General features: G+C 38.1%; 4 protein-coding genes across 6 annotated transcripts; 3 read left to right on the forward strand and 1 right to left on the reverse strand.

The window, feature by feature from the left end:
• The first annotated feature begins 27,085 nt into the window (after positions 1–27,085).
• LOC147509489 (Ran BP2/NZF zinc finger-like superfamily protein) lies at positions 27,086–31,642 on the forward strand. 2 transcript variants are annotated; one of them, XM_086601768.1, is made up of 10 exons: positions 27,086–27,281; positions 27,358–27,403; positions 27,482–27,597; positions 27,891–28,143; positions 28,244–28,323; positions 28,443–28,494; positions 28,603–28,712; positions 29,007–29,031; positions 29,113–29,267; positions 29,480–30,005. In XM_086601768.1, exons 1-10 carry the CDS (start codon positions 27,273–27,275, stop codon positions 29,480–29,482), a joined length of 849 nt encoding a protein of 282 aa, XP_086457894.1. In that variant the 5' UTR covers positions 27,086–27,272; the 3' UTR covers positions 29,483–30,005. The 2 variants fall into 2 exon arrangements, with proteins under 2 accessions (XP_086457894.1, XP_086457893.1); XM_086601767.1 differs by lacking the exon at positions 29,480–30,005 and adding an exon at positions 31,229–31,642 and having other exon boundaries at positions 27,132–27,281.
• A 2,466-nt stretch (positions 31,643–34,108) lies between these two features.
• On the reverse strand, positions 34,109–40,962 carry LOC147509490 (squamosa promoter-binding-like protein 3). 2 transcript variants are annotated; one of them, XM_086601765.1, is made up of 6 exons: positions 40,400–40,540; positions 39,578–40,233; positions 39,300–39,436; positions 37,825–38,085; positions 35,676–36,041; positions 34,109–34,492 (listed from the first exon to the last, which is right to left on the reverse strand). In XM_086601765.1, the coding sequence occupies exons 2-5, from the start codon at positions 40,225–40,227 to the stop codon at positions 35,698–35,700; spliced, it is 1,392 nt and encodes a 463-aa protein (XP_086457891.1). In that variant the 5' UTR covers positions 40,228–40,233; positions 40,400–40,540; the 3' UTR covers positions 34,109–34,492; positions 35,676–35,697. The 2 variants fall into 2 exon arrangements, with proteins under 2 accessions (XP_086457891.1, XP_086457890.1); XM_086601764.1 differs by having other exon boundaries at positions 39,578–40,962.
• Positions 40,963–58,888: 17,926 nt separating this feature from the next.
• LOC147509491 (uncharacterized) lies at positions 58,889–60,473 on the forward strand. The gene is made up of 4 exons (XM_086599229.1): positions 58,889–59,202; positions 59,286–59,399; positions 59,490–59,573; positions 59,664–60,473. The coding sequence occupies exons 1-4, from the start codon at positions 58,938–58,940 to the stop codon at positions 59,786–59,788; spliced, it is 588 nt and encodes a 195-aa protein (XP_086455355.1). The 5' UTR covers positions 58,889–58,937; the 3' UTR covers positions 59,789–60,473.
• A 99-nt stretch (positions 60,474–60,572) lies between these two features.
• LOC147509492 (uncharacterized) lies at positions 60,573–61,803 on the forward strand. Its single transcript, XM_086597833.1, has 3 exons — positions 60,573–60,806; positions 61,036–61,159; positions 61,274–61,803. Exons 1-3 carry the CDS (start codon positions 60,573–60,575, stop codon positions 61,801–61,803), a joined length of 888 nt encoding a protein of 295 aa, XP_086453959.1.
• The last annotated feature ends 10,286 nt before the right edge of the window (positions 61,804–72,089 follow it).

Below are 72,089 nucleotides of genomic sequence, written 5' to 3' on the forward strand. Positions count from 1 at the left end.
AATGTAGAGAGACATATACCGCAGCAGGTTACAGAGAAAGAGAAAGATCCGCTGTACCGCGGAACAGAGTGGAGATTGAGCTAGTATTGAGAGATGGATCCATCTCACCTATAAAGCCAGGGAATGGGGCCCTCCGCGAGCCGGAGTTCCCGGATGCACATTCCAAAGGAGAGCAGAGGGGTCCGAGAAGACCCTTCGCGGATATGTCGTGGGGCATTCCGAAGGAGAGCGGAGGGGTTCGAGAAGACCCTTCGCGGATATGTCGTGGGGCTATCCGAATGAGTGCGGGGGGATGAGCCCTCTGCGGACCCTCGTGTCCAAACAGCGCGTGTGGGGAGGCGTCCCGACCCGGCGGTCCGAAGCCTCGGCGGGATAGGATATGCGGGACAGAGATCCGAATCAAACATGGGGGCAAAGCCGAAGTTGCCCCTCATCGGACTCCACTCTGAAAGAGAGACAACGGGGGATGAGCCCCCGCAGAGATGACATCCGAATCAAACATGGGGGCAAAGGCCGAAGCCCCCTCACCGGACTCCACTCTGGTAGAGATAGCGGGGGATGAGCCCCCGCGACAACCCGAAAGCAAAACGGGGGAGTGGGATGAGCCCTCCGCGGATCAGTGATGCTAGAGATACGCGGGGCAATAAGAGAGCCCCCCAACGGAGTGGGAGAGCCCGGATGGGATGAGCCCTCCGCGGATCGAGATGCTAGAGATACATGGGGCAATGAGAGAGCCCTAACCGGCGATAACCCGGTCGAGCCAGTGGTGGTGGGATGAGCCCTCCGCGGATCAGAGACGCTAGAGATACATGGGGCAATGGGAGAGCCCCAACCGGCGGCAACCCGGTCGAGACCGCGGAGTGGGATGAGCCCTCCGCGGATCGAGACGCTAGAGATACATGGAGCAATGAGAGCCCTAACGGCGCATAACCCAGTCCGGAGACCGCTGGAGTGGGATGAGCCCTCAGCGTATTAGAGATGTTAGAGATACATGGGGCAATGAGAGAGCCCCAACCGGCGACATTATCCGGTCGAGCCCGCTGGAGTGGGATGAGCCCAACCGGATGGAGATGTTAGAGATACATGGGGCAAATGAGAGAGCCCTAACCGGCGACAAACCGGTCGAGCCCGCTGAGTGGGATGAGCCCTTCACGGACGAAAGGCAAAGAGACAGGCAGGTCAAAGAGAGTAGCCCCGTGAGCCTGGTTGAGCCGCAGGTCGGAGTTACAAGAGATATGCGGACATGAGATCTGAATCAAACATGGGGGCAAGCTGGGTTGGCCCTCATCAGGCTTCTTTCCAACGAGAGACGATGAAGGGTGATGAGTCTTCCATGGCCGGAGTTCCAAACTGCAATTGGAAGGGACGAGTCCCTTTCATGGACGGGATATTGAGGTCCATGAGTAAGGGCAAAGGGGATGAGCCCTTTGGCGGATACAATGTTGAGTTCTGTGAAAGGGTGAGACACTCCGTGCACATAGTAATAAGTTATGTGGAGGAGAGTTTATGGCCGGGACAAGACACTCCGCGGGTACGGTAGTGAATTTTGTAGATGAGAGTGGATAGCTGGGGTGAGACACTTCACAGACATACGGTCCAGTAGCAGAGTACATGAATATGAGATGTCCTGAGGAGAAGAAGACTACGTGCAGTCACAGGACAATGTGGATATCTAGAGTTCAGAGAAAGAGACAAGGAAGTTTGAGGACTTCTCGGGTCCTCCGTCGTCATCGCCGCCGAACCCGAGAAGGGGGCAATTGTAGTAGCCATATTCAGGGATGTATCACATAAGTATTGGGCCAAGAGATAAGGCCCACACCATAGTGTGCATTGGGCCGAGAAAATAGGCCCGTGACCAAACTATGTCCGATGAGTAACCCTAAGAGAGGGATATAAAAAGGGAAGGGGGGGGAGATAGAGAGAGGGGGGTGGAGAGTGGAGGGAGAGGGGGAGAGTAAGAGGTGAACTACGGCGGCTTGATCCCGAAAGGGTACGTAGGCAACCTAATTGGTGCAGCCGATCTAAAAGAGAGCGAGAGTACGAGTAAATTAGGAGGTCGCGGTATGGTGGTGCGACAGATGTTGTTGGTCAAAACCATACAAGATCAAAACTTAATATCTCTTAATGAGTAAAAGATGAGTAAGGTATCAATCTGCTTCTGACTTGTATCACTTATGAAGGATGAGAGTGGAAAGGGGTGTCGAGGGATTAAAAACTATTTTATTGAGAGATTGTGAATTAAACTAACGCTAAAAATTGGAAAAAAGAGATAATATGAGAGAGAGAGAGAGAGAGAGAGAGAGAGAGAGAGAGAGAGAGAGAGAGAGAGAGAGATTCAAATCAATTAATGTTTTTGATTTAGTGATTTTTTGCTTCATGTTGTTTTTATAAGTAGACTACAATCGGGCAATCAAGCAAATGTTGATGTATTTTTGGATGAAACATCGTTAAACAATTAGTTCTATTTTAGTGTTGTTGTTATTCCTATGCATGCATGTGTTATTAATATCTTTTTTCTTTTTATGTGAGTTTGGGCAGCCATTTAATGAATCACCATCTAAGGCAAATTAACACAATAAATATTTTTCTTACTCTAAAACACTACACAATTTGAAGAAAAGTAGGGAATAATAATATAATATTCAATTATAATATATAAATCCATAATCTAGCATTATATTCAATTGTAATAAATAAAAGTCTATCACTAGCATAATATTCAATTGGAATAAATAAAATATAAAGTAGCATGATATTCAATTGCAATAAATAAAAACCCCGAATCTATACTATTATCCCCTGGTCTGGGGCAATGAAACTAATAACTAAACAAACATAAAAAACTAACTTGGTCGGAGAACACCATGAACAAAAAAAATCACCAAACCTAAACACTGGTTTCATCTCCTCCCTTGAAAGAGATTGGGATAACAAGAATAAGAAAAAAATAATAACATAAAACTAGGAAGATTAATTTATTCAGACTAGGCTAACGAAAACTAAATCTTTTATTATTAATATCTTTTTGCCTCAAATTCTAGAGACAAGAATAATATAAATTGGTGAGTTACAACTAGTATTAATGTGCTATTTATATAGGGGTTACAATGAGCTCTAAAAGTATCTAAAACATAGGCTTTTGGGTCAAAATACTTATTCCATTGACCTTGACCAATTCCCAACCGACCTTGACCTTTGTTCAACCCAAAATTAGGAATTTGATGTTTTCGTGCGTTTGGGACGCATTGCCTTTAATTTTTCAGCACGAGATCCGATTTTTGTAAACTCCGTATATTTCAAACTGTAAGTCCGTTTGAGACGTGTGACCTATCAAAACGATGAACGCGATGAGCTCTACGCTATGGTATATGACACTATAATGTTTGATAGAGTACTTGTAGTTGAATTCCTCATCAATGTCTTTGACATATAACAAGGCTTCTAAAAAGGTCCATATTTGCGAGTTTTTATCCAATTAATGAGTCCAATGCCTTAGGTTCCCAAATAAGCTTTAAAATATATTCAAGCCCATTATTTTCAAAAGTTTATAAACTTTGGGCCTTTTCCATAATAGTCCATCATGAGCTCTATGTGATATTTAATACTCCAAATAACTTTTTTTTGCCCATTTAACTCAAATATTTTGCAAAACTCTTTTTTTCACTTGTAAAGTCATAAAACATAATTTACAAGTATCATTAGTCTGCTAATAAGGACAAACAAGAGATACAATTGAGGGTTAAAATGTATTTTTTGAGCACTTATCAACACGAGAAGGGCAATATTATTAATTCTAATGCTGAAACCTATGAATCTGGCATAAGCGACATTGTAGAAATTGTAGGCTTCATAAACTCAATTGAATAACATGTAGAGTGTAGGAATAATGTCTCATATATTATTTGATTCAACCATCATATGTTGTAATATCCTGAACTAACTTTTTTCTTATTGTTTTTATTAGCATATAGTTATAACTGATGGTGTAAGGGTATTATAAGTTTTAAGAATATGAGGAAAACCTTAGTGGGTTACACGTGAGTGAAGTGTTGCTAAAGAGTTGAACTAGTCTCAAGACTAAGAGTCTTAATAATTTGGGAGACTTCAAAACTTAACTGAAAAAGAATATAGGGTCGTACATACAGGGTGCTAGTTAGAGAAAATATAGGAGATAATCAAGTAATGGTGAGTAAGGGTTTGGGTCGATAAGGATTTGACTCAAAAAGATATAGATACTAAAAATATATCTCTAGTCTGGACGCACAATACACAAGGACTGTTTGTGGAAGTTTTCACAAGAAGGGGTTAGTTCATTTGCTCATTGTTTCGACCCCCACCTACGTGGCAAACGTCCATTAGTAGGGGTATCTATTTTATTCGTTTAATTGATAGGGCTAGAGCCCAATTTGCAATATTATGGATCAATGTACAGGCCCATTAACTCATGTGTCTAAGGCTGAACCTTAGCCACATAGCTTGCCACTAATGTACATTAATTTATGTCCAGATTTGTTTATTATCGAAGAGATAATTATCAATTGTGAGTTATATTCAATTACAATTACTTAAGCTACAAGGAATCTTTACTCTACCTATATAAATACCAAACTATTTTTCATACAGATCTACATTCTTGAGACTTATCTCATTAATAATTTGGGTACGTAGGCAACCGCAAGGTACAGTCTCATCATTCTCTCGATCACCATCACTTGTCTAACTATTTTTCTACGTTCTTCATCTTTTTCGCCACCACTTAGTGTTTTGATCATATTTGGTTGAAACATAATTGGCGCCGTCTGCGGTTTTTATTCAACACCCTCGATCATGTTCTGCAAAAGTTATGATGCATACTCGACAAGCTCAAAGTCCTGATGCAATTACTGAGGATCATCAAAAACATGATGGTCAAGGTCAACTTGGTGATAACGGACTAATCCCTCCTGATACTGCCTTTCCACCAATGCGCCAAATTATTCAGCGTGAGGTTATTGCCTCTAACGATTCTCCATTATCTTATGCGGATAATGTAAGTCATATGTCTCGTGAAGCCCTTCTTAAAAAGTTAAAGACTGTCCACAAATAGAACAACTACTACAGGCGTCGTCTTAAACGACCCACTCCACTCGCAGATAATGTTGTATTTGTCACACTACAACGTAACACACGCCAACGATATAATAGTGTGTAGGATCATTTAAGTGGTGAGGATGAGATTCACGATATTTGCAACAGCCATCAACGAGTTCTAAGTAATAGGCGAAGAATTCCCCGACCTCCGCCGAGAAACTTCCAACCATTTGGTCATGTTCTCGGTAGGCAAGGTACTGCTAATAACCGTCTGACTGCACCCCACGGTCCTACAGATTATCAGCAAGTCCTGAGGAATTTAGGTGGCAAACAGAATAATGGTCGCACTCTTATCGAAACCATCAGTATGGCAAAACACTTCAGCAACGCGATTCTTATCATTCCGAACATTATCATACTGAAGGTCTAACGTACCAACCACATTCCTCTCGACACAGTCATGATGAATCTTCATCATTTTCTTCTCGTTCCGTTCGTTCCCATAGGCGCCATCGCAATCATGAATATGAGCCAGCCGATATGGATCTGATGACTCCTGATTAAAAAAGCTCTTCTTGATAGTGATCCTTTTAAATCGACATTAGAGAATTTTGCAGTTGAAGATGATTTTGGACAAATTTTCTCTCGCCGTCCAACGTGCTACTCACAGCAAAGATTTCAAAACAACCTGAGTTTGATCAATATGATGATGTCGAGGGATGTCCTATACTTCATGTGATTAATTTCACTAACAAACTGGTTTTATCAGGTGGTGACGATGCTTTGAAATGTAAACTTTTTCCTTCTACATTAAAGGGGGAAGCATTGGTATGGTTTAAGCGAATTAACCCTGTGATCTATTCATCGGTTCAAGGACTTAACTGAAAAGTTTGTGAAACGTTTTCATCATAATCTGAAATGTCCAAATGGTATACGGGTTCTTTTCAACATCAAGCAACAACGTGATGAAACTCTCTGCAGTTTTGTCACTCGTTTCCGCCAAGTTGCAACTGAGATTTCTGAACAATTCGATCTAATGGTAGTTTACACTTTTAAAGAAACTATCTTGTTTGATAAAGACGGGTTGTACAATTCTCTTGTTCGGGATATTCCATCTTCCCGACGTGCGTTATATCAGCGAGTTCAACAATTTATCAATGTTGAGGATGACACGGCTGCTCAAACTTCACATGACAAAGATAATAAAGGAAAGGATTTCAATGATCAGCGGAATAAACAGAAGAATCCGACTTTTGATCAATAGCAACCCAGTCAGAAGCCTCTGTATAAGAAAGAAGACTCCACGAGTAGGACCGAAAAGCCTTTTACTGATTTTGAATTAACTCCGCTTAATACTAAATATGTGGTAGTTTACGACAAAATTAAGGATAAAAGTATGCTCACTCCGTCGTTTCCCCTGCGCGACGACACTAAAATAACTTGCGATAAATCGTTATGGTGCAAATTTCATAATGATTATGGTCATGACTAAGAATTGTCGATCTTTGTGGAGAAGAATTGAAAAGTTTGTGCAGAATGGGAAACTTGATCAATATGTGCAAAAAAAAAGTGACAACTCAGGCTTTAACTGTAACCGATCACAATGTCATTAAGGTTGGACATGCCGTCATTGATTCATTGTCCAATACTCAGCGGAAAAATGTTCGTCGTTCTAAAGTCAAATATCTTTTTAATTTTTATGAAGTTAACAGGATCAATTTCGTGGAAGGTTTTCACACATAGACTATTGAAGACGAACCATTGTGTTTCACTGACCAAGATCTAATAGGAGTACATGTTCCTCATTATGATGCTATCGTGATAACTGCGTATATCAGTTGTATGTACATACAACGTATAATAATTGACACTTGTAGTTCAGCTAGCGTTATATTTTATGGGTGTTATCGTAGTATTCCTTTTATTGATAACTTGGTCACTCTTGAATATGCGTCTATCGTTGGTTTTGATGGTACCGCTACTCATTGTGTTGGAAAGGTTTCTCTCCCGGTCACTCTTATACAGAAGGAAGCCAATATTGATTTCCTATTGATGGATTGTAAATCCCCTTATAATGTCATCCTTGGTCGCTATTGGATTCATTATATGGAGTTTGTCGTCTCAACATATCATCAAGCCATCAAGTTCCCATTCAATAGTAAAGTCTGTAAAGTGTGCAACGATTAACTTGCATTTCTAATTTGCCACGACAATGTTCTTGATGATTATAAGAAGTCTGAAGTTGTTGGATGAACTATTCTGAGTTCCAACGCCATCAAATAGTAATTACCGCATCCGGGACTTTCAGTTTACTCTGCCAATTGAAATGTTGAAGGACCCCTGACTGTCGATCCACTTTTAGAAGTTCAAATTGGCCAACTCCCTAAAGAGACAACTTTTATTTCAGCCGAACTTTCAGAAGCAGAGAGACAAGAGCTTATTTTGTTATTGAGGAAGAATAGTCATGTTTTTGCTTGGTGAATAGAGCAAATGCCTGGTATAGATCCTTCTGTGGCTTGTCATAAACTCGACATTGATCCCAATGCAAAGCCGGTTAGACAAAAGCCCTAAAGGATGGCCCCTGATAGAAAGATGAAAGTGAAAGAAGAAATCAACCGTCTCTTGTCTGTTAATTTTATAAGGCATGTAACTTATCCAACATGGCTGTCAAATGTAGTCACAGTGCCTAAAAAGAACGGCAAATTACGTGTTTGTATCAATTTCACGAATCTCAATAAAGCATGTCTGATTTATCCGTATCTGTTGCCTCGTACATCTGAAATGGTCGAGACCATATATGGTTTTCAGCATTTGTCTTTATTGGATGCTTATTCTGGTTATCATCAGATTCCGTTATTCATTGAGGACCAAGAGTTTACTGTATTTATTACAGACCAAGGAATTTACTGTTACCAGATAATGCCTTTTGGTCTGAAAAATACTAGAGCCACATATCAAAAGCTAGTCAACACCATTTTTTTCTGATCTACTTGGAAAGACAGTCAAAGCATATATCGACGACATAGTTGTCAAATCTATAGAAACACCTAATCATCTTACTGATTTGCAAGCTGTTTTCGACAGACTCTCCAATGTCAACATGTGTTTGAATCCGGCTTAGTGTTCTTTTGGTTTATCGTCTGGTAAATTCTTAGGATACATGATGACTAGATGTGGAATTGAAGCAAATCTGGATCAGATTCGGGCTATCCTTGAAATGCCTTCTCCGACATCAAAGAAAGCGATTCAACGACTTACAGGATGCTTGACTGTCCTAAATCGCTTTATCTCTCAGTATTCTGATCGATGTCGTCATTTTTTCCAAACATTGAAAGACGCATCAATTTGGACGGAAGACTGTGAACTTGCATTTTTTCACTTGAAAGCATACTTAGTCCAACCTCTAGTTCTTGCCAGTCCAATAACGGGGCAGCCTATAGGTCTGTATTTAGCCGCTACTGATCATGTCGTAAGCGCCGTCTTATTTGTCAATGGTGATGATGGTCGTCCTATATTCTTTGTTAGCAAGACTCTTACAACGACTAAAACAAGGTATTCTCGAGTGGAAAAAATTGCATTAGCCTTTGTTCATGTTGCCCGATGTCTTAAGCCTTATTTCCAGAGTCGAGTTGTCAAAGTTTATACTGAATATCCACTGCGAAAGCTTTTTCGCAATGCCCAGGAATCAAGTCGCCTCGTAGAATGGGAAAGTTATCTTAGCGCTTATAACATTATTTTTGAAACTTGCACAGCTGAGAAAGGACAAGCTTTGGCTTCACTAATGGTTGATTTTTCTATTGATGATATTCCTATATTTGTTGCATTACGGGACGAAGAAAATGTCGCCGACAACACACCACTACCTCTTGGGGGCGATGACTTGCCACACTTATCAGATGTATCTGCCGATTGTTGGATTGTTTACACTGATGGTTCGCATAATAAATATGGCTCCAGTATTGGGTGTGTAATCTTGCAGCCGAATGGAGAAAAAATTGAGAAGTCAGTGCGTTTAGGTTTTGACGCTTCAAATAATGAGGCCGAATACGAAGCTGTCATTTGCTACTTACGCACTGCTCTTCACCTGGGGGAGACTAAGTTACAATTATTCACAGATTCTAAGTTAGTCGCTAGCCAGTTTGGAGGATCGTATCCAACTCGTGACGAGAGAATGGTGGCTTATTTGGACTTAATTCATTGGATTGCTTAAAATTTTGAATCTATCAGTATTGTGTAATGTCCGCATCATGATGTGCGACATACTGATTCTCTCACATATTTATCCATGGCAGTTAAGTCAGATGTGCCTCGCCAGATTACCATTGAATTTCAAAAGGAGCCGAGTATCGATCTGTCTATCAAGGATTTGCGCGATATGTACATCACTCAGAGTTGTTTTTTCATCTAGACATTTTCTGACAAATCACGTCATGCCAATTTGATATCTCCTGTGCTGACTCAGAAGCGCAAGAGTGATCTTGATAATCAAGCTATCGTTACAGAGAAAACACTTGATCCACAACTTATGCTATCAGATAACCCCAATGATCATGTCAATGATATTGTCTCAATCCATACCGATGATGATCAGGAAGCTGCCAATGCTCCAGAAGTTCCTGATATAGAGCTAAGTTTTCCGCTTATGTCTTGTGACAAGGATGATTGGTGTCTTCCTTATATCACATATTTACATGATCACATCTTGCCTCCCGATCATAAAGTGGGTGATCGTGTCAAACGCGATGCTTAGAAATATTGTCTCATCTCAACTTCGGACGGTAGTTTGCAACTTTATCGCAAAGGCACAAGTTTTAACCCTATGCTTCGTTGTCTCAGCAGAGCTGAAGGTTTACTCGTTCTCGCGGAAATTCATTCAAGCCTATGTGGAAACCACTCCCGGGGGCGAAGTCTCGCTCATAGAGCAATAACACAAGGATAATGGTGGTCATACATGCAAAAGGATGATAAGCGTTTGTCTGAGAAATGTGTTCCTTGTCAGAAATATGCTAATATGGGAACTTTTCAAGCGACGGAACTTCATCCAATCTTGAGCCCTTGGCCATTTGCGAAGTAGGATCTTGACATTGTCGGTCCTCTTCCGAAAGCTCCTGGCAGTGTTCGTTTCTTACTCGTCGCAACTGATTATTTTACAAAGTGGGCTAAAGTTATGCCCTTAGCCCAAATCCATGCTTCATATGTTAAAAAGTTCTTATGGCGTGACAGTGTTTGTCGTTTTGGTATTCCAATATCATTGATTTCCGACAATGGCAAACAATTTAATACTGAAAAAATTTGACAATTTTGTTATGACTTGAAGATTAGTCACAATTTCTCGGCATCGTACCATCCTCAAGCTAATGGACAAGCTGAAGCTACTAACAAATCCATTCTTGCAATGCTCAAGCGACGACTTCAATAGGCTGAACGTAATTGGGTTAAGGAACTTCCTGCAGTTATGTGGGCTTATCGAACCACACCTAAGCATTCAACGGGATTTTCTCTGTTTAATCTTGCTTACGGTACGGAAGTGGTCTTGCCTACAGAGTTAATGACTCCAACCACACGAACTTCTACCATGGAATTGGAGTCGAATGATCAAACACTTGCTCAAGCCAAAGTCTTGATAGATGAGACGAGAGATGTTGGTCTTCAACAGTTAATTCGTTATCAAGCTGATATGAAACGAAAATATGATAAGAAAGTTCGACTTAAAGTATATGAGAAATATGACTGGGTACTCTGTCGAAAGACGAGGTTGATAGATTTCGGTAAATTTGGAGAAAACTGGACAAGTCCATACATCATTGATCGCCCCGCCACCAAAGGATCTTATTTTTCTCGAGATTTAGATGAGACTATTCTCGATAAGTCGTGGAATGCGTTTCATCTGCGCAAGTTCTATAAGTAGATTTTAGTTATTGTTTTTCCGTTATCCTGGAAAAAATAATAATACAATCTTTAGTTTGTTTCTAGTTCAGTCATTTATTTTACGTTATTATCTTTGCATTTTTCAAGACTCGGTAATCAATAAATAAGTAGTTCTTTCACTTCAGTTCGAATAGTATTATTTTGGTTCTAGTAAACCTTATTATCGCTACGATAAAATCTGATGAAGTTACCATGTTTAGCTTCGTCAGTTTAAGTTTGAACGCTTTTACGCTCGCTTAGTCCGTTACTTTCGTTACAACAAAATCTGACAAAGTTACTATGTTTAGCTTCGTCAGTCTAAGTTTGAACATTTTTATGCTCGCTTAGTCCGTTACTATCGTTACGACAAAATCTGACGAAGTTACCATGTTTAATTTTGTCAGTCTAAGTTCGAACGCTTTTACGTTCGCTTAGTTTGTTACTATCACTACGACAAAATCTGACGAAGTTACCACGTTTAGCTTCGTCAGTCTAAGTTTGAACACTTTTACGCTCTCTTAGTCCGTTACTATCGTTATGACAAAATCTGACGAAGTTACCACGTTTAGCTTCGTCAGTCTAAATTTGAACGCTTTTATGCTCGCTTAGTCCGTTACTATCATTACGACAAAATCTGACGAAGCTACCATGTTTAATTTCATCAGTCTAAGTTTGAACGTTTTTTCACTCGCTTAGTCCGTTACTCTTGCTATGACAACATCTGACGAAGTTATCCTGTTTCGTTTCGTCAGTTTTGAGTTTGAACGTTTTTACGCTCGCTTAGTCTCATTTTGCCAAGTTAAAGTTAGGATTGGTGGCGTTTCATTCTATTTTGTTTTATCTACATAACTCAACAACATTATCAGTTTTCCACATAGATGTTATCTGACATCGCAACGATATTCAATTGTCAACACATACTTTATTTTTATTTTTATCAACAAAATTTTTAGCTCTTTAGTATTACATTCACACAATCACATAATAATTGGTTTGGGAAAATCCAATGGTTCCTTACCAGTTCTTCGCTTATACAACTCGTACAAATCTTTGTAATTCATCTTTTCACATTCTAGTTCATCTCCCGTTTCTGTTAGGTTCTCTGTCAATTGTCTTACGGTCGATTCACAATGTGCCATTTTCACGTGATCTTGGCCGAGCCGCTCGTTTACATCTATCATCCGCTTGTTAATTTTCTCAACTTTTTTTTGTGCATGTTTAAGTTCCTGATCTTTGGTCGCCACGAGTGACTTCAATTCTATCACCTCTGCTTTTAAGCGTTTGTGTTCTTCCATTATCTCATAAGCCTTCCCGAATTCTTCGTACGATCTCCACTCTGCTTCTTTCGTCCGCTTGATTAAGTCTTTGTTTTCATCTTCTAACTCTCTATTGGTTCCGCTTAACGCTTTGTTTCCTTCTTCCAATTTTCGGTTGAGTATCTTCACTTTCTTTATTTCTTCTAGGGCATTGACTTCATTCAGAATGAAACTTTTCTTCGCGGCCTTTTCGTGAATTTCTTTCGCCCGTACTACCGCCGTTTTAACTTGCGGCAGGAAGATATCTAGTTTTTCATCCATTTTTCATATTTAATCACAAGTTTACAATAACTCATAAAAAATACTGACATACCTGGTTCATACTGTTGAAAATCATTGACAGTGCTCTGTCATATTCTCTGTGTTTTGGTCACATTTTCGATATTTTTTGAGCCCTTCCATTGGGCATGGCACATTGTCTTTATCCCATATTCTTTGGTTTGTCTGCCCCACATTCTCCCACAATATCTCGCTCATTTCATCGATCTTTCTTTTTTACCACGATTCTTGATTTTCTTTTGGCTTGGACAGATTCTTTTCGTTGCTTTTTTCTTTTTCTGAGTTTCTGCCAGTGTCCTTGGTACTTGGCGTGGTCCTTGGCGATACCTTCGCTTCGTTTTCCAGACTTGAGCATCTCTGCTTCATCTACCAATTTCATTGGATTAGTGTTGGACACGAATTTCATTACCGTCCAAACATAATAATAAAATTCAACGGTCAACTTATTGTTAACAGATTCTGTGGTTTTCCTCCGTGAGTAGTGTTACCCCTGACAGTAATTGCCAGTGGTCGTGGGATTCTTTGCTCCTGCATTTTGCTCTGCCGTTTGTTTTCTCTCACCAACTTTGTATTCTTCGCTGCACTATCCTTTGCAAGTATCATTGTTTCATTCTCTTCCCAGCTATTCTTTTCCTGCATATACCAAAGCAGAATGATATATTACATCTCCCCAACCGTTTTACATATCTATGTTCTCTACAGAACATACCTTTTCTTCTTTGTGTTGAGAACATCTTATATTTCGTATGGGCTGTTTTATGCATTGTAGTCTCGTCCCTCGGGGCATCACACATTGTCGCATCGTTTGTCTCTCTTGGTCTCCATTCGCCTTGTTTCTTGTGAAACATTTTCTTTTGTACAATTCGCTATTTGTGTTTGTCAAGCTCAGCACTAATTCTCGCTTTGTTAATTCCATTCCATCTTCTTTTTCACTATTGCTATCGCTGCCAAATATTACAATTCTGAGTCTCTTACTCCTGTTCTCCATTTCAATACGTGTCTCCTTTGACCTATCAGGCCGTCGTTCGATACCCCCCTAGTTTCTGAAATCAACAATATCATCAAAGTAGCTCAGATCTACCAATCTTTCGTCGGAACATTCATTAAAGAAGAAACGGAGGTTATTCTCCACTTCCTTGTCCAATTCAATTTCTGGTAATATACTCGCGTTTTCTGTTAGACACAAAATAACTCATATTAGTCAACAATTTACTCGTAGTACAATTTTCAATACTAATATTTTGGCTTACCTCAAAATTTGTTCGGCACTTTAAACTATGTCAGATTCCAGTTCCCTTGCAAGCGATACAGAAATCTATCCCATCCGGTATATATTTTCGGGAACCCTTTAAATCTTATGTTTGGATTCTTGAATTCAACTTCAAATTTTATATACCCTTCCGTAAGTATGGCTTTCGGTTGTATCAACGCGAAGAATTCTTGAGCCCCGAACATTCTGTTGAATTCATTTTGTAAACGGTTCGCTCTCGTAATTATTAACCAGAATGAAATTGGCAGTTGTCCCGGTGCAATTTGTCACCACTCCAATAATTGTGCAATTTCTTTGCTCAACGGAATTGCACTCCCGCAACTTAATTGTAAGTAAGCCATTACTATTTCATCTTCTTCGACTTTCGTTTCAAATTTATACACTTCGTCCATCTCAAATCTCTCGAGTACTACTATTTTTTGTATTTCCTTAAGTGACTATCGCCGCGGCTTCGTGTATTTGCTATATCTGTCACCTTCTTTCCACCTCACCAAGTCTACGATCGTCATCGAGTCTTTTTCTTCTCGATTATCTTTCGCCCATATAATACGGTCGTTTCTACCTGTGGCCAAAAAAAAAAAAAACGGGTCAGATAGCTCAAAAACCGGATTCACCTGATCCAAATTGGGTGCACCGAGCCAAATCAGTGCGACACAAGTACGGTGCCCTTCCTTTGCTGGCACTACACCATATCATGTTTGTTAATTTCAGTTTCGAATATGGGCGCCATCTTCTATCGCCATCACAACGTTTTCTCCACAGAGTTTCGTGTCCTCCACATGCAATTTTCTAACTTTATACAAACCAACGCAAGTCTATATCTAAACAAAGATTAATAGAGAGAGACGTACATGTTGGTCAACGCGAAGAAGAATCATAGAGTTATAAAGCAGCAGTGTTGGCGATACTGCAGACGACAGAGCTGACAGCGCCGAATCTCTTGTTTTTTATTTGCACACCCTTCGAACTACCACGACTCCTTTCTCTGTCTCACTTAAACTTGGCGAGGGGGGTTTTGGGTCGGTGTACATGGCTAAGTTGGTGGATGCGAAACACGTTGTTGTGCTATAGCTTTCTACGACTTCAGGGTAAGGACGTGCAGCGCTTAACACTAATAACCCCTGGTTTTGGTATCTGCTGAAGTAAGGTCATGTTGGTTGTTGAACTTCCATGCAGAACTCTCGTCAGGTTGTTGGGTTTTTGTTTCGACAATGAAGTGACGATACTTGTTTACGAGTACTTGCCTTAGGGGAGCCTTGACCACGTTCTGTTTGATTAGAGTCAATGTTTTTTCCTAGATTGGGATATGCGGGAGCTGCGCCAACACTTATATAGGGTTTTCGAGCTGGTTTTCCATTGCTAGTGGGATTCTTTTCTGTTCCAACTTCGTCTCTAATCTTAAGTCTTATCTACTTCACATTCTTATCTACTCCGAAACTTTTGAGTCAAATTCGTATTTAACTTCATTTTCTTCCTATTATTACAAAACTGCCCCTACATTTAATTTATTCCGCTGGCATGCGTCGTCAAAATCAATTTTCGTATTATTACGTAAGGCGTTTGGTACAGTTTCGGCCATCAATTTCTTTTGCAATTTTTTCTGTGCATTTTCAACCATATTTTCTTTAACTACATTACGTCCCGTATACGTAAATTTGCCATTATTTCGTTCCCGATAATTCGTGAATTTTTTCCGACTGTCTATTTTCCTATCGTTTACGTTCACACGACACTTTGTTATACATTCCGCCCACTCTTTTCTTATTCCATTTTTTTTCTTGATTTTTCTTCTCTTCTTTGTCATATGAACTTTGTTCGCATGCCAAAGAGGGGGTGGTCCCCACCTATATGGCAAACGTCTATTAGTAGGGGTCTCTATTTTATTCGTTTAATCGACAGGGCTAGAGTCCAATTTGCAATACCATGGATCAATGTACAGGCCCATTAACTCATGTGTCTAAGGCTGAACCTTAGCCACATAGCTTGCCACTAATGTACATTAATTTATGTCCAGATTCGTTTCTTATCAAAGAGATAATTATCAATTGAAAGTTATATTTAATTACAATTACTTAAACTATAAGAATACTTGAGCTACAAGGAGTTTTTATTCTACCTATATAAATACCAAACTATTTTTCATACAAAACTACGTTCTTGAGACTTGATTTCATCGATAATTTGGGTACGTAGGCAACCGCAAGGTACAATCTCATCATTCTCTTGATCACCATCACTTGTCTAATTACTTTTCTACGTTCTTCATTTCTTTCGTCACCACTTAGTGTTTTGATCATATTTGGTCGAAACACTCTTGTTATCAGCACTACATATAAGCACTCTTGAAATAATCTTGCTGGTTTTGTAGTATCTATTACTAGTATTGCCAAGGTGAGTTCTACACCTTTCTTACTTTCAGTTACTTAGAAAGAATGTTATTTCTATCATTCTATATAGGTTCAAAGAATTATTTGGAATTGTAGTACTGCTGGCTTTATAATACAATTTCATTGTCATATCGGAAATATGATTTTCGACTGATAAGAGTATTTTTATAACTATGATTAATTTTCCGGATTTTAATACATTCACAAGGATGCATGGAATTTATGCAAAGTTGTATGTTGTTTAACAAAATGTGTGAATGTGGTTTTAAATTTCCTTGGAAATTCATGGGTAAATGTTTTATTATTTCTTGATATGTGATCGGAATTGAGTTTATACTCGGAACTTAAGAAGGGTGTTGATATCCCTAGGGTGAAAGACCCAAAAGGAACACTGGATCCACGTGGTATTGACGTTAGTGCACGTCAAGGAATGTTTGGTTGAGCAGATGCGAAAGTTGACCCAATAGTAACGTGGTTGTCGAGCGGTTAAGTCGACATGCTGTTCACATTTTTAGAATAAATATCTCATATAATAATTGTATGGTTTCTGCATATTATATGTTTTAAGGAAAATTGGCGATTTTAATGTATTGTTATCCTTTCAATCCATGTTTTCTTTAGTAGTGATTCATTGGGCTTCTTGGAAGCTCACTCCTTTTTTCTTCTCCCTTTTTATTATGTTTTTCATATTAGTACGCTTCCACGTTACGCTGGTGGGATTGTTGGATTTGTGGATAACGGGAATTCAGAGTTGGACGACTTAGTAGGAATAGTAGTAGGTTTTTCTATTGATTCATTCATAGTTGGTTGTAAGAATAAGCGAAAAAACATGATTTATTTGGAGTTTATTTGGGTAATAATTTCAATGTTTTGGGAATTTAAATTATGTTGAACCATCATTATTTGAATTATGATATTTGGAATAAATGATTAGACTCGGAGAATATTATTTGTGAAATGTCATGTCTCTTATTTTATGGATAGTGCATCTTGGGTTTTAAATGATCTATTTTAAGATCTGGGGTGTTACATTTGCTCTCTTTTATCGACAATCTCTTAAATTGAATCCTCATAGTTGGAATCTACTTGCAAAGCCGTTTCTTCTGCAATTAACAGAATATACATAGTTAACCACAAAATTGCAATCACATACTTGAAAAATATAGTGCTAACAACAAGAATGGAATAACATGTGTAACCACAAAAGTTCTCCTTATATACTCTGAGTGAAACAACTATACAAAAAATCCACCTTGTAACTATTGAGAAATTCATATTAATTAATATGATTGAGCAAATAAGCACTCATATTAATTAATACGACTAAGTGATCACTAAATACAAGTAACCATTATTTTTATTTTTTTACCTTCGTTAATCATTATTGAAATTGCAAAAACCTGATTTGTTTTTCTTCCTTTTCTCATTACTCTGTTTTGTCTATGTTTTTTTTTTTTTTTTTTTTTGTGAAATCCCGAAAATCTATTGTTTATTTGGAAAAATCTAAATAGCATATTTTTTGGTGCAGGAGTTTATTAGTTAGCGCCTAAAAGTATCAATTTAGGAGAGAAAATAGGGAAGAGGGTGTAGATGGCGTAAAGGGACACGTGTGTGGTGTAGAGGTGTTGAGTCCAATGGTGCATCACCCTCTATCTCCATTCCACCAAAAAACAGTGTTTTGAGGATGGGGAGTCAATTTTGGTGTCCAATGGTTTAGACCATTCTACGCCACTTCGACCAGGAAAAAAAAAAAAAAAATGCATTCCACGCCACTTCAAGTGGCACTGTTTGGGATTTTACAAACCACACCACTTCAAATGATGCGGTATGAAATTGAAAAATGCATTCCATGCCACTTGAAGTGGCGCCGTTTAGGTTTTTACAAACTACACCATTTCAACTCGCGTGGAATGCACTATCTATTCATCAATATTACTCTCTATATATGGAGAATATTATGGAGATAAAGGGCGGCAAAAACCACCGCCACTCCATCCACTTTTGAGGGAATGGGAGCCATTGCACCCAGCCTTTAGGAGCTATGAACCGAAGTTTTTTCTCGAGAATGTATGGACATTTGGATGCGAGAAACACTTATTTCAATAATGAGTTTGACTTAAATGAGGTTACCCCTCACCAAAGCTCTTCTAAAGCAGAAAATTAGGCTAGAGGGGTTAGTTAAGAATATTTAGTAGTCCTAAGACTCCTCTTAAAAAATTTTAGAATTTAATACTCCAATTTGACCAGAATATAGAACTGACCACCTGTTACCCAACTTTACTAGGAATAGACGAAAATATCCTCACTTGGAAACAAGCATAACCGACTATCTACCCAGTAACGTAGTGGGATGCAAAACAAAAATTTGAATTTCACACAAAAATTTCACTTATAACCACTTGCCTTTACATTTAAAAATGCATATAATGAAAAAACTAAAAATATTATGCCTCCAATATTTGGTGGAGGCATTTGACACTAGTCGTTAAGTCTAAACCCCAAACCACTAGACACTAAACCCAAAATCTTTATACCCTAAACTTAAACCCTAAACATTAAGACACTAACCCCTAACCCCCATAAACTAGACCCTAAGCCTAAACCCTAAATCTTAAGACACTAAACCCTAACCCTTATATCCTAAATTTCTAAACATTAAACCCTAAACCAACCCGTTGCATTTAATAGTAGTTAATCAAACCCACAAAATAAATAATCAAATGCATTTTGTATATGCATTTTAAAATGCGTGGTGTGCATGCATTTTAAAATGTATAAGTTTATAACGTGGTGCATATGCATTTTAAAATATATAAGTTTATAACATGGTGCATTTGCATTTTAAAATGTACAAGTTTATAACGCGGTGTTTCTGCATTTTAAAATGTTTGCATTCAGTAAAACGTTTTTCATAGAATCTGCAAGTGTATCCATACAATTCAAAACCACTGATTTTAAGATTTAGGATGGGGGATTTACAAACCTATAAAATAAGGGGGGAGTCATGTGCATCAAAACTAACATGGCAAACATCAGAGATACGAGGTGTTGAGGAAGAAGTACAGTCAAGTAAAAGAAAATAATACACCATTAATACCATTGATAATCACAAACCGAAACTGTTGAACATCAACCAGGTAAAAGTAAGGTGTTCTCCTACACATTTCCTAAAAAATTACACACTCCCACAACTTTGTCAAAGTAAATTTACATTTTATAACTCTGTATAATTCTATGCCCAAACAAAGGGTAATGCAAAGGAATTTAATAAACTCATACACACAAATGTAGTTTTTTAAACAATGCTTTTCCATTCATGATTCTCGATCGCTCCTACAAACCATTCAATTTGTATCAGCGAGCCCGAACTTGCTGATGTGGACCCAAAGAAAAATTAGGATCTGAGATATCATTGTGGGTTTCACTGCTGTCTCTACTGCAGGAGATTTGTTCATTGCTCTCTAAATAGTGTCTTGCTCATTAGATGATCAGGAATTGTTTTGGCTCATGGATTAGCATCATGCGCTTTTAAGAAGAGATTAAATTGAGACGAGATTAAAAAAATGATGATTGCATAAACTAAAAAAAGTTATGTAAAGAAGAAGAACAAAAAATAAATTAAGGGCGGTTATTTATCTGATAAGTAGTTATTTTGCAAGGGCGAAAAAGTAAAGAAATTATCTCAAAAAAATCACAGATGGCGGGCGGTCTGGAGTCGCTTTTAAGAGCATTTGCAATGCAGGTGATAGTTTTCCCCCCCTCTATCACCGCCACCTCATCACTTTTCACCCCCCTTTTCACCAACCCGGTGAAAAACAAGGTGAAGTTGTGCAATGCAGAGGTGATAAAAAATATTTCGGATGGGATGTTGGATTCCGTCTGGAGGTTTTTGATACGAGACGGAATGTAGCATCCCGTCTGATATTTTATAACGAGACGGGATGCAACATCCCGTCTGATGGCTCAATATCAACAGACGCGAACAGGCTCCATTTTCACTTCATTTCCAGCCAAAATTCCGATTTTGTAGCCTCCATTAACAACCTTTTAACACAAATTTCCATTCATAATGACTTCTCCACCCCCCAACCCATCCCCACCAACCTCACCACATGAAGAGCATTCCCGATGGTTTGGAAATGTTAAAATTTCCAAAAAAAAGGGGCAAAAAGGATCGTCATCGAGAACGCGTAATGTGGGCGAGGAGGACGAAATTGAACTTGGGTTTAATTTTCCACCGCGTTGTGAAATCGAGGAACACCCACCATTAGCGTCAACATCGGTCCGACACGTAGCAAATCGAGTGGCAGAGTCTCAAGTAAGTTTTTGATTTTTTTTTTTATGTTAATTATTATTATTTATATTAGTTTATATCAAGTTTGTTGTTGTGTAATTAGTTTGAATTTGTCGCATTATTTTAAAAAAATAGTTGTAATTATATCGTATTACGCGTTTTTTGAATGTAGGAAGTTACACTTATGGAAAGTCGTTGTGCACTTTCAAATGTTGTGTCGTGGTGGCATTGTATGAAATCAAAAACGGATCCTAATTTTGTCACGGTTACCGATATTATATCCGCCACACCATTTGGGAGTTTTTTGAATTCTAATTTGGGACAAAATGATCAGGCGTTGTTGTTTGGGATAGTTGAGCGGTGGTGGCAAACTACCCACACATTCCATTTCCCATGGGGTGAGCTTGGGATTACCCCTCTTGATTTCACAATGCTCACGGGTATCCCAATTGGTTATGGAGATGTCGTTCCTTTTGATGAAACTTTAGAGGTTTTTACTACGGCGATGAGTTTCTTTGAAGGTTTTGATTTGGTTGAAGATGATGAGCAAGACGAGTTTTTGAGATTATCGGTTGAGCAGTTTAAGGGAGGAGCTATAAATATGAGTTGGTTTACTTCGAGATATTTGAATAGACTCAAGGAGAAGCCAAAAGACTATTATATTGGTGAGGAGTCGATCCACGAGTATGTACGTGCCTTCCTCTTCTACTTTGTTGGTGCGGTATTATTTGGATATGTTGATAGTTATTTACGTATCGGGTGGATGGCCGCTGTCTCAGACGTAGAGAGGATGTGGGATTATGACTGGGGTCAATCCATCTTGGCATACCTTTACCGCTGGCTAGACCTTGCAGTTGAGACAAAAGCCGCTAAAGGCAATTTGTGCGGCTTTGTTTGGATTATACCGGTAAGTCTTATTTATTAAGTTATTGTTTCATTTTATTTATTTATCTAATTATTAATGTTGACATGTTTATATATATATTGATATTGTATTTTATCTATTGATGACAGTATTGGTGGTACGAACATTTTCGTGTGATGCATCCTGTGTTGAAGAGGTTGGAAGAGGATGAGACTCATGACCTGATTCCACATATTCAAGCATGGGGCTTCATCGTAGGCAGAGGGGGTATGGGGACCTATCGCATAATATTCATAACACTCGTCAGCAGATTGAGCTTTTAGGAGCTAGTCGAATTGAGTGGCAACCTTGGGCCGAGTCCTTCATCTTTCAAACCCCTTATGCGGATATTCCAGATGTTCCAGAGAACACTGAGAACCGTAGACTATCATATATGTGTCATAGAGCAAAGGTTTCTTTCACGTGGCGAATGATACTTTATAGGGTCGATCAATTGCGATGGTACCTTGGGGGGGATGTTGTCGGCAAGTATCCGGAGAGATTGTTATACCTTACCCACCACCTATAGATATGACAATTCTCCTCGATATTCTTCATGCCGTGTTCTTTCACACTATAGAGCAAACCCAAATGAGTGGGCGACGACAGCTTTCGGCTTTACGGGCGACTATGATTTATATTGGAAGAGGGTTGGTCGAGGTCTCTTGCTAGGTGCGTTATACCGGGGCACCAATTTTGAAGTGGTTACTTCGAGCATCGAGGCCCGACATTCATTTCCGGAGAGGAGTGGAGTTGCCACAGTCACCCGTGGTGTTTCATGATATTCGGGATGCCGCGAAAGAACTCCACAGATATTTGATGATGATGACCTTTGGCATTGGAGCATGATTACTTCTCGAGGGGGCAAGATATGAGAATACCTATTCCACCCGATAGATGCCGCAGTGGTAGCAGATTTGTCGATAAGATATTCGGCGATTAGCCGAGGTTAGTATGATTTGAATTTATTTATGATTTGTTATTATTAGTATTCACTATAACCCCTAACTTGCATTTGTTTTGTTAAACAGGATGAAGTAAGGTCGGACTCCTTAACTACAACTCTCTCAGTTATGCCATGCGTGAGTCCTTCATGGAGTCCTCTCGTCGCAGTTTTGAGTACTTACAAGAAGAACGTAATCGAACTTTGCAGCTTCAGAGACGTGTGCAAGAGTTGGAGAATGCTGGAAGTGGAGTACCTCAAGCTCAAGCTCAACCAGAGAGGCGACAACGACGTAGGGGGGAGAGCTCTTCGACCGAGCCTTCTCGTAGGGGGAGGAGGTCTCAGTAGATATTTTTTTGTAGTTTGTAATAACTGTGCGCCATTACTTGTCTTATGGCGTTTGGGATTGTTGTTTGTAATGAATTTTTGATTAGCGGGTTTTTCTTTGATGAGTTTTGGATATGAATATGTCATTAAACAAAGGAGGTTATGTCCAATTTTTTAGAAATTATAGGTTAGTTTTTTTACCGAGTTTCTGTGTTAGACTTGGGTGTTGTTCATGATTGTTGTTTGTCTTATTTATTATTTTCAAAGTATATTAGCAGGTTTTTGATATGAATATGTCAATAAAACAAATGAGGTTATGGCCAAAATAAAATTAAAAATTTATAAGTTCGTATGTTTCCAAAAATGGAACATTCGTTTCGCTCGTTTCACATTCGTTTCACTCGTTTCACATTTGTTTCACTCATTTCCTGTCTTTGTTGAAATAGAAAATTTTTAGTTTGGAATATCACTCATTTTTGCAAGTGGTTTGGTTTTGACAGGTTCTGACAGGAATAGTGTATGGGGATACCGAGACAGAATGTAACATCCCGTCTGGTTTTTATAGACCGAGACGGAATGTAACATCCCGTCTGGTTTTTAAGCACTTTCATCGCGACATTTTACTATTCCAAACAATGGAATTATGGATGGGGATGGTGGCCCATTTGGAATTATTGAGGTACATTTGGATAGACATTTGGATACAATGTGTTGTCACTTGGAGAGTGAACAAAAATCTAATAAAATGTGTTGTCAATTGGTAAGTGGAGCAAAATCGAAGTATCACATGTGACCTTATCATATGTGACCTTACCTTTCATATTTCGTTTTACTCTTCTTTCTTTTAGATCAAACAAACAACACAGCCATCTTCTTCCCCACAACCAAGCTAAAAATAGGAAAAATGTCTAGAGAAGAAAGAATTGCATATAACCAAAGGTTATGGGGAGGATCTAGTAGTAATAGTTCGCTCTTACGGTTTCACCGGTCGATTCTTCGGTACTTTCGAAGATGACTACATGGAAAGAGTAAGAGATGAGCATAATGATATGATGAGGCTAAGGAGGAGGAGGAGGTTGCAGTTATTATCCATTCTTTGGGGCATTAATGACTCAAGCAGCCATTGAAATTGAAGATGTGGATACGCACAAACACGGTGGATTTTGAAGCGGCGAGAGAGTACACGTTTAGAGATGGTGGTGATTTCAAGAAACAAAAGATAATGAGGGATTACTTCACAACACCTTGTAGGTGGCCTCCTCATAAGTTTTAGACGAAGGTACAGGATGACAAGAGCTTTTTTTTATGTATATGTTGCATCTTGTTGCATCATTCGACGATTACTTTAAAGACAAGGTGGATGGATTGGATCGGCAAGCAATTTACGGGTTACAAAAGGGACTAGCTGCGGTTGCACAATTAGCAACCGGTTGTTCTTCCGATTCAACGGATGAGTATTTACAAATTGGAGATTCCACAAGCAAATGTATCTATGAAGCGTTGGTGCAAGGCAATTATCATGGCGTTTGAGGAAGAGTACTTGAGACGACCAAGTGAGAGGCGCATTAATCGCTAGGATATTAGCTGAAAATGCGGCAAAGGGTTTTCCAGGGAATGTTTGGATCAATCGATCGTGATGCACTAATGGGTGTGGAAGAATTGCCCAAGTGGATGGGCTGGAACACATGTGTAGGGTACAAGAAGGAACCAACTTTAATACTTGAAGCCGTTGCGGGACAAACATTGTTGGATCCGGCATTGCTTCTTCGGCTTACCAGTTCGGGATAATGACATTAACGCGTGCTTCATCGTTCTCATGTTTTTGAATCATTAGAGCAAGGTGAGGCTCCCTGCTGTTGCATTTAATGTGAATGGTAATGACTATGATATGGGATATTATCTTGTCGATGGTATTTACCCAAAATGGGGCACATTTGTTCAAGCCATTCGTTATCCAAGAAATAAGCATGAAAAGATCTTTACTCAACGCCAAGAAGCCGCAAGAAAGGATGTTGAAAGGACGTTTGGAGTTTTTTGTGCACGATGGCATATTGTTAAAGGCGCGTTGTCATAGTGTTGTTGTTCTTGGAGATATAATGAAGGCATGCATTATAATGCATAATATGATTGTTGAGAATGAACGTGAAAGTGGAGTTTGGAATTGGAAAGGTCAGAGGAAAGAAACAATACCTGCGCTCTTCAGGAAGATGATGGTTTTCATTTTGTCTATCAGATGATTGAAGCAAGAAATAAGATCAGAAATGAAGTTACACATACTAATCTTCAAAAGGACTTAGTTGAACATGTTTTTAATTTGGTGGCATTGAAGAAACAAGCAGATCCGGTACCAATTTATGATCCAAATTGGTCGGATCCAGATGAGGGAGAAGGAGGTGAAAATTAAAATGGAAATGAAAGTGTATTTCCTATGTATTTCCTATATATTTCCTAACGTGAACTATTAAGTTCCAACGTATTTCCTATGTATTTCTAATGTATTTCCTATGTAGTTCCAACGTATTTAATGAGTTGTGTTTTAATGAACTATATTACAATGTATTTTAATTTTATTGGTAATTGTATTTCTATGAAAATAATTATATTGGACGTAGAACATACATAGTGCATTAATTAAAAAAAAAACAGTTAGATAAAAATACATAGTTCATTAATTAAAAATACAATGAAATTAAAATACATAGTGCATTAATTAAAAAAGACAGTGAAATTAAAATACATAGTGCATTAATTAAAATACATAGTGCTTTAATTAAAATAAAATACTAGATAATTAAAATACATAAGCTTAGTTAGAGCTAGAACCACCTCTAGCCCTTCCCCATTCAGCACGTATTTCAGCTTGTTGTTGCTCGATTATAAAAGCGGTATCGGGATGGAGAACACTTGTATCGGTCGCTAAAATCTTAGCTTCATATTGCATATTTTGAAGTCGATTTTTTTCCAATTGAACCTGATTTTTTTCTGCTTGAATCCGATTTTTTTCTTCTCTTGCCATCACAGTTCTTTAACCATATGCAAGTTCCCTTTCCTAAGTTCTAAGCATTTTTGTGTTTCATTTGCATCCTGTGAAAATGTATCCTCTAAACGTGTAAAGTAACCCTCCAACATACCAATTGATTTTTCTTGGTTCCTTTTGGACTTGGCTTTCTTCGATCCAAGAGGACGCTCCATTTCTTTTGGACGCTCTATTTTTTGAGAACCCTCCAATTCAACTCCACCAACACTTGGTGAATTAGAAGTTGAATCTTCACCATCATTTTGCGACCTTTTCCCTTTGTGGTGGGGTGGGCTTGACCTTGCCTCAAAAAACGTTACTCCACTTTGGATTATCCTTGAGTATAACGTAACAATGATCAAGTGAAAAAGCCGATTTTTCTTGTGTAGTTGGTACGTCATCCTTGCCTCGGACAAAAAAAAAAAAATGGTGGTAATTAGACTAAAATAATCACTAGGACTAAGATAATTAAACTGCAATAATAATTAGACTAAGATAATAATTAGACTAAGACTAAAATGGAAATAATAAATACACTAAGATAATTAGGCTAAGACGGAAATAATTAGACTAAGACTAAGATAATCAATAAATTCCAAATTGACAACGTTGTAATTACCCGGCTTTGTATTGTTGTACCACTTGCATGTCGAGCCTCCACCGTGATTCACAATTGCAACAAATTTGTTCATCATTTTTGAAATATATTTCCACCTTCCGCTAATTGAATCGGGGAGACCTATCCGACCCACGTGCTTGATTGAACTTCGTTTGTTACACGATTCCAAAATCCTTTTGCATTTTGGAAAGCACCAACAATGGAGTCTTCACTAATTTTTATCCAAGCAAGACATAGAGCTTGATCATCGGACATGCTAAAGTGAGCTCTCGCTTTTTGCTTGAGTGCTACCACTTGCTTGAGATGCTTGAGTTGATGTCATTTGATATTTGGTTTTTAAGAACCGATTTTAAAGAAGAAGAAATATGATATATGATTGTTGGAAGTGTGAGTTGAAATGAAACAAATGTTGTATATATACCAAAGTTTTTTATTTTGACGTTTTTTTTGACCGTTCTGACTTTTTGACCGTTGGTACACTAGATTAGGACTCGGACGGGATGTTGGATTCCATCGGTGAGTTTTGTAATTCGAGGGAATCCAACATCCCGTCCGTAGTTAACAAGTCGATTGATAAACTTCGGTGGAAGGTTCACCTTGTTTTGAACTTCGGAAAACTATCACCGAAGTTTATCACCCAAAGATCAGACAAAGCACTTTTGGAGGAAAGTAGGTGATAGTTATCACTTCCCCCCCTCTATCATCTGCATTGCAAATGCTCTAAGTTGTTGTTAGCCCAATTTCTTGTCTTCTAAAGTTATTCGAATAGTAGTCAGTGGGCTGGGCTGGCCCAGTAAGTAGACACAAAATCCTAACCCAAAACGAAAGACTCTCTCTCTTCGAAACTTAAAACCCTACACGGCTTCATTATATGTAGATAGACGGCGCCACTTTTATTTTCCCAACAACAAACAAATAAATAAAATAATAATAAAAATCCATGTCTCAGGTACCGATCTACTTACGCACTCAAATTGAATTACATAAAATTAACTAATTCTTCTTTTTTGTTTTTGTTTTATTAGATTGATAACCGAAACTCGTCAGCAGCCAAACGTGCTCGTACTGATGGTATGTATTCGTTGCATCAAATAAATGTTTGTTAACGGTTTGAGTATATATATATATATATAAACATATTTTTTTTAGGTAGTCGTAGGGAGGATGATTGGACATGTCCAAGTTGTGGGAATGTGAATTTTTCATTCAGGACTACTTGCAATATGCGTAATTGTACTCAGTCTAGACCAGCTGATCATAACTCGGTACGTTATTTATCTCCGTAGTAGAAATAAATAGATTGAAATTAGAAAATAGATTTTGGGAATTACATGGTGATTTACCTGCTCAAATTTTCAATTATCGGTATTGGAACATGGCAGGGAATTTAGTTTTTCTTGTTCAGATTTCAAATGGTGGTTTTGTTACTTGTCAGTTCCTTTTATTGGAAGTCACTATGGGATTTTAAAGTGTCATGACAGGAAAGTCTGACTTCATGCTCATGATTATTATTGCCTTGCACATCTAAAGCTAACATTGGTCGTTCTGTACATCATAGAAATCCATTGCGAAGTCTCCACATGCTCCTCATGGTTATTCTTCATCAGCTGCCTATATGGGTTCTGCTGTGCCCTCATCAATGTACCTGACTCCACCTCCATATGGTTCATCTCTCTTTAATGGAGCGTCTCTTCCTCCTTACAATTTGTCATTCTCTGGGGGCTCAGGATATCAGTATGACTATGGAAACCGCCTTTCAGCAGGAAGTCCTTATGGCCCATTGCATTTATCAGCTCCATCACCCTATTCAGGTACTGATTAGTTCCACATATCTTGACTGAATTTATTTAGTACAACAATTTCAGAAACATATAAATCCTGTCCCCAACTTAATTTCGGTAATGTTATCAGGTGGAATGTACGGCGTGCCTCCTCCCCCTATGATGGATAGGTATGGCCTGGGTCTGGCCATGGGTCACGCTGCTGCTATGGTATGTGTGCATGCATTGGTCCATTGATCGCTTTGGAAACTTCCCATATATATGCAAGGTTAATATGCAATTATGTTTTCTCATCTTTGATATGGAGCACTCTTGATATTGTGGTGCAGGGTGCAAGACAAGGTGTGTATCCAAATGAGACCCCCCCAAAAAAGTCTGCAGGTAGGTTTTCAATAAGTTGTGTACTCGGAATTGGAAAATTTATATCTAACAGTTTTCTTAAATCAGCCACCGCTAACTTAGTTTTTCTTGTACGTAAACATTTCCCAGATACAATCCGTGATAGTGATTGGACCTGTCCCAATTGTGGAAATGTTAATTTCTCTTTCAGAACTGTTTGCAACATGAGGAAATGCAATACACCAAAACCTGGATCACAGGTTTGAGGCGATACATCTTTTTTAATACACAATTCTACATTAGCGATAGGCATGAATTAAAGTATTCATGCGTGTGTCACTTGCTGACACATGGGATACAACAAAGTAATTGTCCTTGATAAAAGGACTTAGACTAATCCATTTTTCTTCAGTTATCAATGGTGTTTCTTTGGGATCTATACAATGATTAGATTTATAGGACTGGTTTTAGAGATTTTATTGGATTTGTCTTTTTTCTGATCATGTTTATACTATCAACTTTCTGATCTTGTTTTATGTTTTTATGTGGTGCAGACATCCAAAGCTGAGAAAAGTTCCAGTAAGTTTTGCATTAGGAACTTATTTTAAAAGTCAATTTGATGCTCAAGTACTTGGATTCTTATACTTCTCTTGTTTACAGAATCAAAAATGCCCGAGGGTAGCTGGAAGTGTGGGAAATGTAACAACATAAACTTTCCATTCAGGACCAAGTGCAACAGGCAGAATTGTGGTGCTGATAAACCGTCTGAATCTAATGAATCCCCTCGTGCAGAAGCTTCAGGAGAAGATGATCAGGTTTGTTGTGAGACATTCCTGCTATGTATATGCGTTTGTCTAAAGTGTTTTTTGTTTCTGTTAGCTGGGCTTTTCACATACATTACAAAGTTGAAGAAATGGAAAGCTTATAATAATTTCATAAGAATGTTTTTCCAATGCTGCTTGCCGTCTTTTGTCTTTATTATATATTGTCACCATCATCCATTAATTTACCTTGTCTACTGTTCCAGTGAGTCCTTAAATCAGTTTTGAGGGTTGAGAAGGTCCAGGGTCATCGTCCGGCGTTGCTCAGTGTGGTTGTTTGAAAGTTGAGTCTTGTTGTGGTCATGTTGCAGCGGTTGTTCAGTTATTCTGCTCGCTATTCGTGTCAGTTGTTGTACTAGCTGCTATGTTGTCTCTACTGGTTGCTACTTGGAACATGGTATTTATGGTCTTTATGGATCTTTAGTTTGGAACTTGTCCTGTTTAACAAGTCTGTTCAGCAAGATATTTACAGGTTGGCCAAGTTGGGTGTTGTTCTTTGAATTAAAATGATGTCTACTCTAGTGGGTGTTTATATAGATGTGAGCACAAAGGGTAGAGGAACTCCAGAAATTTTACTTCTGCCAGGTTTCATGTTTCTGGTTCAGGTCCTAGTTTGGTTTATGGTATTTGTCTAAATGGGCCAGTATCTATGTAGAACTTCCTGGAGTTCAAGTATTGGTTGTTACGTTTGGTTATCTTGTTAAACTTAATTGGAATAGTTTTCCTCTGGTATTCTGGTCTCTTGCAGTTGGTATAGCATGATTGTTTCTTTTGCTTCCCCCCCCCCAATAATTTATCAACATATAGTTCATGCATCCGTGCTTTAGTAGAAAATCCTTCAACGTTTTCTGTCTCTTATTCTGTTATGCATCCACTGGAAAATGGTCGTCAAATTCTACTGCCTTCATGTGCAACTTTAATAAATGAAAGACAATTGACATTTAAACATAGCAAGTCGTGAAAGCCAGGGAATAACATGCCTTTTGAATATGATATGCGTACAATTGCTCACATATTTTGTAGTTTTTGGACTGTTGATCACCTATTCCTTTTGTCTGAGACTATTCACGTATATTGTCTTGCTTCAGTAGTTCTCCAATCAGTGTTTTATGATATCTGGAATCATAACTTGGGTCTTGCGGTCTTGCCCCAATCTATCTAGTATTTGTTCTTTCACTCTTCTTCACACTTTTTATACACATCAGCTACTATAAGCTAAGGAGCTTTGAATGGTCCACTTCCTTTATATTAGTGAAATCTTTTTACATCAAATAGTTATTTGCTGTAGCTTGAGTCAGTGTCTTCTCGTTTTCTGCATCCTTCAGTTACTCGTTATAGTTCTATTTTGGTGTGCTTTGTATGGACATTCTTTTGTTTGTGATTGCAGTCTCTTGAGCTGTTTGCTTTTTCCTTGTGGCTGTTTACTATGTTATTGGATGGTCACCCTGACCTCGTGCAAATGTCATCATGGTTAATTAGTATTGGTTGGCTGCACCCTGAAAATAATTTTTTTAATTTTTTCGAAAGAAAGTTGGTGTCCAACTTTGTTGTACTCCTTGGTCTCAAGAATATAAATCTGCCAAGAGCATTTCTTGGGAGCGTCCTTCCTTATTATCAAGAAGATTAAGTCTTACCTTTTAATGGGGTTAAGGCAGAAAGGTATTAATATTGTCAAACTTCACTTTCATGTGAGAATAAGACTTTTTTGGAAACTGGTGTCTCTTCAATTGTACTTTTGAATCTAAATGTGTATATGAAAATATGTGATCATCAAAGATGCTTTTATAAAACTATTGGTGGTTTGAAATTTGATCAGGGCCTTGATCACTTTGGTGAAGTGGCATTTTATTAGACCTAGTCTTAGTTACAGTTTCTGAATTTAATTATATTGATTGAAGAATAAGGATGTGTTTGGAGTTCGGAGTTCAAATTCTGATTTTAGGTTCACTTTACAGTGTTATAATACACGATTGGATGTGAAAATTATGGAGGAGGTGACAAGGTTATTCCAGCAGGAATGCCACATCCTGCCTTCGGATTTTTTTTAAGGATATCTACTTGCAAAGAAGGCAGAGGAAGGAGATCAACTGATCTAGGGGATTTTTTCTTTCCTTCTTGTTGGAAGCTGGGACTACCCTTCGTTTGTTGAACCTCTTGTAGTGTTGCCATTTTGACACTAGCTTACTAAATGATTTTCCGTTCTTAGAAATTAATTGCTTAGGTTGATTCTGCGTGCCATCTGTTTGTGGGTGGCATAGTAAACAAATGATGTTGTCCCCCGCTGTGTCCTTGTAGCCTGATTTTTTACTAATCTGGGTGGATTTTCTTGATAATACATGTTAAACCATATTATCATGTGGTTCAGTGGATGGTCAACTTTTGGTTTCCCTTCTCAACTTATGTTGGTTGGGTATAACTTGTTGGTCCAGTGGTTTGCGTCACGAGTGCGAATTCTTAGTTGAATGCTTAAATTAGTATTTACACCTAACGTTAGACTAAGATCCAAAGGAAATGCATAAATGGTGTGAAGTTAGATTAATCCCGTTCTTGTGTTCATGAACTACTATTGTTAGCAATTTGTATGGAACATGGTAGAACAGCCCTTGACAAATGGTTGAGATTCAGAGTTAAATGACGGGTTGTTAATAGGAGGTCAGTTAAGTTTATGATCTCTTCCATCTTAGTGCCCTTAGTTATGGTTGAAAACCTGAAAAGGATGCTTGGTAAGTTTGAATTATGAATTGCAACCGTCAAGGACAAATGGTCCTGCTTAAAATCTCCAAACCCCAAGAGGAGTCCATGCTTGTATATTTATAAAATTCAAAATGGCAAAAGTCTTTGGTACTAATTAAACCAGTCGACTTGATTGGTATGCCCTTTCAGCGAACTCCTTTGGAAATCTCTCCCTCCCCATATAAACTCTCTCCTCAACTATTTCTTCCCCAAGTCTAATTTCACCCATCTCTCATCAAGAACAAGTGTAATTATTATCTTAAAAGGCAGGTCGAAAAAGTGCTGATTTTATTTTGATTGGGATATATAATATTTAGAAATTCTTTTGATTTTTGGGTGATTTTGGTGAGGTGATGATTGTTGAATGGTGGTGGTAGTAGTGGTGCGAGTAATTGTTGAACGAGGAAGAAGATACATTCTAAGATTTGGACATGTGTTGTGTTTTTAATCTATGGGTTGGAAACGAGCCATTAGATTCAAAGTAGATGATTAACTGGTGGCCATTGATTTAGTTCACGTGTAAGGGTAAATGGGGCATTCCAAAAGTTTAGACAGGCTAACGGTAATTTTGGACCAAATTGCAATAAACGATTAATTGTAGACCAAATTTTAATATCACTATTATTAGTAACACCAAAATGTAAAAATCCCAAATTTTAATGCTAACATTGATTCCATCGAAAGACTTGTGTTGTGTTGAATGAATCCACGAAGATATGGCTTTGGGTGATTTATAGTTTTCTACACTGGAGGACTGCATCTCTTGTGGGACGCGTAAGCTTCCAAGCCATAGTATCTGTACAACTCTTCAATGCTAGCAATGTCTGGTAAATTTTGTTTGAAGGCTGTAAGTAATTTTCTAATTGAAATAATGTTATAGTAAGCCCCAAGCTACTAAAGTTTATCCAAAATAACAAGAGCAGCCAAATAACAAAGGAAAGAAAAGAGAAAGTTATGGCTTTGCATATTTGTGGTAGACAAACATGCCAATTATGAAACAGGTGTTTTATCTGTTGAAAGAGGATTATACACCCGTTTTTGTTGACGAGTTGTGAGAGGCGGGTGAAAGTTCAATTGTTGGTGAATATAGGCGCACAAAAGCCACTAATCTATAAGCTCGTAGAAATACTTTTTCACCGCAATCAGCTTAGGCCCACCGTTATGGACAGGGGTCCTGGACAGTGACTGGTAGAAGTACAATTAAGTGCAGCGCTAGCATTGCTTGAAAAGTTGTTATTTATGGGCTTCTGTGAGCGGAAATAACTTTTCACTGTATTTAAGGCATGCGAATACAGTTGGATTCTGCTCTTTTTGTCTGGGATTCTTGATGCTTGGTTGCTGGTGGTGGGGTTGCCCAGAGTAGAACTTATCAATGCTCCTAAACAGGTGTGTTTCTCATAGTTAATCGAACAAAAATAAATTTGGTCCCCATTTCAATCAATTAAGAAGAAACGATAAATGATCTGAGATTTTGGTGGAAGATCACACTTTCAAAGAGATCACCATCTCAGAAATGAGGCAAGTTCTAAGTCTTGAAGCTTTGTAGATCTTCACCTTGTTTGTAACGTCAGAAACTCAGTATCGAGTCAATTCCACCGTAGTAATGGTTTCACACTAAACTAGTGATCATGTGGTCTTACATAATCATTGCGAAACTTTGACGAAGTCAAAATCATAGATAAAAAGTTAACCACCTCGTGAATCTTGCTAATGCATGCTTCTCAGACTTCCGCATGGCACATTTGATTTGCTTTGGGAAAATATATGCTCATTTGACCCTATATTCCACTTAGATGGGCATGGATGTGTGTGTGTTGCAATGATGCTCCCCATTGTGACGTATTTATTGGAGTCTCCACAAAATCTAGCAGGTTTGCCTAAAAGATGGGACTAAAAGATTACATAGTCTCCCAGCAGAAATGATCACCAGAAATCTTCTCGAGATTCAAATGTACACCAGCCTCCATGCTTGTACACTTGTACAGTGGGAGCATGTGGACCAAAACATCAGTCTCAGCATAATTTATCGTAATCAAAACGACGAACAAATACCAATGCAGTATTTCAGGTGGGTATGAACGGAAGGGCAATAGTCATGAATCTGCTAAAAAAACCCGCTTATCATCATAAGCAAGAGTTTTCTCGCCTCAACGAAGAGAAACTTACAACACATTTTCTTCGCAGTTTAATTTGTTTAAAAGTGTTGGTGAAAAATAAAGAAAATATAACTAATAAAAATGGACAACATAAAAAAACTAACAAAAAACTGCTTTCTCATTGTTGGCAAGAATTTCTGTCCTTTTCACAGAAACAGCAACAAAACATTATTTGAGTTTTGCAGGATGAAACCAATGAGTTTAGTCCACCAGTGGTCTTGCTTCAGCGGTTGGTGACCGACACACAACACATAACAAAGGCAGTTTCAAAGAGGAACCGTCCTGATTTCTACATCTGCGACCTGCATAACCTTCTAGCTTGAACGAAAACTGCAAATTTATCAAGGTAGGATTAACATCAGTGGCCTTTTCTATAAGAGCAAAGGGGGTAAGAAACTGATGCAGCTATAAGAGCAAGTCCAATGGAGGGCTGCTATAATGGGCTGCTAAAAGGTGCATGCCTTTTAGCAGCCCCAGTCAAATTTGGTACCCGAAAATCCAAAAACCAGTCCAATGGGACTTTTTAGCAGCTGTTAAATTCTGCCGTTTGTATCGTCCAGACGCTAAAACACACAATTCTCTTCTCTTCAGATACAAACGGCAAAGTTTCTGTCGTCCGTCCATTTAATTAAAATGGGAGACAAACGACAAAATTTTTGCCGTCTGTCCACAAATTACCAACAGACAGCAGAAACTATGCCGTTCGTCTCCCGAAACTTATTATGGCAGCTGCTAGCGAATGTCTTAACTTTGGCTGGGTTTATGGCTCCTTCCAAATTTAGAAGCCTTTTGGCAGCCCCATTGGAAACACATTTTGGTGGTTGGGGTGCTATATTTGCCTTTAGCAGCCCATATAGCACCCCATTGCTCTAACATATCTATTTTCCCCTGCCAAAGAAAGAATTTACAAGTTTCTCTATAAGAGATGTTCTTTCCTACCAATGAAGGCACCATCTAGTGGATCTTCCTCTATTGTTCACACCCGTACGAAAACCAGAGATAAACAGAATCAATCACAGGCTCACAGGACAGCAGCATGAATATTCATTACTGGAAAGAAAATGTTCATTGCAAAAGGAATGCATGTTTGATGGTTTGGGTGCAGCTATGGCAGCTCTTTTGCTTCACCTGATCCATCAATTTATTTGATACTCTAATAAAAATCGAAAATGGCAAAATGTGATCTATCGACTTTGTTTGATACTTGTGCTCTCTGAGGTCAGGAGATTGGAATTCCTCCCCCTTCCCTCTCTTTTGATAAGTTCAATATTTTTCATTAACTAGGTTGGAACCCCTTCGCTCACTCATCCTTTGCCATCCCACCTCACTAGCTTGGACTTTATGGGTTAAAGATTCCTTGCCCCACCCATAATTAAAGAAGTGGTACAAAGACAGGAAACTTGGTATTGCATATTACTTTATCTCAGTGCACGAAAATAAAACAAAAAGATGAAGATGAGTGCCTGCTGGTGATAACTAATTATGGCCAAAATAGACAACAACAATCACTGACCTTTGATAGCCTCCCAGTGCACTTAGTTCATCTGACTGGAGTAGTATCCCGATTCAAATGGTGCTTTGAACAGCTGAAACTCTTGAAAGTGGTTCCCACTACTAATTTGTGAAGCCATTGAATGCACCTGCGTGTCAACTGGTTGCTGTTCGGCTTGCCAGTATTCTGCTGAACCAAGTGACCAGCCTTGTGGAACTGCATGCATTGCTGGATGTGCCATGCTGGTGTGGTTTGCATTCATGAGCTGGTCCAGAGAAGTGGGTTCAGGGTTGCCCGAACGCCAGGGATTATTTGACAGAAGAGAGAGAGCACGCCGGAAGTCTGGAGCTACGTTCAAGTTGGAAGCGGTCACAGGTGCTTCTAAACCTGGAGAAGTTTTAGTAATGTCAAACAACATGTCCAGGAGATGATGCTTTTATGAAGCTCGTAAAACCAATAGAGAGTTTCTATTATACATAACAGTCATTTTATCACTTGGACATCCAGCTAAGAATAACTCCCACTACTGATGAAAGTCTGTTGTCCTGATTCACGCAATACATGAGTACTGCCTTCTTGCATTACCAAATCAATAATCTGACGTACATAATTACCATTTGTAGAGGATTGATATGTTACATTCACATGGAGAATTCCACAATATGCTTAGTTTGTCTTAACAGAAACAGAAAAGGGTAGGAAAACATGTTTAACTAAACACGAGAACAGAAAACTATACAGAACGCTACTGTGAAGTTTGGAGCTTGAATGGTCCCCGAGCATCACACATGATCAATAAACTAAGAGCTTTGCGAGATGGGACATGAGTTCAGGAGAGAGTGACAAACAATAAGTAGTGAAAACCTGTTCAGATATAGAGTCCAACATGAGGCATTTGAAGCCTTGCATCATTAATATAACATCCTGTGCCACTCCATTCGTAACGAATTGGTTTTGAGTTGGAAGCTTCAAACCTTGGGATGGCATGGAAGCAGGGTATTCTGTCTAGCTCAACGCTCGCGTGATCCACGTTATCCAGTAAATAAACCCACATGTTTGGTTCATGTTACTCTACATGTAAGGGGAATATTGAGTTATATAGTCCCTCATTGGGCTTTTTAAGCATTGGATCATAATATATAAGGTCCTGGGTCGACCTTCTTAATTGCCGACTGGTTTTTCTGTTGGATGCTCCAAATAAAAGAGTAATCTTGAAAGATGATGCATGCATGTAGCACTGTGCTACATGCATGCATCATCTTTCAAGACTGGAAGGAAATCAACTTTCCATAAACCACCTTATACATTATTGTTGCAAGGTTTAATTACTACGAAGACCACAATTAATTAATTTTGCAGGGGGAGTGATGGGTCTCAGGCTATATAAACTTGAGTTTTGGTCATTGCTTCCATGAGGAGGGAAATTGAAAATTTAATTAAAGTTTTGGAGGAATACAAAAAATTTAGAGAAACCAAGGAAATAATATGATTTAAAAAGTAGCAACGCCTAACGTCCCTAACAAACTAAAAGAACTCCATAAAACGAAATGCATAACTAATTCACTGTGTAAGACTACAACTTTAACATTCTAAAATACAGTTATACCCTAGAAGGTTATTGAACGTGACTTACCCACGTATACAGAATTTTCAAAATTTACTCTTAATAGCTCAAATTTGCAATCAGGTAAAGATTTTAACTTAAGCATATTCTAATGGACTGCCCAGGGTTACTCAATGTCAACAAGCAATGCTACATGTAACTGAAGTCAGTCCTAAGGATGTGAAAATGCATTTACCTTATTCGTCAAGGGGTTTGTCAATCCCATTAAGGTTGACTATCACCCGAACTTTGTATTTGAATAGGCTGTCTACATGTTGTATTCCTGTTATATGGTTCTTTATCAGGTGCCTCGGATCACGAATTTTCAATGTTCAAGCTGACACATTTATAGCAATGACACAAGTATGATTCTAGGACAAACTCTAGTCTTCAACTATACATTTTAATCCAGGTTTCCAACTTCACTGTTCTGACTTTTGAGTAGCAAATTTGTCAAAACTTACAAATAATAATAGGTAATCAAGATGTCCGGCTTTAATTTTCGTAGTTTTTGTCGTTTTCATTATTTTATTTATTCCCTTCTTGCAAAAGATAAGTAAGTCATACCTTGACTTAGAACCTCTGTGGTGCTGCCTTTGAAAGACAATAGCCTATCCGAGTCTCGATGCATTAAAGGAATAGCACTTGGCAGATTATTGTTGGATAAATTCAACTTCCCATTGATGCGTTCTACTTTTACAGACCTCATTACAGATTCTTTTGCTTCAGGTTTGATGCAACAGGTGGCTTCCCATGTTGGATTTGCAACGGGCCTTGTGTGACCAAGTGGTACCCTGTTGAACATGAGACTCATTGGTTGCCTGGTATCTGTACATTCAATTAACACAGATCAACAATGACACAAATTTTCATTTTTTGAAGAGGTAAACTATCAGTATATATGTTGACGAAGCGAGTACAATGAACTATGAGCTATCCTACTAGAAGCAAAATAAATCAAACACACAAGAAGGCACCAAAATACAAAATAACAAAAGACATCTTGATATATTTCCTCTCTGATGTGGATCCCCAAGAAAAAGCAAAACGGTAAAAAGTTAAGTCCTTAAACTCCCTTCACCGCTTACTCCAAAGAAAGAGTATCCGTTTCATGTCTAGAATCAACGCTGCAGTATCTGATGGTTTCTGGAAAGAGAGAAGTATCCTGCTATTGTGAAGGCAAGACTCAAGAGCTAATACGACCTAAAAATACACTAGTTATGCGAAAAGGCAATTCATATGATTTATCATTGATGCTTGGAGAGTTTCTTAGTCCACCTAAGAAAATCTTTTAGAAGCAGTTTGTATTAACTAATGACTGATCTGCAAGTTCACTGTATGTTCTACTTCTAGATTAGAGCACTGTGAAAATCTAGCGAGCTGAATTATATTGTTAACAGTGAGATGCCTTCTATCTTTCATTGGATGGAAATTTGGTCCTTTCTCCCACCTCTAAACTGATGCACACTGAAGATTCTATAACATTCTAGAAGGGAGCATGCTATTTAGGATCCATATTATGACTGAGAAGTGACAACTTTTCAATTTTGTTCAACTTTACAAGCCTAAGGCAAGAATATCTTTGCAATAGGTATCCTGGTTATAAATTTAAGTGCCTGAGCTTGTACGAAAGTGTAGATTTTTGATAGAATTGTATAGAAAAACAGAATATGTTAGCCAATCCCAGATATATGGGATAGAGCGTTGACGAAGATGGTACCCCATGTTATCTTAATAACCTATCCAAACGCCTTACCCATAAAACCCGCTCCTCAGATGAATAACTTACCCATACATACTTGAATTGCTAACCTTGTTCCTTATCTGGATATGTACACGCAGAAGAAGGACAGTGTTTCCTATGGATGCAGTACACCTAATATTATCTTTGGAAATGTTTGAAATAAACCCTTAAAGCAGAAATAATTGCAATGGTGCACACAGAACAATCAAATTGAAGGGAAGAATTGCTGTGCTTTTATGCTACTGCATTAGTTAAAATTAGGTATAATGTTTTAAGGACAAAGAATATCAAAGAGTACCATAAAATGATGAAGACAGTCTATCTGAGTTGAACTGGATTCCATCAGGTTGCTGCTTCCGGCGACGTGCATTATGGTCAGAGAGACGCCTGCGACAGCTACGCTTCTTCTCATCAAACTCCATCAAATCATGAAACCTTCAACATAATCAATCAAGCGGCTTTTATCAATATAAGATTCAAAACAAACTTGTTTCGTGCAAATTACAACTTACAGGCAGTGAAACATCAAAAACAATTTCGAGTCATACTGCAAAATCAGTCTTCCTAGAAGCTTACCTGCTACACTGCTGGCAAAATCTGCGCTCAAGTCCAGCTACAACTACCCTTGGACATTTCGAATGGGTCTCGCAGACTCTATGCCTGCGATGGTAATCTTTAGATGAGCTGAGGTCAAAGTTGCAACCTTCAACTTGGCAGCGAGGTGTTTGTGTGCTATGATAAGAAGCTCTGGATCTCTTTGTTGCACTAGTAGATGATGCAGGCATCGGGGTAAAAGATGATGGTTTAACTACACTACCAGCACATACGTCTTCGAAGTAAGTCCGTTTACCAAGCTTCAAACCAATCACTGGTTCACCAGAGATAACCGAAGCCTCCATTGCCGTCGGAGAAGTTCCACTATCTTCCATCTTGAGCAAATCTTTTTTCTTCCCCAGATCCTGACCAAACCTTTCAACTGTCTCAAAGGTGAAGTTGGATATTTTACTCCCCCCTTCCTTCGAAGAAGAATCACCAGATGCCGAAATTGAGCTTTTCGACAAAGACCCATTTCCTAATTCAGAACCAGAACAACCCCCATTTCCAGATGAATAAAAAGACCCATTCCCATTATCAATTCTTCCTCCTCCCCCATCCCCTTCACTCATTTTTCCATTAAATATCATCAAGTTCTCCCACTCCCATTGTAAAGGTGGTGGAGTCTTCATGTTCCACTCCATTACAACAACAAACAAATATAATACTTTCACAATCAAATACTCTCCACTAAATACTCATTCACTTTTCTCTACTCATAACATAACTAGATCAACAAGTACCTAAACACCAACTAGAAAAAAACATAGAAAACTAGTCATAACCCAAAGTAGTGAAACTTACCAGCCAAAACCATAGTTATCATATGAGTGAGCACAGCAACAGAATAATAATAATAAAAACTAGTACTTCATTAAAAGGCAAAAAATCAAGAAGATCCTTTTGTTCCCTCAACTGTTCATCAGTCAGCACCCACCATCAAACTAGAAAAAAGTTGGGGGGTTAAAACTTAAAACCATAACCAAACAAAAGGGCAACCAATAACTCAACAAGGGACCTCAAGATGCATCACTTTCAAGCCATTGGTCCCTTTCTAAGAGAATATATATATATATATTAAAGCTCCTTTCTTCCTACACGTCACTTCACTATATAAGAAGGCATGCCAAATAATTTTTTTTTTTTTACCCAATACAGATAAACTTAATCTCACAAGCCACAACTACCAACTATACTTACCATTTTTCACCCAAAAACTTACCACTTTATTAAACACACCACCCCATTGTTTTATTTTTATAGGGAATCTACTTTTGCACCCCCCACAATTATTTTTCTGCAACAACAACTTTTACTGTTCATTGAGACTGATTGGCTGGCACTCTGATTTAAAGAATTTGATGGGCAGGTTGTTATTTACTATTTTACTGTTTTTACTTCCCAGTTGGACTCAGATATTTCTTCAAATGTACCCACGTGTTTAAAATGGTTTTTGTCACCTAATCTACCAAAACAAATAATGTGTGGTATTTTTATGCAAACAATATTACACGTGGAATTGAAAAGTCGCGTTCAAGTTAGACGTCCAGAGAATAATATCCACATTTTGTAGCAATGCGTTTGAAAGTGTCTCCAAATTCATTACTAATTTCGTAACTTCATTTTTAAAAATCTAGCTGGCTGGAAAAAGAAATTTAAATTGAGTTGTTGCAAAGGATCCAAAAATAGAAAGAATAAAGAACGAGTAAATATAATTTATAGCCGGTTCATTAATAAATGTTGAGAAGGAAAGCTGGAAACTTATGGCACAAAACAAGTGCCTCTGTGCCTCATGTGCGGAAGTCTGATCAAGCATTATTCGCAAAAAATGTGTGCGTCTTATTTGGGACAGGTGGATGGATGCACACCATGAATTCAAATATTCAGGAAAAGATGTGAGACATGATCGAATCACAGTGATGAGAAAAATGTCCATAAGCAATGCACTGAAGAGTCACGCGTATCACAAATAAACCTTGCTTCTTTCATAGTTTCATACAGTCTACGCTCTACACAAACCTTCACTGATCTAACCTTCTAATTTATACCATTTCGATTGACTACTTTCGATATATAACCTACATACATCTTATTTTTACAAGTATGCAAACCGTGGGATTTTTTTAGGTCCTTAAAAACTAGTTTCTCTCGGGATCGATAGGTACCTTATTTTCTTTGGATTCTAATTGTAATTTAAAAAATGTATAAAAACGTTAAGGGGCTAATAAAAGGGGCTTTTCTATTTATTATTTTAAATAGGAGATAATTATGTAATTTCAATGACTAAAGAGAAGTTTTTTTAAATTATAAATAAAAGGGGGACTTATTCTAATTTTAGTGAGAGGCGCTTCTAAATTTTGCAAATAGGGAAATAAAAAAAATAACTACTCACTAGTGGAGAAAGAGTGCCTAAAAAGCTATCATAAAGTGGCAGAAATGAAATCAAAATTAACATTTAAGAGACTCTTTAGGAAGTTGGGCAGTCTTCCTAACCTTAGTAACCAAATTTGTACTAGGATACCCGCGGTAATGGCTACTCGCCTATTGATATTGCTATTGCTCTACAAGAAAATGAGTTGTAGGATTTCTCCAATAAAGTGCTTTCAGGTACTTGTATAACACCCCATTTTTTTTATTTATATTTTTATAGTACCATAATAATAATAATAATAATAATAATAATAGATAAAACAAAAATAGGATAAATATTAGTTAATGATAAGAAACTCGTAGGTAAAGAGATAAACTTTCATTTATGTTTTTCGGGGGTTTTAAAAACAAAAAAAATAACAAACGGAGGAGTACACATGGAGAGTTTGATTTTTACACAAAGAAGAAATAAAAATAGAGTTTTTCACATAAATGAGAAGATAGGATTTTTGCTGGAAATCTACTGATAGATAGCTGATAGCCGGAGCGTATCACGGGTGAGTAGAGAATACATCTTTCATTGGACATGCAATTTTACTCTTATTACTCTTACGACTGTTTTTGGTTTACTGACAAAGATATAAAGATATAAGTTTTCTGTTTTTCGATCTGCTCATTCTATATGCGGCCGAATTGAAAATACATATTGTTGTTCATACTATCGATTATTTATTTAATATGTATGGTTTAACTACTATTTTTTTTTATTCCAATGGTTCTAAATTGTTAATGGTTGATATATTGAGTGTTGGGTTTTGTTAGACAGTTGAAGTGTTGGAATGATCATATGGGTTGTGGATTATGTCATGCGGTTGAGGTTTTTTTTTCAAGTTTTGTTTGTTTGAGAACTGTTGAAGCAGTAATTGCGATTTGTGAGGAATTGGAAAATCAAGTTTTTGACTATACTATTGTGTTGGGTTTTTGTTGGGGATTAAAATCGAGGAGTTTCGGTGTGGTTTGGTTGTTGATTGAGTGTTGTTGAAGTAGCTCAGGTGGTGTTAATGGCGTCAAAACGCAATTTTTGGCGAGTGATGGAATGAGGTTTTGATTGTATCAAAAGATGGGGTTTTTGTTGAGGGTGAAAACTGAACGGTTGGTAGTGGTCAAATAGTGGAGATTTGTGGTGGCTATTTCGGTGGTGAAGGTACACTGGTGAGGAAGAAGAAGAGACAACGATTATGTTTCTTTTGCTTTTGTTGGGCTTGGGCTGAAATTAGAGTTGTGGGCTTGAGTGTTTTGTCTTAGATTTTCACATATGGGCTTAAGTTATTTTAGTTGGGTTTGAGAAAGGCTAAAGACTTTGGGCCTTAGTCTTTGGGTTTTTGGTTAGATGAGTTTAGGACTGGTTGACTACTGTTGACCTTGGGCAGATTGACTTTGGCTAGTTGACCAAGTTTGACTTTTGATTTGGCTAAAATTATGTCTATTAGGATAGGTCTAGGACTATTAGTATCTTAGGCTTTAGGCTAATATAAGACTATATTTTTTTTTTACATAAGCGGTACTTGTATTAATTAATATGTAAAAGTACATTCTTACTATAATTATTTTATGATATGTGACGCTATGACACTTAGACATCAGGAAAATTAATTACATGTGTCACCCATATATTTATAACTCTCCATGCTTCCTGGTTGAAATAAAAATAAATGTTTAATTATGACTAGTGAAGTCATGTAGGAAACCGTTCTAGAAAGGAACTAAGGTATTCGCATGGCGGGTTGGTTCTATTCCTCGAGTGTACGGGAATGTAGGTCTGAATTTCTTGAATGTACAGGAATGACCTGTTAGTTTTATGTCCATAAGAGACTTGGTTTTATGAGTATTAAAAGCCCAGAGATGATTGTGACTCACAAGTATAGAGATATATGATATTTATGTGAGACAAACAAGTGTAAGAATTACGAAGGCTTGATTCCAATCTTAAAAGATTTGGATACGTAGACAGCTTTGAGCAAAAGTGCAGTCACCATATTACATATTATATATTAGTTTTAGTGATAACTATATGTGTACAATGTTAGTATTAAATTGTGTACGTGATAGTGGTGGTTTAAAAAGGTATTCATTAAATGTGTCATAAATAACCTGTTGGTGTTATAATAGATATTCTTTGAATGTGGCGGGAATGACCCAATCAGGTATTCATTGAATGTGTCATGAATGACCTGCTAGTGTAATGATAAGTGATATTTTCTAATATGTGGGACGAACTATATAGTATCAATTAGACTTCAATGTCTTAAATGAGGTTTTGATTATGAATGAAAATTTGACTGGTTGAGATAAATCATTTTATTGTGATGTCTAACTTTGTTTTTGCAGGAGGGTAAGATCCGTTAATCTTGTATGCATAGACGTAAATATCCTACCCTAAGACGACGTGTTGGCTTAAATGTAAAGTGTATTAAACTCGTATTTAAATAAGTTATCATATGTGTATTTAATAAGTGGAATGTAAGTGATATTTATATTGTGAGTTCATTTGGAAAATGAGAATATTGAGTACCGTTATATGAGTTTATTGGAAATATATATAAATATTTAATTCTTACTTGGAAAGAAACTAACTTGTCTTTCAAGTTGAAATAATTGAAATAGTTTCATTCGCGAATGAAGAGTTGCTCATTTTGTTTTCAGTTTTTTTTATAGTGTGTTTCTTAATGAGTTATTAGGATTTCGTTTCATCTTTAGTTTTCAGATGATTGAATAGAGTGACGATTGAGATATTTATATCTTGAATAATTTTCTATTTTAAATTTTCTAAAAATTTGAGGTGTGACATTGTTTACCTTCCTTCTTGCTGCATGGTTACTAAACAAATCTCTTTATCATAGTTTCGTTGACATGCCTTATTGAAACGAGGAACCACTCACGCCAGTGATGGATTTCAGTGGCGCAGTGTTTTGGCGAACAAGAATATACTTTATCCTAGTGCATCCACATGGCCTCTACTTGTAAGTCGGTAGTTTCAATCTTTAAACTAGGAAGGTACTAATAGTCTACATTCCGAATTCAGTTATATCAGTAAGTACTTGAGAGTCATAACATAATCAGATATTCTGAACTTTATTCGTTCCAATGTTTTTTCAATGTTAATTCAAAGAAGATTCTTATTAGGTAGTTGACATTTGTTTACTTTTAAAGGTGTTCTTAATTCTACAACTTGGAAGAGTGAACTCTAGTTTAATACTTTAATATATAAACAACATGGGTGTATTAATATAAAAAGGTGTGTACTAAGATCCTCAGGTGATCCATTTATGTCGAGCATATTCTGGATTAGTTTATTTAAAAGATTAGACGCTTTGCTTTTCATGCATAATAAATATATGGTGCCATAATAAATACATGGGGCGACTAGACCTTTAGAACAAAAGAAATATATATTAGGGTCAGGCTAATTGACTCGCTAAAAGGTGCACTTCCATTGTGAGATAAGGGCTTTGATTTTACTGTGCATACATGTGCTCTTGATTATGGGATTATGGCTCTGCTTTGGTTGATATATTCTTGGTTGAAGTTTCAAACGAACGGGGATAAATCCAAGGTTTGAATACTGTTTCCCCCACAAAAACAACATACAAAGAAAATGTTACATAAAAAGATAAAGCTCTTTAGTTTTGAAGGGGGAACAAAGTTCCCAGTGAATTTTGTCTTGGTCGAAATTATTTTGGTAGAGATATTTGTCAATAGAACTTCCTACTTTTAACTTTAAAAAACCACGATTCTAATACAAAACTGTCCTATGAAAAGTGTTGGAAGCTTTTTTTTTTAAATAAGTTATGGGGTTAAATTAGATAAATGAACTCCACTTTATAGTGATTTTTATGTTATTCTATTTCTAAAAATGGACTTACAAAATGAATTGAGCACTAAGGGGCCATTTGTTTTTGCCTCTTATACGACCTTGAGGTCTTATAACCTCTTATAAGATGTGGCCTAGTGATTTTGGACATTTTTTTTGTTTGTTTTTGCTTCTTATAAAAGGCATTATACTAATGTCTTATAAGAGACTCTAATTCTATAAGTACCAAAATTGGATCTATTTAAATTCTATAAGTCTTATAACTTGAAAAATGACTTAAACACCCCCGTCCATATACCCCTAGCCTCATTTCTCTCTTCTTCCCTTTTCATTATCTTATTCTCCAAATAACTTCATTGCCCTAGTCACCACCGGCTACCACCACCACTGCCGCCACTACCACCACCACCACCATCATCACCTCCACCACCACCACCGTGCTATTAAAATCACCACCACTTCCACTACCACCATCACTACCACCATGCTATTAAGACCAATATCATCACCTCTACTACTACTACCACCACCACCGTACTATTAAAACTATCACCACCACCACCACCGTGCTATTAAGACATCCACCACTTCTACTACTACTACTACCACCACCACCACCGTACTATTAAAATCAATATCATCACCTCCACTACTACCACCACCACCATCGCCAATTAAGATAGTTTCTTAAAATCGATATTCTAATTATCAAAATTGATTTGAAACCGAAAATCAAATTATACGTTTGTTTCAAATTAATCTATTCAAATTAAATGTGATGTAAAGTAGGGTTATATTTGTCAAATAACCATCTATAAGATGTCATGTATTTATTTTTTCTATTTTTACAAGTGCTTATAAGAAGAACTTAAAATGAAAAACAAACCACTTTATAAGACCATCTTATAAGACCCTCTTATAACACATGTCTTATAAGACCCTCTTATAATTTAACCCAAAAAAACAAATAGCCCCTAAGTTTTTATGGAGATATACATCATATGATGAAGAACAATTCTACAAAAAATCAGTTCAATTGAATATGTTTAACCTTGTCAAAGGTTATTACGAAATTAAAAAAAATTGGGTAGTTGGATAATTTCATAACATTCTTAACGATTTTTGACGAGATTATACATATTTAAATGAATTGATTTGTTGTGATGATGGTATCTACTGTGTGGAGAACATCTATAATTTCTAGTTCATTGTATTTAATGGTGAAATAAATTTGGAGTCATTTTAAATAGAGTTCATATAACCATCCCCATCTGGTGATTAAACTTCAAAGAGTTATATACCTTCCTAAATATAAGATCATTAGAGGGAAAATTCTTAATACCGTAACAAACACTAGGCTATGAGCTTTACACTCATGAAACACTAGGCTATAACCTTACAATCATGAAACACATCAACATAACACCAACGCGGATGTAGAGGCAACTAGGGAAGCATCATCTTCTTGCAACCTTGGGATGGTAGAAGTTTTGACCAAAAAGAGGCAACTGGTCCACCCACGTATACTAGGATTACTAGCTAGCTACAAAATCAAGTACTTTCTACAAGGAGTCCTGCAAGAATTACAAAATCAAGGACATAGTTGCATTGGCCTGATTGCATGTTGGAAAATCCAGAATTACATTACGAGTTTTGAACCATGAAGTTTTATTATTTTTATTTTGTTAGCCATTGTCGTCTGTTATGGAGCCACAGCATATTTTTAGTTAGATACTATTATTAATGAAATGTTTGAGGCATTCTATCCCTGGTCCATGATTGGACCAGGAGAACCCACGCGCCTGGATCTATTATATCTCCAATTTTTGGATTAGTATACTTTGGTCTCATAGTTCAAAAATAACTTTACCGATAAATCTGTTACTCCAAGAAATGAAATTTGAATCACCAATAAATCTGTCCAACGTCAGATTATTAGTGTGTTTGGATTTGATAATTATTTGCTTTATATGTAAAGAACTAAGTGATGAAAATTTCTTGTTGAATGCATAGTACAGTCGATCTTAAACAATTTAGTCCACTATATATTAAGTATTGACAGGCTAGGTTATGAAATACGAAATTCCCATTTCTCAATGACTATATTGAGCTAGAGGGTTTGAGGTATGTGAAATAGGTACTGTTTTTGATAAATTGGGAAATAAGTTATATACTTGTATTCATTCATTTATTATTTTTCGTTTAGGATGTGAATGCTCTTACATATGGCGGCCTTATGTCGACTTCTCAAGGTTTTTTTTTTTTTTTTTTTGCAAATCATACTATTATATATATATGCCATCAGACGACTAAAGGTACACAGTTTGACTGAATCATACAACTTGGCAGCTCGGACTTCCTTAGCTGGTGGTAAGCCCAAGCTGCTAGAGAATCTGCATCCCCGTTCAAAAGCCTACTAATCCATCTAAAAACAGAAGAGTTAAAACTAGATAACAAGGGGGTAATATTAGCTATTAAAGCTGTCCATCCCCAACGGTATGAGTTGCCTTGTAAGACTTGGATCACTTCAAAGATTGTCTCCTTCAAAACAAAATGTTTCACTTTGAGATGTTGTGCCCGCCAAAACCCCGAACTTCATTTTTCTTCAAGCTAAACCTGGCTTTGCATCCAAGGCCCCGAACTTCCGGACAACCTGCTCCCACTATACTTCCCTCACTATCGCTATAGCTATAGCTCGGCTCCCCACCACCGTATGCCTGCGGAAATGACACATCAAATCTAATGATTATACTATCATTTGGTATATTTGGAAAAACTTCCTCAAAACATTTGTCTAATAAGCTTAAAGATGGGTTAGAGTTGAGATTGTCTTCTCTGTGCGCCTGAATGCAATTGTTCGCCAGTTTTCTGCTGTCTCTGAGCATCCTTTCTCTGTTAGGTTTCCTATTCTCAAACTTGCACTCATTCCTAGCCTTCCAGATCTGATTTAGCAAGAATGCAGAGTGTATGCCTACCATACTCTGGTCTGTGTTGGAGCTGCAACTCCAGGCTACAAAGGTATCCATTCTTTCTCTCAGAGTTTGGTCTTGTAGCTTCTACATCCTCATACCTATATGTGAGCTGAACCATAGAGTTCTAATCCACTCACAACTGAAAAATAGGTGTTATGCAGACTCAATTTTCCTTGTAGCAGAAAGGGCAGGAGAACTCTCCCTGCAACTTCCTCTGCCAGCACATCCCCCATTGGCAACATCTGCATATACATCTTCCAGAGAAACATTTAGATGTATGCAGGAATGGGAGTCTTCCAAATGTGCTTCAGAGTGAGGGGGTTGCAGCTTGAGCTTTGTCCCAGCTCCTCGTTAGACTTAAGAAAACTATAAGTAGATTTGACAGTTAGGACTCCATGCTTGTCCTTATTCCATCTCGATTTTATCAGCTGGAGCATTCTCAGGTCTCACCTTGATCTCCAAGATGGACTTACATATGAGAGGGTTAAAAAAGGCTTTAATCTTAGCCTCATCCCACCCACTCTTATCTGGCAAGAACAGATCTGACACCATCAGATTCTGCAGGAGTGGATCAATCACCCCCAGCTCTGTCAAGGTCATTGGTTGCTCATTGCATTTGATCCAAGGATCTTAAAGAACAGAGGTGGTATCCCCAGTCCCAATGCCCCAGATCATGCCCTTATTAATGGCATTAAAGGTCTTATGAATACCTTTCCAGAAGAAAGAGGCCTTATCTGGTGGTTTCTTCACATCACCAATCCAGTGTTTCCCATATATGCTGTACAAAGTTCTAGTCCAAAGTGACTGGACATCAGTTGCGGCTTTCCATGGTAGCTTAGCTAACATGGCCAAATTCATATCTCTAGTCTTTCTCAACCCCAGCCCTCCAACTTGTTTGGGTTGACAGATGTGATCCCACCCTTTGGTATGGATCCCTTTCTTTTTTTCTGATCCAGACCACCAGAAATCTCTACAGGCCATGTTAATCTTATTGCATGTAGAGGCAGGAAGCAAATAGGTTGACATAACATATAAAGGGTTGGCCTGGATCACAACTTGGATCATAGTGGTCCTCCCAGCCTGGGATAGCACCTTAGCTTTCCAGCCCTTAATCTTTTGATGTATCTTATCCACTAAGTAGTCAAAGTCCTCAGACTTCTTCCTAGATAGCATGATAGGGACACCAAGATACTTTTCCTTAGGAGCAAAGTTCCTAATCCTCCAGAACCTCTTTAGCTTAAGCTTTTGTCTGTAATTGACATTCCTACTGAAGAAGACACTGGATTTTTCATAATTTATCTTTTGACCCGATGCCTCACAGTAATCATCCAATATCTTTTTCAGCTTCCCACTTTCCCCCACATTAGCTTTGGTAAAAAGAATGAGATCATCAGCATAAAACAAGTGGGTTAGAGCAGGGGAATTCCTTTTGATCTTAATGCCATGCACCTGACCCTCTTGCTCAGCTCTAGCCACCATCCTTGACAAGGCCTCTGAGACCAAGATGGATATGGGGTCTCCTTGTCTAATCCCTCTTTCAGGGACAAACTTGTCCAGAGGAGATCCATTCAACATAACTTGAAAGGAGACAGTAGAGACACATTGGTGTATCATCTGTCTCCACTTGGCATTGAAACCAAGTTTCTCAAAGATATTGTCCAGAAAAGGCCATTCCACCCTGTCATAAGCTTTTGCCATGTCCAGCTTAAGGGCTATCCATCCCTCCTTCTTACTTTTCATGTTCTTCATATTATGGAAGACTTCACAGGCCAAGCCCACATTGTCTCCTATGCTCCTGCCCTTAATAAAGGCCCATTGGAAAGGGGAAATAATCTTATTTATAAGGCCTTTAAGTCTATTAGCCAAGAGCTTGGATATAATCTTATACCCAAAGTTGCATAAGCTGATGGGCCTGAACTTAGAAGCATGATCAGGGTTATCCACCTTAGGGATCAAAGCTAAATGAGTCTCATTAAGCTCAGGGTGCAGGATCCCTAGGTGAAAAAAATCTTGAACAAAAGCTATCACCACTGGCCCAATGATACCCCAGCATTTCTAGTAAAAAATGCCCTGGAAACCATCTGGCCCTGGAGCCTTTAAACTCCCCATCTTCCTCACCACTTTCCAGATATCCTCTTTTGTGGGGATAGCATTGAGGATCTCATTTTCTCTTTGGGAGACACAAGGTTGGAACAGCTCAAGGATGTGTTCATTTCTCTCTGGGCTGTCTGAGGTGAAGATCTCCTTGAAATACTGGTTTAAAGAGACCCCACCTCATGTCTGCCTTCCTTCCAGTCCCCCTCATTGTCCCTGATCTTATCAATATTGTTCCTTCTTTTTCGGTAGATGGTGGAAAGATGGAAGAATTTGGTGTTCCTCCCGTCATCCTTCAGCCAATCATTAGAAGACTTTTGTTTCCAAAAATCCCCTTCTTTGCTATACCAATCTTGTAGATAATTTTTTAAAGCTTTCGCCTTGTTATAGTTAGCAAGACTAAAAGGCCTGGCCAGCACCTCATTTAGCTTGGTTTGAGTGGCCTTGATATTGGTAAAAATATTACCAAAAACATATTTGTTCCAAATTATAAGGTCCTTCCTAGTTTTTTTTTATTTTATGCACAAAGTTAATGTCAGGGAGGTCATGGGTAATCGAATTCCAGGCCCTATCAATAACATCCAAGCAAGACTCATTCTTAAGCCACATATCGAAGAATTTAAAGGGTCTAGGTAATTTTTCCTCATGTTTGTTCAGATTGATTATCAGAGATATATGGTCAGAGGTAGCATTTGCCCATGTCCTGATCTGGGCATTGGGGAAAGTCGCCAACCAATCAGGTGTGGCCAAGGCTCTATCAAGCCTTTCCAGAATGTGATCACTAATTCTCCTGTTGTTGCTCCAAGTGTATTTAGGGCCTTTAAATCCCAAATCTACCAAGCCCAGATAAGTGATCATGCTGTTGAACTCATTCATACTTTTTGTGATGATACTTCTGCCCCCTATCTTTTCATCTAAGCTGGATATCGCGTTAAAATCACCAAATAAACACCAAGGTCCAGGAACTAGAGGGGCTACACCCCTTAGCTCATTCCACACTTTGTTTCTATTATGAGCAGTTGGCTCCCCATATATGAACGAAAAATACCAAGGATCCTAACAAAAATAATTTGAAATTTTACCTGTCACTTGGTTACGCGATGCTCCAAGAATCTCCAGATCCACTCCTTCCTTCCACAGGACAGCCAACTCCCCACTCATACCTATTGCTGGAACTGCAAACCTGCCACTTAGCTTCAAGCTCTTTCCAAGCTTCTCTATTCCTTCCTTGCTTGCCTTGGTTTCAGAAAGACACACTATATCTACATCAAACTTCCCCATCAGGTCCTTTAGTTGCTGAATCACCGTGGTGGTACCTATCCCCCGACAATTCCAGGCTTGTATCGTCATGGGGACAAAGGCAACTGTGAAGGGACAGCTGCCGCGAACCCTGGAGGAGACAAATACAGACCCCCACTGCTTGCTTCTTCAGTTCTAGCTACTTCTTTCATTCCTTTTGCTGGAGACTCTTCCCCTTGGTTGCCCCTTCTTTCATTCCCTTGGCTAACACTCTCTCCATTAGAACTGGCATCCCCACTGTATCCACTAGACAAACTTCCTTTGTTCTTATACCTTCCCCCCTTACTGTGTTGCTTTCCTTTCCCAGCTGGTGTTCGTACTACTGTTGAGTCATCGATGGCCAAAGGCTATGGCTGAGCATGATATAGCAAAGCATTACTTTTTTCAGACTCATAACCATCTTCCTCCTGGCTTCCTTGTTTCAGGTCCAAAGGTCCAAAGGTGCAGTACCCACTGAGACCTCTTCTTGGGACTCCATGTTAAACACTGCCATATCCAGATCTTCCTCTTCAGACTGATCTTCCTCTTCCTCATCAATGAACGCATCCGAAGGAATCTCCTCCTCTGGTATTTATGGTCCCCACCTCCCCTCTGAATGAACACTAGAGTCCATTGAGTGGGTTGAGAAAGTTGGTTCTTCTGATTCCAATGCCTCACTGGAGATCGATATGATCGGTGTGTCTTCTGGAATTAGCAAGTGTCCCAATCCCTTTGCCCTTAGGTCATCAACCTCTCTCTTTACTTTTTTTGACTGTCTTGCCGCCCGTCTCCAACTCTGGCTACTCTCTCTATCATCGTCCATGCTTGTGCCTTTGTCAACCTCCAAATTTGAAATCTTTCTTTTGTTTCCCACCTGAAGCCCTTGTTTATCTTGCTGGCTTCTCCTTGCTTTCCTTTTCCTTGATCCTCTGAATATAATTGTTTTGTAGTCTCTGCCACGCGTCGATATTCCCTTAAATCGAAACGCAGAAGATGCAATCTCTCCTGCTGGGTGCGCCTGCTCTCTCCCATCACTCTCGATATTTTCAAGGATAGTAATGATAGCGTTGGTCGTTGGGAGTCCAAGAAACGGCGAGGCGTGATCCACCATAAGATCTCCCCTAGTCCCCAAGCAACCACCCGCCACAGCTATCATCTCTAGCTCTCCAGCGCAGCATCCTACCCTTTCTTTTATCTTATCTTGTTCTATTCCCGAAAAAATATTTTGTGACGGGCCTTGCCTTTCGTCCAAGGCCCTTGGTCTTTCATCCAACACCATGCCCACAGGATCTGTTTCTAAGGTCCAAACCACCATTGCCCCCACATGGACCTCAGGCCCATCACCTTCATCTGGTCGTTTCCTATGGGCTGTATTCTGCTGGGCTTTATTCCTCCCTTCCTGTGACCTATCTAGAGAACCCAGCCCCTCTAGCGTCAATTTTGAATTTCCAACGGTCATTGAGCCACTATCCCCATCCTCTGTACTAGCCGTTCTGAACCCTGACACATAGCCCTCTCTTTCCTCCGTACTCCTAGGTCTGTCGCCGGCTCCACTCTCCCCAGCCTCACTTAGCGGTGTAGCCACCAACCCCGCCCCTTTCCATACCTTTTTTATCGGTGATCCCCTGTTTCTGGCTGGAATTTGGTCAGGCCTGGGTTTTTTTGGGGTACCCGAAATAGTTTTGGTAATGCGGTCCGAGTCGGGCAACTCCATTGAAGAACACCGTGGCTCTTAATGTAAAGGAAAAATTGTTTTTAATGGTATTGGGGGATCCTCCACACTTGCGCATCTCTAAGCTGTAAGCTTCTCTCTGGTTGTAGTAGTGGATATCGTGGCCTATGCACCCACAAAAGTAACAGAAAATGTCCAATTTTTCGTATTTGAAAGGCGGGATCATTTCCCTACCCGTTCGAGCTCGATTCCTTTCAATAGCCTTTCTTTTTATATCCATTCTAACTCTTGCCCAGCTCATGGAACTCTAAACTCGCTCTGCAACAACGGATCGACCATAGTGACTTTGCTTTAGGCTAGTCCCCACTCTTGAATGTTTTCCTCATTTATGCGTTCTCGTGGGATTCCATATATTTGAATCCAGAAATCTACCAAGTCGAACTTCTGCGTTGTGTTCACTTCTGTTGGCTGAATCCCTTTCTTCATAGAGAAAATAAACCCCTGTATTACCCATGGGCCATTTTTTCTCACATGCTCATATTCCTCCATTAATTCAAATTCCAGTCTGTAGTATCCCCTTGAGATCAGCTCTACCTTTGTGTTGCCCCTCGTTTGCCAGCATCGGTGTAGTTCGTCTGCAAGATCTTGCAGTGCTATGGTTTTGCTCCCATACAACTTACCCATCAGAGTAGTTTTTTCATGGGTATTTTCTTCCATGTTCTTACCTTCAATTGTCACCACCCTTTTCTCTTTGGTGCAGAACAGATTTTGCATTTCAGCTTGTAATTTTTCTACTCTTGTTCTAATAGAACAACCTTGTTCAGAGGGGCTCTCCCTTTCTACCTGTGGATACCCCATCTGTCCCCCCTGGCTAGGACAAGATACACAACTAGAGTAAACAGGAATTATCAGGGATTCAAGAACCCCCCTCTACTCGGACTCAAACAGTAGGCAGATGAGCCCTATATGAGAAAACTCAAGAAGAAGGAACCAGAAAAAGAAGGGTGGAAAGGGTTGGGAGACAGGAGAGAGAAAAGAGCTGCTTTTAGCCGCAGTAGAGCTTTTAAGAGACAAGAGGATATGGAAGGTGAAGCTAAGTAACCTCCGTCGACTTCTCAAGTTGCTTTTTTGTATTTTGGCTTATTTATTGTGATGCCGTACTTGGCAATTTTTCGATTTTTTTTGGGTTTTCTGTTGAGTTGCCTATTTGGTTGATCATAGATATTTCAAAGGGTAATTGTCTGAATCGGCCATGATAAATCGACATTGTTTTCCAACCGGCCATGCCTTTCAATTTTGACTTTTTCAACGGGTTTTGACCTTTTTTCCATTCTTTATAACATTCTCTCTCCTCTGCAACACACTCTCTCTCCTCTTGTACTTCTGATGTTGACATGCACAGTGATAATTATCCGCTATATTCTCTTAGCGATACGTACCAGCGATTAATGACCGTTGGATTTCAACCAAGCAAAAATGAAAACGGACTTTAACTATTGTGGGATCACGAACCAGCAACTTATGGATCTACTATCAACAATTTTTACGTTATTTTTGTAATTCAAAGATGAGACAATATTTATCTCGTTTTCTTGTGCCAACCTCAAAAAGTTTTTACAAAGCTCCAAAGCTACACTTTTTTCTATGAGTTCTTCTTTTTTGATCTTCTACTCTGTTTTCTCCTTTTTGATTTTTCTAAGGATTGTGATGGATGAAAAGAACTCAAACCTCGATAATGGTCAGTTTTGATGTTTGTTTAGTTGTCTTTAGTGTTGGTTTGTTTCTATGTAGGTTTATGTTTCGGTTTGCTTCTTTGTAGTTTTACATAGAAGTGTGAGTGTTTTTTTATAAGGTTTCCATGGTGGTTTACCATTTCCAAGTTGATTTTGTTGTCATAGTTATGGTATTTATACAAGGGTTATACAATGTCATAAATGTAGAACAATAAATGAAAGAACTTTACTGTCGTTTTATTAAAAGCTCCTACTTTTTATTGTGCTAACTTTGTATTTTTTCAGGTTCATTCGATATGCTTATTTATTATGATGGCGAGATGAAATCTGACAAGCATGGTGTGATGAAGTTCTAGGGGGTGAGGTGAAATTGAGAGTGTTTGATGTGGATACTCCCTTTGAAGGATTCATGTGTCTTGTTGAAGTTGTGTGTCACACCCCGAATTTAGATAAATCAGATAATATAAATGATATCCGACTCCTCGATATCCGAGATGTGACAACAACCTCAAAACCCAATCTATATCATAACCCTTAATGAATAATAATACATGCGGAAAACAAATACAAGAAAATACTCAAAACAATCCACTCATCATTATGAATACTTGTGGCCAGAATAAGTTACAAACTTCTTCACTTAATTATTCGGAAAAAAAATAAATTAAACATATGTCCCCAACAAATTCCACTACATCTCTGAGGAAAAAATGAAACAACATCTTATTGAAAATAAATGCTAACATCAATCCGCGAAAGCCCGCCACCTTCTCGAACATCAACTTCAGGTGATCGACTATGTTCATATAAGAACACACCCGATTAGCAAACATGCAAATCGGGTCAACATTATAAATAATGTTGGTATGAGTAGCCTTAGAAAACCATATAGATATACATAAAATTTCATTCTTTACATGGCAGGTAGTTCCTCCATCGAAGTAGTTTTAGCTTAAGGTAGTTAGTTCCTTCATAAAGGCACCTTAGCTTCTAACTATGAGTAAATAACTTAGGGCATCCTAATACTTACCGTTATGCATGCTCTATCGCAGAGTGGGTCCTCAACATCTCATATATATACAACATCTTATATATCAACATCTTATATAACAAGCCATTAAATTTCGATTGCCCAACGTGGGTTGATCAATCAACATCTCATATATATACAACATCTTATATATCAACATCTTATATAACAAGCCACTATTCGGCTACGATTGCCCAACACATGGGTCAATCAACATCTCATATATATACAACATCTTATATATCAACATCTTATATAACAAATACGCCCACACAGGGCAGATCACATGAGTTGTGGTAGCTAGGTTCTAGGATTTTCGTTACGTAATTTATTCAGGTGTATATATTTATGCATCTTAAAATTTCTCTATCTTCACGTGTCAATATTTACACAAGATCATCGTCAAATCTATATTAGATACTGACCAGCAAGTTTATACAAGTATCACCCACATCCTATCATTGGATTGGTCCAGCAATTCAATCTATAACATTTTTAGAAAAAGTCAACAGTCAACGGATCAACAGTCAACCCAACAGTCGACGGTCCTAACCGGTGGTCATTCCTCCCGGTCCTCACCCAAACCCATATTTAAAAAGAGTTCAAACCATGGTCCTAAGCGACTGGCTAAACTGACCCGGTTTAACCCGGCCCATAACTGATTGGGCTCAACTTGAATATTTCAAAACTAACTAGATCCCATGTGATCCAATACAAATATTAGGGACCAGCCCACCTAAACATATTAAACTGGCCCAAAATAAAAGGCTAAAAGAATTGGCCCAAAACAAAACTAATGTGGCCCGGCCCAACTAAAATAACACCCAAACCAAACAACAGGAATAGTGGCCGATTCCTTCATCTTCTCCAGCGCCTCAACCCCAAATTCCGGCCACCCAACCTTCGCACACCACCCAAACTAACTAACCGAAATTGGTTAGGGTGAAAAACCCCAAAACTTTAATTCCTCAAGCAACACCAAATTCTCAGTTTTCGCAGTCGATCTCCAATCACAGATACGACCGCCATTAACGTTCGGGAAGCTTTCAACCACTCTCAAACTTCCCTACTACCACCATACATCAAACCAACAACCCTCCATACAAAAACAGCTCAATCATGCACAAATAAATACACAAACAAAATTTCTCAGTAACACAGTAATGGCCGAAATGGCGTTCATGGCAGAGGAGGAGGTTAGGGGCTTGCGCCTCCCTTCCCCACCACCTAATGGTGTAGGCAGTACTAACAACTCTTCAGAGTATTTAACATGTACAGGAAAATCATGGTTGATCAGAACAAAAACGGCATGAAAAGTAATAGAACGGTGGTTCTTCAGTAACCGAAACGTGGTCTGTGTATGTGTCTAGATGCGAGAAACAATACAGAATAACCACTCACAATAAGATTAATCTTTGGAGAGAAAAGAGCAGAAAACGAAATATGAACAGAACAGTCTTTGGACGTACAGTTCACTGTGTCCATATACGGGAAAAACCAAAAATGAACTACTCACCTTATGTGTTAACAGCAACAGAAAATATCGACGAAAATAATGAAAGATCCAATCCCAGCTAGCTCGCGAAATCCGTGTTCTTCTCCGCTGTTGGCTTGTGTGTGTTGTGTGAGGTTTTTCCAGAAAAACAAGTTCCTACGAAGACAACCTATATTCTCCTTAACTTCCAAATTACTAAATATTCTTATATCCTAACTATGGAAATATTATTTCTATTAAAAGGATTATATATATGTTACTTAGGTTAATAACTTGTTTCCTTTTTATTTAAAGCTTTCCAAAAATTAAAGATAAATTACCCACATTCAAAATTCAAATACTAGTTTCATTTATTAACATTATTCGAAATTATTATTAGGTATTTCACACGCTAGCACGTTGACCCGGAAAAATCTGATCAAATACAAAAATATTAAATATTATTCTGCTTGAGATAATGTAAATATAAAATAGGGGTCTTACAATTGTGTCATCGCACATATGATTGAGTTTTTCTGTTAGGTATTTGATGAACAAATCCCCTTGTAGAATCGATGAAGAAACCGACTACTTGAACATGATTAAGAAGCAGAAGAAGACTCCAACGAAAGCAATGAAAGTTTGGGTTATCAATGAAGCAATCATCATCATACCATGTGGTATGGGAGCAGGACAAATTAGAAGATCAAGTCCTGGACAACCTACTGTGAAGACCAAAAAGTCTCAGACTGATTTGTTTTTAAAGCAGATAGTGTTACTCCCGAAAAGGTGGTGGACAACCTAGAGTGCAGAATAAACCGGTTAGTAGTGAGCTATTTAAACAAGAAATGGTTAGAAGTGCAAGTCCTGGATCAAGTTATGGAATTCCTAGTACGAAGAAGAAACAAGTTTGTAGTGAGCCGTTTAAACCTTCTCTGCTGCTAAAGAGTGCTTGTCCTAGATCAAGTGGTGGAGAACATTGTATTAAGAAGAAATTCAATGAAGAAATTCTAATTACTGATTCTCCAAGGAAACAATTTTTTTTGAAAGAAAAAGTGCTAGCTCGACAGAAATATTCTTTCAATCAATTTAAACTTGTGGACGAACCAATAGGTAAATCACTAATTTTATTTTAGTTATTCTTAGTTCCAGTAAATGGTTTGGTTGCTGACGGTTATAAACGCTGTGTTCCCCAGACAGTCTGCTAGAACAACCTTCAACTGCAACTTATCGATTGAAAGATGTGGAAAATGAAAATGTCGTTGAAAATGTCCCACACAGCTTGGAGACGTTCGAAAAGGTCATGGCAGGTGAGGGACGGGGAACAAGTAGTACACCTGTAAATATGTTAGTTACGCATAAATGTCTGTTCAATTACTCACATTTAGTAACCATTTTAGATTTGTTCCCAAAGGGAAGCTCAAGTGCAGTTGGTAGTTGCAAATCAATAGAAGAAAGGATACCTCTTCCAATTGTCATTGAAGGTGAGCAAGATATAAACATTACTGAGGGGATAATTATAGTTTGAGTCATTTGATAGTCCATGCACTAATGGTTGACCTATTATAATGTAGAGGATGATCCCACTGGTATTGAAGATGCTGATCAACCAGACTATGAAGAGTTTGATTCTCAAAATCCATATGGAGATACAACTGACATTCCTGAAGAATACATAATTGCGAGTCCCCTGAAGTAATGAGGAGGTTGAATTTCAAAATGAAGATGAAGTTCAAATACTAAATGATTTAGTTGATACATCTAACATTCCTAAAGAAAATATAATCGGCAGTTCTCGAAGTAATGAGGGGGTTGAATTTCAAAATGAATATGAAGATGAAGTTCAAATACTAAATGATTTAGTTGATACAACTGACATTCCTCAAGAAAACATAATCGGCAGTTCTTGAAGTAATGAGGATGTTGAATTTCAAAATGAATATGATGATGCTGTTGCGGGTGAAGTTGTGGTAGTTGAAGATGATGAAGATGATCAAGTTGAAGAATACGATCATGATGATGGCGATATATGGTCGACTCCGAATCGAAGTCAAGAGTATTTGTGGGGGGACACACCTATGACAGTTGTGAATGATGGCGCGATGAGAAAGGTTAGATTGATTTGATTTCGAATTGGAGGGAATGGTTGATGCTAGGGTTATTGGTGCTAAAGATCTGAATTCTGAAGACTTACATCAAGTATATGATCCTTTGTGTGGCTCTTATAGTCCGAAAACCACTACGAACCAAAGTGAGGTTGTAAATCCTTGTAATGAGGGGTTGAAGTTTGTACCCCCTAAAGTAGGTCAGTATTACACCACTCGAGTCTCGAGATGATCTTGTGAAGGACATAAAATCTTACGCAATTGCACATATGTTTGATTTACGTCGTTGCAATACTACCTCCCAAAAGTTGGTAATCAAGTGTAAGGCAACTAACTGTCCATTTCATTTGTATGCAAAAACCCGCGAATGGGTCCGATATGTGGGTGGTTATAACTTTTAGAGATGCACACACTTGTGCACAAGATAAGGCTGTTTCAAAAAATTCACAAGCAGACGCAAAGTGGGTTTCAGAAATTGTTATGTCCAAGCTTAAGGACAATGAAGAACTGACTGCAAAGAACCTTCAGTTGGAGGTGAAACACTCACAACTAACTGATGTGACATATAAAGTTGTGTGGAGGGCTAGAGAAATTGCGTTAGAAAAGGCCAGAGTACTATTGTAACTGTCAGCAACTATAAGGATAACTAGTAGCAATATGTAATGTCTTAGTACAATTTATGTTTAGGGTATACTATGAAGAATATCTAGTTGTACACCGAATTATTCTTTATAGTATGCTATGAAGAACATGGTTGTTGTTTTTGATTAACTTGTATCTGTCATGGTGTGTAACTGGTAGGCATATGTAACCTGAGCTGGTGTATTTTGTGCACATGTAGATAAGGGGTAGCTTCAGTCAATCATACCAGATGCTGCCAGTTTATTTTAAAGAACTGAAGAAAATTGATCCAGATTGCCACACTAATATAATAACAACAAGCGAGCACAGGTTTGCTCGCGTTTGTTTGTGAGCTATGGCGTAATTGTTCGTGCCTACAGAAGGTGTCTTCGTCCGTTGATTATGATCGATGGAACTTTCATGAACTGTCATTCTAACTGCTCTTTCTGTTGATGAAGGTAGTCATTGCTTTCCAATTGCAGTTGGTGTAGTCCCAAAAGAAAATAATGAACATTGGGATTGGTTTCTTCAAAAACTCAGAGATGTTGTAGTTGGTCCTACAGATAAGTTTGTTCTATTATCAGATAGGCATACAAACATTCTCCAGGCAGTGCCAAAAATCCTTCCAAATGTGTACCATTGCTTTTATGCACAACATATCTCCAACAATGTTAGCAAAGAAGACACCAAAGGGAGAGTTAAGGCCGCAGTAGAAACTTATGATAAAGCTGACTTTGTGAGAATCATGTGTCGTATTTGGTGTAGTGATAGTAAATGTTACGCAAAAATAATAAAGATTCCGAAGGAACAGTGGTCATTTGCCTATGCTGAAATGAGAAGGTATGTAATTTGTTATACAAATCATATCGAGAGTTGGAATAAGATAATTATGCCTGAGCGAGCTATGCCAATTACATCTATGCTAAATGGTATTCGAATGAACATTATGAGGCACTTTTATGACTATCGGTCATGGCTCGAAAGTTGAAGACAAAGCCGACAAAATCACCGAGGATGTAATCATTTCCTCTCATATGTTATGCCGTCACTACAATAAGGGTTAGTGAGATACATTATACTTGGTTACCGTAGAATACCGGATCTGATAGTTGACCTACTAAAAAAATATTGTACATTTGGTTTTTTTCAACAAGTTGGTATTCCTTGCAACCATGCAATGAAGGCCATTAATGATGGTCGGTTCTGTGTATATGACTTCTACCTGCCGTGCTATTCAAAGAAAACGATGATGGATACCTATCAAGAGAATTGGACACTGATGAAGGGCAAAGAACAGTGGCATTGTGGAAGTTACAACATCATGGTTCATCCTCCCACAAATGAGGTAATGCCTGGCAGGCCCCAAAAGAAGAGGAAACGTTCTAAAGAGGAGGGTGTGCCAGTGCAAAGGAGAAGGTGCAGCCGTTGTGGTGCCCTTGGACACAACAGAGCAACCTACCCTAATGCGACAGATGATGCTGCTTGGATTGACTTTTCAGTGGGGTGGGTTCCGGCTTATTTTACCAACGAAGACAACATTTGAATTAACCACTTCGGCCGAATTTTAAATATAAAATTGTCAAGAACTAATCTTGTAATGTTATTTGGATTTTCTTGGGCCTTTCAATGACTATGTAAGTTATTTGGGAATCAATGTAATGGTATTTTGTTGTTTATACTTGCAGGTGTTTTTTCTATTGAAGTTATTAATATGTAAGGTAGCAAAAAAAAAACAAATACTATAAAATTAAGGGTTAAAATTAACGGCACAATTGAAACACTTAGGATTGTAACTTGAAAATTAGAGACGTTATCTAGGGCTGTTATCTAAACAAACCACTGACTTCAAACCCCTACAAAATATTATGTTTGTCAAAATGGAGTACTACAAGATTAGACACATAAGTTCCAAAATAATAACAAACATCTGAAAATGAGAGAATTTCGATGTCCCCTAGTTCTTGTCTTCAGCTATTTTCTCCTGCTGGTCAGCAGACCCATCTTCAGCATCCTTACCTTTGTTGTTTTCTGCATCCTGCAGCTGTACCTGGCTTCCAGCTGTGTCATCATGAGTCTCTTCATCTGGGTCAATGTTGAGTTGGTCCTCAGTAGCAGCTTCAGCATCCTCCTTGACTTGGTCACTTCCAGCTGCACTCTGTTGGCATTGGTTAGCCTCCACTTGGACCAACGTACTTATTAGAAGGTTCAACATGGAGTTGGTCCTCAGTACCAGCTTCAGCATCCTCCTTGACTTGATCACTTTCAGCTGTATCTGCTGCACTCTGTTGGCATTGGTTAGCCTCCACTTGGACCAACTCATTAGCAAGTTCAACATCCTCATTCACTTGGTCACTTCCTGCTGCATCTGCTTCACTCTGTTGGCATTGCTCAGTCTCCACTTGGACCAACTCAGTAGCAAGTTCAACATCCTCCTTGAGTTGGTCACTTGCAATTGCATCTGCTTCCTTTTGTTGGCATTGCTCCGTCTCCACTTGGTTCAAAGTAGCAGGTTCAACATCTTTGTCCACTTGCTTACTTCTAGCTTCAACATCCTTTATCTCAGTAGTTGCTTTAGCATCCTTGGGCTCTATGCCAATGTCAACTTGCTTCAGTACCTCTGTCCCAGTAGCTGCTACATCCTTGGACACTTGGTTATCTACTTGCAGACTTTCTTCTATCAACCTCTGTTCAAATTCTTTTATCTTTTTAGCCACTTCATCTGGATTTAATCCACAGGATATAATGTCCATTCCAATCCTCAGCCACATTCTAAATGGTTGCATGTCAATATTGTTTAGGGTTAGTTAGACTTACCCCATTTTTAAAAATATTAGTGATACCCTCCCAATTGCAAGATCCAACGGCTCTGAGATGAATTTTTTTTTTCAGGATGAAGAAATCGGACCGTTGGATCTTACAAATGGGGGTATCACTAATATTTTTGAAAAATGGGGGTAACACTAATTGGCAACTAGTAATGGGGGTAAGTCTATCTAACCCTATTGTTTTACCTACCGGGAACACCTCTAAGAAGACTATCAATAAAGGCAAGGCAATATAACCCACAGCTGTTGGAATCTGGTTGTTGTGTGACACTAACAAATTCATGAGTCCATGGTGTGTTCAAATCAACAGTAGAGCTTGGATCAACACACCTGAGCACATAAGGAATCATTCTCTCCAAAGCTAGTTGTTCATCAGAAATTTGGTTTCCACCAAGAGAATCATAGGTGCACACTTTCATCTCTTTAAAGTTAAAGACATCAACAATCCAGTGACTACCATGAACTTGAAGAGGTACAATTACTCCTTTACCCTGTACTGGGTGCGGTTGATTTCTAATCCTTCCTTCAAACCATTAACCAATTTCATCTGTATGGTACAAACCATTAACCAATCTTTCCTCTAGGCTTGCAGCTCGAAAACTTGGGTCTTGTAGTTTATTCTTGAATATCCCATACTCTCTTATCATGAATTTCTACATCCACAAAGTGATGATTAAGCTTATCAAACTTAAGTAAGATTAGTGAGTAAGCTTCAACAGAAACTTAGTATTAAAGTATAGAGAACTCACAACAAAGTAAACATCCTCCACAATAGTATACACTTCATCTTCTGGAATGACATGTTCTTTATAGTGCTGCTTATACCACCTTATCAATAGCTTGACATATAAGCTGAGAACCTATAAAAGAATCAAATATGAATTAGTAACAATTAACTTTCTGTAGTAGTTTACTTTGCACATTAATACCAAGTTGCTGATAGTTTTAAAGCAAATTACTAATGGTAGATTCATTACCTCACCATCCACCCATTATCTTCTATGTAACGAATGAAAATTATGCACTGAAATAACTTGATTATACCTAAAAACTCTCATATATGGAGAGCTCTGTTGATCCTTCTTCCTACTGCACTTTCTCCAGTAATAATTGACAACATTTACCTCACCTGTGGTAGTTGTTTTCTTGTAAAAGGTTGATGACAGAGCAACCTTGATTAATGAGTCACAATCATTTCCCAGTTTTTTCTCCCTCCTCCTTCTTCTACGGCCACTCTCTTGCACTTTTCTAATCCATTTCCTTCTCCATCCAAGTGTGAATGAGTACCACATCAGGGTCCTCCACATCACCAGCATCATGCTGACCCACAGTGTTCTGGTCATCATCTACAACTGCCACATCATGTTCAGTGCTTACTCCTTCTGATGGTGATAGGGGCAATCTGATTATGTCGGGAGCTCTGAGACTTCCAGCCAATAGAGAAACAAAACTGAATTTTTCCATTTCTCTATTCAGGATTGCTTCCCCATCAAGATCACCAGGAGGAAGGACTAAAACTAAAGCCAAAGGATATGATTCCCCATCAAGATCCCCAGGAGGAGGGACAAAAGTAGAAGACAAAGGAGAGTAAAAGGGAACATGATCAAGCATTGAAGATTCGGCATAAGATACTATAGCAGTCTGTACCCCCCACCAGGTCCTCCTCCAGCTCCACACTATGTTCTTGGTATGTCCCCTTGGGTATGACCTCACTAATCTCTTGCAAAGCACTTGCAGCAATTGACTCGAAATCATTTTGCCCTCTTTGTTTCTGTGAAACATCTTCATCTTCATCTGACTCAACCTGAATCAACTTCCTTCTTTGTTTGGGTGTCTCAGCTTCCTTAAGCTTCAGCTCCCTTTCTCTTGTTCTCTCATTGATTTGATATTTTTTCTTCAAGTTTGCCTCTCACTAGCCTTTATAGCCTCATTTTTGCTGGCCTTTGATGGCTGAACTCGAGTACCACAAACTTTGACCACTTTCCTTTTCTTTCTTTCAATCTGAGCAGGTATTGAAGTATCTCCCACAACTTCGAGGCTTTGATCCTTGTCCAATGCTATTTTTATTTTAGATGAGGAACTAGGAGAAACCTCAAAGGTAACTTTCTTAGAAGCAGATGAACTCCCTTTCTTAGGTTTTGAGTGAACCTTTTTTGGGAAGACTTCTTTGGGGTAGACTTCTTCTGGGAAGACCTTGTTGGTGTTTTCGGTTTAGCATCAGCACCTACATTGCTTGGCTTTCTTGGGCTTGGGCTTCTAGTTGTAGCTCCTTTCATAACCTTAACCTCTAAACTTTTGCTCCTTGTTCCAGGCCCTTTCATAACCTCAACCTATGAACTTTCCATACCACCTTTCATCCCACCATAAGCAATCTCTTGAATTATTGTTTCCATGTCAGTCCTTATTTCACTCTGGAGTATATCCCCAACAACCCTAACCTCTTTACTGACATGCTTTAGATTAATCAGAGCACATAACAAAGAATATAAGTAAGATCCCACTTCACTATTTGTAAAACCACTCTGGATGTATTGTAGTGGTGACATATCATGTCTAACAATAGCTCACTCATGGTACATTAACATATTTGCCTCATATATGAAACAATCTTTGCAACATGCGGTTCCATAACAACACATTATTAGTGCTTCATATAACAACATGGGTCCACACAACATTTGCAATTCTAATTCAAGACTGTACCCATATTATATTACAACTTTCTATAAAATTTTAAGATTATATGAGTACTTCAAATGTAAAATATTGGTTACCCATATATTATCATAGGTACCCTATTATTATTCTGGGATCAACATGCAAGATCCCACTTTACTTTTTGTAAACCACTACAGATACATTGTAGTGGCTGACATATCATGTCTTACAATAGCTCACTCATAGTACATTAACATATTACTGCCTCATATATGAAACAATGTTGTAACATACAGTTCCATAACAACACATTATCAGTGCTTCATATAACAACATGGGTCCTAACAACATTTGCAATTCCAATTCAAGACTATATAATAGGGTACTCATATCATATTACAACTTTCTATAACATTTTAAGATTATATGAGTACTTCAAATGTCAAAAACTGGTTACCCATATATTTTCATGGGTACCTGTAACACCCTCATTTTATTAAATGTCCAAAATTAATTATTTTACAAAATAATAATAATAATAGTAATATTATATTGACTAAGTCTTAAGTTAAGTGGAGTGAATATGTATGCTTGACTTTTTGGAAAAAAAGAGGGAAAATAGTTTGTTTGGTTTGAAAAGGATTTAATAGGAAAGTTTTTAAGTTTTAAAATAACGTGTAGAGATTGTATTAATAAGGAAACAAGGAGAGAATAATTCCGAAATTTATGGGAGAAAATATGGAAAGTTTCTTAAAGTAAAATATGGTAGAATTCTTTAGAATGGGATGCTTTTTAAAAAATGGAGGTTTTTAAGAAAAAAACTAATTTTTCATTAGAACTAGACAAGTAAAACAAAGAAGAATGGAGCACGGATCATGCGTATTCTAGCTGGCACGGAATCAGTTTTCTTTCATATTCTAGATACGTTTTCGCGATACAGGTGAGTAGTTATTTTGTTATTTTTCATCGAACCTATAGTTTAGTTTTACGTGTATACATACATATTTGTCTGTCCAATGTTTCCGTCCATTGTTACTACTCATTCTCTTGTTATTTTCGGTGTCGTGTCGTATTATTAAATTAAACTCTATTGAATATCAGAAATTGAAATTGAACTTTCGAAGAAGCTTGATTGGGCCCGTTAATGGTGGCGCAAGCCCAGGAGACAGAAATCGTCCCTCATAGTTTTACTCTTTTTTTTTGTTGTGGTTTTAAATTCCTATTGTTGTATATATTGATTGTGGATTGTTGGTTTGATGTTTGGGTGATGTCGGGGGACTATTAGAGCTTGAAAGGGCGTTAATGGCGGCTCAGAGAAATCGCCAGTAAAATGAATGTGAACTGTTATTGTTGTTTTTGTGTTGATTTGAGATTGGGGGTAGAAAGGGGTTGAGGTTTGGTTATTGTTGTTTGAATGGGTGTTGGAAAGGGGCTGTCAAAGCTCGAAAAAACCGTTAATGGCGGTCGGATCCATAATTTGGAGAGTGATTTCAAAACAGGAAATTGGGAGTTTCTTTGTTAATTAATGTTGTGGGATTTTTCACCTTCACCAATTTCGGTGGGTTTGTATAGGGTGGTGTGTGGAGGTTTGTGGTGGCTGGGAAACTAGGCTCTTGGCTAGGAAGGAGATGACAAAGAGAGAGATCGGTGCTCCCCATCTCACGGTGCAAGTCTATTTCGGTTGGGCTTTGGGCCAAAAATCTATTTTTGTTTTGGGCGGTTTCTATATTAGTTGTTGGGCCAGATTTTATTATTTAGTTTTGGGCGATTCGGTTTAAGTTTTGGGCCAGTTTCATTTCTTTTGTTTGGGCCAGTTCTTTTTTTTTTGGACTGGTCCATATGACTTAAAATGGGTCCAATTGGGTCTTTAAATGTTTGACTTTCGGGTTTTGTGTTTTGGGGGCTTTGACTTTTGTGAACTTTTGATAATGTCGTGGAATTGTGCTACATTTTATATTGTAAATTGTATGGACAAGTCCAATGATAGAATATTGCGAAAGCTTGTATAATTGGTCAGTCATTATCTAAGAAAGATTTGACGTTGATGTTGTGTATTTTTGACACGTGACGAGATAGAAACTTTAGGAGATATAATATTTCTAAAACATTATAAAAATGTTATGCGATACATTTGAAGCAATTATGACATTATATAATATGTTGGTATATATATATTATATGCAATAGTTTTGGAGAAATAAATGTATAAACGCTCTATTATTTTATCTGTGAGATGCTACTAGGAGGTAGTAGAGTATTTGTGGATATTTTCCACAGGATTGTGGCGTAGTGCAATAATATATTGGCACGTGAAAGAATGAAAGTGGTTATGAGATATATTGAGATATTTCTAAATATTGTGGTTTAGTGCAATAAGGTATTTGACCTGCACGTGATATAGTGGAATGATTATGAGATATAAATGTATGACACCTGAATAAATTACGTAACGAAAATCCTAGAACCTAGCTACCACAACTCATGTGATTTGGCCCTTGTGATGGGTATGTGATATGATTGGCCTTCCGGGCGTTTCAGTGAATCTAAATGGCCCTTCCATTAAGAAAGTAATTTGATTGGCCCTTCTAGCATTTCAATGAATCTGAATGACCCTTCTGGCGTAGCCGAATAGTGGCTTGATTATTCCGTTTGCAAAATTAGAACAAGACGCGCGATATTTTATGCCGAATAGTGGCGATACTCACATAATGGCTTTTCGTGTGAGGGTTACCCGGTATCGCGATATCCCGCTTAGGGTAACTACGCATACGGAGTGGTTTATTATGTGAGGGAGGCATGTGGATATACATGTTCGTTGGGTAGCGATTGTGGTAGCCAAGAAAACTAGGTAAGACATAGATACGACGTGATTTTAGGGACACGCAAAGAAAACCTTAAATAATATAATTATGGTAATATGTTGGTTAATGATATATCTTTAAATATATAATTGTATATGATTTTGCACAAGGGTGGGTCAAACTAATTACTTGTGCAGAGACGACCCACTCTGTAATTGAGCATGAAATGCGGTAAGTATAGAATATGCTTGGCTGGTTAGTAGTTTAGTTAGAACCTAAGGCGCCTCGGTGGAGGAACTAAATGCCTTTGTATTATTGTTGGGAAGCTAAGGCGCCTCAGTGGAGGAACTATCTGCCTTAATTATTGTACTTAAGGATGTTGTATTATTAGATTTGGAGGTTAAAAGGCCCGGTTGGAGGAACTAACTGCCTTATTTAGTGTGTAAATATATGTATAAGTATATATTATATTTTAGGGCTACTCACACAAAGCATTGTTTATAATCTTTGGACCGATTTGCATGTTTGCTTATCGGGTGTGTTCATTAAATGAACATAGTTGATAAGTCTTGATAGGTTTAGTGTTGAAGAAGGTTGGTTCTTTGCTTGTGGTTTGCATTAGCGTCGCATTTAGGATATGTTTGTTTTCCCTTAAGGTGTAATAGATTTTAGTTGAGACAAATGTAATTTGTATTTTCAATTGTAATGATAATTAAAGAGTTGTTGAAAGGAGATTTGTAAGTTAATCAGATTTGTGAATTTTTGAAATGAATAGGACTTTTGTTCATCTTAAATTTTTATTGGTTTTTAATTATCCACATATTTAAATTATTTATGGGTTTTTGGAAGTTGAGAGTGCATCACACCTCGAAAATCGAAGAGTCGGGAACAAATATTGTTTTTCCGAATTCTGTCGAAATTCAGGGTGTGACAGTACCCTATTATCATTCTAGGTTCAACATGCAAGATCCCACTTCACTATTTATACATAGTAGTTGTTGACTTATCTTGTTTAATAATAGCTTATTCATGGTACCATAACATATTACTGCCTCATATATGAAACAATGCTGCAACATGCAGTTCCATAACAACACATTATCAGTGCTTCATATAACAACATGGGTCCTAACAACATTTGTAATTCCATTATCATATTACAACTTCTATAACATTATAAGATTATATGAGTACTTCAAATGTCAAAAACTAGTTATCCATATATTATCATGGGTACCCTATTATCATTCTAGGATACAACATGCAACATTGTTGAACGCAATAAAGAAAACAAATTACTTACAAGGCCTTTAATTACTTTTGTCTGTCTTTGAAAATGTCTTCATTATTGTATGTCCCTGAAACTACTGCACCACTTTGCATGGGCTGTTGCCCCAAAGCATCCTTTAGCACTTCTTCATTTAGTTCTCCTTCAGAAAGATCTAGACTTTCCAACACCACTGCCTTCCCCTTAAGAGGCTGAAGCTTTTTCTTATAAGTATGTAGATGTATGTTTTTGGAAGGTAAGTTTACCCAACCTAGTATTATTCTGGGGAACCTACCATCAACTTGTCTCCGAGCCCCAAGAGATGGGATGTGAAGATATACCCAAATAACAAAACAAATTAAACAACCATAAACTGCGAAAGAATCCTTTCCAACACTCACCAGGTTATTAGACATGTCTTCCAAAGACTCTTCCAACATTTCAAACAGAGGTGGGCCCCAAGGAAAGCTGTTAAATGCATTTAAATTCTCAGCCAGATCAATATACCTCCCATCAACTGTCCTAGCAGATCCTGGAAGCACAACCTGCAACAGTATATACAACCTAGTCAGCCTAAACACATCATTCTGACTTTCTTCACCAACACTTGATTTTGCCAAATTTCTAGCTTCCAATATTTATGTTTGAAACCGTGGTTCCTTTAAAAACCTTTGCTAAATTGGGATGAGATCTTGATGTCTGCCGTGTGTAGAATGAATTAGAAACCGGCTTCACACTAAGACCCATTATAAAGAGCAACATCACTTTTTTAAACACCAAATCCTTCTTACCGATTCGGTAGCAAAGTTTACCTACTTGGTGTCCCAAAACAACATATACTAGCGTAGTAGTGGTGTGCATTCTCTCGTTAATGCTTAAAAACTTCCCCAAGCAAGACTTCTCAAAATCTTCCCTCTCTTCAGTAGTGAATGTTTTGAACAATTTATGCATTTTATCGAGTGACATACGAACAGTCAAATTAAGCTTTCTCATTTTTGAAAGATTGGAAATGGTCTGAAAATTAGGGATTCAAGGTATTCAATTTGGGCGGTTTTTTTGGTCCGAAAATGAACACTAAACCGTCCTTATACCCTCAAACATATTACTACCGACACGTGCCAGTTAAAGGTTAAAAAACCATCATTTCTTCAATAGTTCGGCGAATAATTAATGCTATCGTATCGTTCTTAACATGTGGCAAAGATTTTTCCCACCCAAAGTAGATTTTCATCTCACCAGTTTATCTTAGTACAGACATATTGTAATGTACTACCTATCAACAACTTCTGAGTCTGGTCATTTTACAAAGGGTGGGACTTCCTAACATTTTGGCTATTTTTATAAGAAAACTTTTTAAATATTGAACTATGGACAAGCTTGTAATTGAGTTGGGTGCGAACAATGGTGAAATATGGCACTGAGATGCTAGTTACTACTTCTCAACTTCAGTATGTGATTAAATGCTACACTTTTGTTTTACTTGATATTGAATAAAGGGTTGAATAAACTTATCAAAGTTAACTTTTGTTTAACTTGTTATTGGATAATACTATTTTGTACATAAGTTATAGGTGTATATTAAAGCCAACCTGATAGTCTTAATTGTGTTCTTGTATATTTTGTGAATGCTAAATGCATTTTTTCTTTTTTCTTCTTATTAAGTTTCCATACATATTTATTTCTATTAGGGTCTCATTATCTCCTCATAAACAACAACAGTGAT

The sequence above is a fragment of the Coptis chinensis genome, chromosome 3 (genome assembly GCF_015680905.1).
Source record: "Coptis chinensis isolate HL-2020 chromosome 3, ASM1568090v1, whole genome shotgun sequence".
Lineage (NCBI taxonomy): Eukaryota > Viridiplantae > Streptophyta > Magnoliopsida > Ranunculales > Ranunculaceae > Coptis > Coptis chinensis.

Coding starts and splice junctions, on each gene's coding strand:
- LOC147509489 (XM_086601767.1), top strand. Junction 28,495..28,602: donor CCCCCCAAAAAAGTCTGCAG/GTAGGTTTTCAA, acceptor AACATTTCCCAG/ATACAATCCGTGATAGTGAT. Junction 28,713..29,006: donor CACCAAAACCTGGATCACAG/GTTTGAGGCGAT, acceptor TATGTGGTGCAG/ACATCCAAAGCTGAGAAAAG.
- LOC147509492 (XM_086597833.1), top strand. CDS start 60,573: ATGTGGGTGGTTATAACTTTTAGAGATGCACACACTTGTGCACAAGAT. Junction 60,807..61,035: donor TTGCGTTAGAAAAGGCCAGA/GTACTATTGTAA, acceptor GTGCACATGTAG/ATAAGGGGTAGCTTCAGTCA. Junction 61,160..61,273: donor GCACAGGTTTGCTCGCGTTT/GTTTGTGAGCTA, acceptor CTGTTGATGAAG/GTAGTCATTGCTTTCCAATT.
- LOC147509491 (XM_086599229.1), top strand. CDS start 58,938: ATGGTTAGAAGTGCAAGTCCTGGATCAAGTTATGGAATTCCTAGTACG. Junction 59,203..59,285: donor ACTTGTGGACGAACCAATAG/GTAAATCACTAA, acceptor TGTGTTCCCCAG/ACAGTCTGCTAGAACAACCT. Junction 59,574..59,663: donor TCTTCCAATTGTCATTGAAG/GTGAGCAAGATA, acceptor ATTATAATGTAG/AGGATGATCCCACTGGTATT.
- LOC147509490 (XM_086601764.1), bottom strand. CDS start 40,239: ATGGAGTGGAACATGAAGACTCCACCACCTTTACAATGGGAGTGGGAG. Junction 38,086..39,299: donor ACTGTCTTCATCATTTTATG/GTACTCTTTGAT, acceptor TTGAATGTACAG/ATACCAGGCAACCAATGAGT. Junction 36,042..37,824: donor CACAGAGGTTCTAAGTCAAG/GTATGACTTACT, acceptor AAACTTCTCCAG/GTTTAGAAGCACCTGTGACC.